This window comes from Hyperoodon ampullatus, assembly GCF_949752795.1.
Source record: "Hyperoodon ampullatus genome assembly, chromosome: 11".
Classification (NCBI taxonomy): domain Eukaryota; kingdom Metazoa; phylum Chordata; class Mammalia; order Artiodactyla; family Ziphiidae; genus Hyperoodon; species Hyperoodon ampullatus.
Genome location: NC_136924.1, coordinates 60,071,063 through 60,140,330, shown reverse-complemented (window position 1 = coordinate 60,140,330; position 69,268 = coordinate 60,071,063). Strand labels below are relative to the sequence as shown.

General features: G+C 47.7%; 4 protein-coding genes and 1 long non-coding RNA gene across 10 annotated transcripts in view; all 5 read right to left on the bottom strand.

Moving 5' to 3' along the window:
* The window catches only part of ESYT1 (extended synaptotagmin 1), a gene marked incomplete at both ends in the record, with an annotated part of 13,942 nt that extends 8,617 nt beyond the window's left edge, over positions 1-5,325 (bottom strand). Inside the window, 13 exons of one of the 2 annotated variants that reach the window (XM_079715063.1) lie at positions 364-456; positions 559-645; positions 776-824; positions 1,119-1,201; positions 1,320-1,496; positions 1,585-1,708; positions 2,131-2,186; positions 2,358-2,447; positions 2,604-2,676; positions 2,793-2,866; positions 2,969-3,103; positions 3,274-3,315; positions 4,927-5,325. In XM_079715063.1, the coding sequence (XP_079571189.1) occupies positions 364-456; positions 559-645; positions 776-824; positions 1,119-1,201; positions 1,320-1,496; positions 1,585-1,708; positions 2,131-2,186; positions 2,358-2,447; positions 2,604-2,676; positions 2,793-2,866; positions 2,969-3,103; positions 3,274-3,315; positions 4,927-5,310 (1,467 nt within the window). Of the gene's footprint in view, positions 1-359; positions 457-558; positions 646-775; positions 825-1,118; positions 1,202-1,319; positions 1,497-1,584; positions 1,709-2,130; positions 2,187-2,357; positions 2,448-2,603; positions 2,677-2,792; positions 2,867-2,968; positions 3,104-3,273; positions 3,316-4,926 lie in introns of both variants that reach the window. The other variant, XM_079715062.1, reaches the window with a different exon arrangement.
* Positions 5,326-11,215: 5,890 nt separating this feature from the next.
* Positions 11,216-14,646, bottom strand: ZC3H10 (zinc finger CCCH-type containing 10; the record flags this gene model as incomplete). Of its 2 annotated transcripts, XM_079715568.1 has the most annotated exons (3): positions 11,216-12,569; positions 14,018-14,081; positions 14,526-14,646. In XM_079715568.1, 3 exons carry the CDS (start codon positions 14,644-14,646, stop codon positions 11,216-11,218), a joined length of 1,539 nt encoding a protein of 512 aa, XP_079571694.1. The 2 variants fall into 2 exon arrangements, with proteins under 2 accessions (XP_079571694.1, XP_079571695.1); XM_079715569.1 differs by lacking the exons at positions 14,018-14,081; positions 14,526-14,646 and adding an exon at positions 13,582-13,641.
* A 715-nt stretch (positions 14,647-15,361) lies between these two features.
* On the bottom strand, positions 15,362-16,549 carry LOC307060895. Of its 3 annotated transcripts, XR_013811160.1 has the most exons (4): positions 16,530-16,549; positions 16,392-16,416; positions 15,987-16,009; positions 15,362-15,711 (listed from the first exon to the last, which is right to left on the bottom strand). It is a non-coding gene; the product is annotated as an uncharacterized lncRNA (long non-coding RNA). The 3 variants fall into 3 exon arrangements; XR_013811161.1 differs by lacking the exon at positions 16,530-16,549 and having other exon boundaries at positions 16,392-16,462; XR_013811162.1 differs by lacking the exons at positions 16,392-16,416; positions 16,530-16,549 and adding an exon at positions 16,225-16,318.
* A 1,697-nt stretch (positions 16,550-18,246) lies between these two features.
* On the bottom strand, positions 18,247-26,100 carry PA2G4 (proliferation-associated 2G4). 2 transcript variants are annotated; one of them, XM_079714333.1, is made up of 14 exons: positions 25,870-26,100; positions 23,866-23,994; positions 23,499-23,604; positions 23,337-23,406; positions 22,997-23,089; positions 21,582-21,645; positions 21,259-21,337; positions 21,028-21,106; positions 20,810-20,943; positions 20,056-20,150; positions 19,803-19,930; positions 19,587-19,640; positions 19,305-19,371; positions 18,247-18,472 (listed from the first exon to the last, which is right to left on the bottom strand). In XM_079714333.1, exons 1-13 carry the CDS (start codon positions 25,955-25,957, stop codon positions 19,306-19,308), a joined length of 1,185 nt encoding a protein of 394 aa, XP_079570459.1. In that variant the 5' UTR covers positions 25,958-26,100; the 3' UTR covers positions 18,247-18,472; position 19,305. The 2 variants fall into 2 exon arrangements, with proteins under 2 accessions (XP_079570459.1, XP_079570460.1); XM_079714334.1 differs by having other exon boundaries at positions 18,247-18,468.
* Positions 26,101-27,095: 995 nt separating this feature from the next.
* Positions 27,096-44,739, bottom strand: ERBB3 (erb-b2 receptor tyrosine kinase 3; the record flags this gene model as incomplete). Its single annotated transcript, XM_079714181.1, has 28 exons — positions 27,096-28,759; positions 28,947-29,241; positions 29,451-29,522; positions 29,683-29,871; positions 29,968-30,065; positions 30,380-30,526; positions 30,709-30,784; positions 31,269-31,424; positions 31,587-31,772; positions 31,963-32,061; positions 32,187-32,306; positions 32,908-33,049; positions 33,392-33,445; positions 33,850-34,004; positions 34,229-34,319; positions 34,527-34,659; positions 34,864-35,069; positions 35,316-35,406; positions 35,546-35,619; positions 37,233-37,353; positions 37,462-37,575; positions 37,945-38,086; positions 38,195-38,313; positions 38,486-38,551; positions 39,180-39,305; positions 40,028-40,214; positions 40,734-40,885; positions 44,658-44,739. The coding sequence occupies 28 exons, from the start codon at positions 44,737-44,739 to the stop codon at positions 28,236-28,238; spliced, it is 4,017 nt and encodes a 1,338-aa protein (XP_079570307.1). The 3' UTR covers positions 27,096-28,235.
* Between the last annotated feature and the right edge of the window lie 24,529 nt (positions 44,740-69,268).

Sequence of the window (69,268 nt, the reverse complement as noted above, 5' to 3'; positions counted from 1 at the left end):
CTGAAACCCAATGTGCCACAACTACTGAGCCTGCATGACACAACTACCAAAGCCCACACGCCTAGAGCCCGTGCTCCACAACAAGAGAAGCCACGACAATGAGAAGCTTGCACACTGCAACGAAGAGTAGCCCCTGCTCGCTGTAACTAGAGAAAGGCCGCACACAGCAATGAGGACCCAACGCAGCCAAAATTTAATTAATTAAAAAAAACAAAATCTTTCCCCTGAGGTGACTGATCCCCTCTTTGGAACCCTTGTGTTACATGTTGTTGCTACTGAAGCAGAGCAGGCTGGGGGAAGGGAGAGTGTGGGAATGCTGCACCCATGGTTTCCTGTTCACCTGCCCTCAGAAGCCACACTCACAGGAAGATCCTGGGCCCGATCCAGATAGACAACTAAGATGGCAGCTGATGGGGGCTCCGGTCGGGAGGAGACTCCTCGGTTCCACTGTAGAACCTGGTGTGGGGTGGTAGTAGTCAGACCTTCATCCCTCCAGCCCCCCATACTTCTAGCTATGTATTTCTCCCCTGCTAGCTTCCTGTTTTCAATGTTAGTTACCTGCTCCAGTTTTTCTGCATCTGGCAAAAGCGAAAGCCATTCTAGCCTTAAGTGAACTTGGCCTTGCCCACTTTGTAGAGGGAACCACTGGAGGGAAAGGTAGAAGTGAGGTATAGTAGAGATCATACACACACCCAATCTCTTCCCCACCAATGTAGCGACCACCGTCTACACAATGGGGGACAGCACCCTCCACCTTCCTCTTCTCTCAACTTACTTCATCCATTACTCCAGCCTGCAATACTTTCCCTACATCCAGCTTCATTCTGGGGGGTGGTGGTAGTGATGATGGCAGTGAAAGGGAAAAGAGGGGAGTGTTATAATTAGCAACACGTCATTCACTGGCCCGCTTCTCATCCACACAGAAATAACTGGCACATCTCAGACTCCCTTCTTACCCTCGGGAAATATATATGCATGTGTGCGTGGTGGGGATGAGGGGTGGGAAGGCTGGGAAGGAAAATGGTAATATGATTCCCAGGCCTGGAAAAGGATTATAATTACCTCTGACACCTTGGTGGCCCTGGGGATTTAGAATCCTAACACAGGCAGAGTCTCACCTGCCCAGAAAGTCATCTTTGTCTGGATCCTTGTCAAACACCTCCACCTCAATTTCCTGTCCTGGGACCTCATGTACCATAACCTGAAGAACACAGAGGGATAAGGGTCCGCAGGTGTGAAGATCATCCAATCAGCATATTCTCTCAAACTCTCCTGGAGCCTCCCCCATCTGACACAGCCCCACTCGTTGGCTCTCCCACCTCATAAGTCTCTCCCCACTGGGGGTTGAGTTCCTCATCAATGACACGACTGCAGAATGTCTGGGTGCCCACTCGCACAAGTGCGTAGGGGTCTGACTTGCCCTCAATCAGGCCCTTTACGTATTTGTCCTTGGAGCTCAGCCCTCGAGCGGCCAGCAGGTGTATCCGAATAATGCCCTGAGGGTAGGAATCATATCGTGAGAAATTAAAGACGCACCACAGGGTTCCCGAGAGAAGGATCTATCTAATAGGGGAGAGACCATACCCTGGGAAGAGGGGAACGCAACTGGGCCACATCTTGAAGGTCAGGCACAAGGGGCACCAATAATCGGTTGGGCAACACAAGAAAGGCAGCGATGGAATCCATGATCATGGTGTCAGAGAGGGAGCTGAATGGGGGAGTGGAAAAGGAGGTGAGTGTTTGTGTCAATATTTCCCCACCGCCAACTGTGATTCCCACAACCAAGAGACCTAAAGCTAGAGGGAAGCCCTTTCTTGAAAATACCTTTTTGCTTCTCTTCTGCCCTGATTTCCCACCTACTGCTCTGTCTCCTCACTGCCATCGCAGCTCTTCTTTCGCCCTTTGCCCTGGCTGAGGAGTCTGTAGCCCACTTCATTCTCTACCAAAATGCACAGTCCCCCCACAGAAGAAAAATCACAGTATGAAACTTTTCAGGGGTATTTGTCTGATCTCTCCAACTAGGGTGAAGCCTCTTGGAGGGCACCAGCTGCATCTTTTACTGCTCTGTATCCCTTAAACCCCCAAACCAGGGCTGGAACACTTAGCAGGTACTCGATAAATCCTTCATACCTGAGTCCTGGAATATCCAGCAGGTTGGTCATCCCTGTCCAGTTGATATCTAGGATCTGGAAGCAAAGAGCAGGGGAATCGGGACAGAGCATATGGTGGCGTGGTCACACCCATCCAACAGTTGCCAGACCCTCAGCCTACTTGTCAGTTCCCTCCCCCATTCCCCGTAGCTTCCAGGCCTCTCTGCTTCCCCCGCTTCCCTACCCCCCCTCAACGTTTTCCCTTACCGGGCGTCGGATAAAGAACATCGACACAGCCCCCACGATAGGAAGGTTCCCAATGAGTGGCTCAAGGATCACCCGTAAGACACCCTGCAGCTGGGGCAGGAAGAGACGAACAAAGCCTTTCCTCAGAAACGGTCTTCTTTCCCTCCCAGACCTCCCCAGCCTTGGTTTTCCCAACCTCCCACTTCCCCATATCTAATGAAACTTAGGGCAAAGGCTTCTTATAGAGGCCCCTGACATCTGCCCCACCTGCATGCCCTTGACTCCTGCTTTGCAGAAATATTTCTTCACTTCCACATCAATCTGTACATCACCTACGTAGCTGGGAGTTGGTGAGGAAGAGAACAGAGGGTTAGTACTAGGCTGAAGTGGGTAAGGGGAGTGAAGTAGTCAGAGTGACCAGGAAGGGGAATCGGCAAGAATGGTGAGTGGCATTACCTGATGTTCAAGTCCAGCAGGATCTGTTCTTTCCTCTGACCAGGGTGAACCCTGACTCCTACGATGCGCAGTGGCTGCAGAGATGAATGCTTGAGGGGAGGGAAAGGCCCCTTTGGGCCACCCATCTCCCCTGCCCCATCTCTTCCCTGTCGTTACTTTCCCTCCTACACACGTACCTTTTCCCCCAATTCCACTCGTGTAAATGTAAATGTTTGCAGGTGGGGGTTAGATCCTCGAACAGCTGGGGCCACAGTTTCGGCCAAAACCTTCTCCATATACTGGCCCAGGAAGGGCCAGATCTGGGCCACAATCTGGGAGGAAAGGGAGCTTGTCATAGGAGAGCGCTGCCTTCCCTCTAAAGGCAAGTTCCTTCAGACTCCTCCCCATGGGGAGGCTAGATTTGAAGCGTGGCAGGGTCTGGCAAGAGAGCGAACCCCATTTCCCCTCAGGAAAAACGAAACCCAAGACAAGGAACCCTCACCTTATTTAGCCACTCTGCTTTTTCCACATCTGGGAAGCTGACCTGGAGGTGGAGAACATGGAGATAGTGAGGAGCACTATCCTCCGCCCGTAGTTTCCTACTAAGATGCCAGGTGGATGCTCACTAAGGAAACCTAAGTGTGACAGGGCCTCCTCACACCCAGGGGTTGGGGGGAGGGGCCGGGATGTCCTGAGGATTCATTCCTCCAGAGGGTTTGGGGCCCTGAGGTCTCTTCAGCAAAGGGAGCTGACAGTGTCAGCCACACAAAGTTGCTCTGCGGATAGCTCAGGGATGTGAAACGATGACAGCTGCTGGGGCAGAGAGGAGGAGGAGGAGGGAAGAGAAGGGCACATTCTTTCCGGAGGGGGAGGTCCTGACAAATCAGAGTTTGAGGAGGAAATCCTGGGATTGGGTAAATCCTGGTTCCTTTTACCAGCCTTCCCTCTGCCCCTCGAACTGGGGCTTCTACACCAAGAGGTGAAGCAGGATGCGGCTCCTGTGTTAGGGAGGGGCCAGAAGAGCTATACAGGCCCAGGCTGGTGTTTTCTTTCTCTCTTTTTAATCGGTGTTGACTCTTTTGATGGGGAAGGAAGGACACCTGTGCTTTGTCCTGGGGGGGAGGAGGGGCAGTTGCTTTAGGAGGAAAACTAGTTTCCATGATGAGAAGTAGGAAGAACAGAGACTCTTGCTGCCTGGGCTACAAGTCCCATGGGACCATTTCTCCCCCTTTCTCCTCCCCAGTCCAGGGTCTGGGAAGCATAGCTGTGTTTGCCTAGTGTCAACTTTGATTCCCCCAGACAGGCACCTCTGCTGGGAGGAGCAGGAAGGGAGGGGCCGGGAAGGACCGGGTAACGGGCTCGGCATCTGCAAGGCCTGAGAGAAGCCATCCGGGGCCCTTACCACAGGAGAGGGGGCGTAGAAATAGGGTCCTGGCCCCAACCCAGCAGGCGCAGCCCGCAGTCCGGAAAAGGGTGGGGCCGGCCAGGGGCGGTGGAGTGCGAGCAGCGGGCACTGCAGCAGTCACACTACCCTCCCCCCAGTACCCCCGCCCTTTGTCCAGCAGCCGCCTCCGCTGCGCTGCGGCCAGGCCGCCTGAGGCTGGAAGGCTAGGGCCGGAGGGTCCGTCCGGGCGCGGGGGCTCGACTGGGCAATGCTCCCGGGGAGGGTCTCGGGATAAGAGCGGGAAAAGGGAGAACCTTATGGCCTTAAATAGGATAAAAAAAAAAAAAAAAGTCTTGGGGAGGACAGGAAAGAGGAGGGAACCCACTGAGCGGCAACGGGAACAGGGACGCCCAGGAGCAGTGTGAGTGGCACCAGAAACGAGGAGGGGCGTTCGAGCGGTTTGGTTGGAGGAAGAGCCACGGCTGAGACGGGCTCCCCAGATGTTATTGCTCTTGCCCAAGCGTAGAGGAAGAAGTCCTGATTCTGTGGAAGAATCGGGATCTGGGCGTGTGGAAGCGGGGGCGGGTAGTGGGTAGTCGGTCCAAAGAGTGGCGCGTCCCTGCAAGCAAGAGGCTAGCGAGCCAAAGGAGAAAGTCTGGGGCCCATCGTCCCAAGATGGGGAGCTGACTTTAAGGATAGGGAGGGAGAGCCCGAGAACTAAGGGGCAAGAAGGGGACTATGCTCCACTGAGGACTGAGGGTGGTCGCTCACCCAGGCAGGTAGTTCTCGATGGCTCATGTAAAGAGTTTTCGCCGTGAGCCGCTCCTCATCATCCAGCAGCTGTCGCGCTACTCGAAGGCTCCGTTCTTTCTCCTCACGGACCCGGCGCCAGCCCAGGTAGAGGGCGAGGCCGAAGAGCACAAAACCCACGCTGAGTCCTATTGCCCCGGCCAGGTACACCGGCACCAGCACCAGCAACCGCCGCCCGAACGAAGCCAGCACCGCCAAGGCCTCACCCGCGGCGCCTGGGCCGGCAGGTTGGTTCCCAGAACTCTGGTCCAGCTCTGCTTGAGCAGTGGGGTGCTGGTCAGGGGGTTCGGAGGGAGCGTAGGGCTGGTCCACTGGGCTGGGGCAGTCTCCAGGAGAGCGGTCCATGCTGCTACCTCTGGGAGGACCCGCCCGACCCAGAGACCTGCTAGAGGTTGCCTAGTTCTGAGACCAGATTCCCCGCCTACAAACCATAAACCCCAGAATGGGGGAGGGGACTTAAAGCCACGCCCCTTCGTTCTGACGGTTCGGGTTGGCCCGTGCCGCATAGATGAAGGTGGAGTCAAAAGACCGAAACCCCGCCCCCTGCCTCTGGGAGAGGAAAGGGCTCGGGAGAGGCAGGACCTTCCTGATTGGACCGGAGTGCCAAGATGGGCGGTCTAGGATGGCGGGAAAAGGAGGAAAAAGGCTAAAGAGCAGCATGAGGTTAGCCAGAAAGAGGAGAAGCGGCGTACCATTTCAAGAGGAGAGGCGGGACCAGGAGCTCCCCCACGTGGGATTGGAGTGCCTACTGTATGACGTCATGCAGAGCCGCACCGGCAATTACTGTTTTAGAGAGAGCTGGAGTTGCGAAGTTGAGGGGTTGTGGAGCGTCGGGATTTCCTTCCCCTCCCTTCAGACGGTTTGGCAGAACTTGGTCGGCGATTCCTACATGTTCATTTGTCTCCTTTCCCACGTTTTCATACTTTAAGCACATTCCTTATCCTTCCACTTTTTTTTTTGCTGGTTGTCCTTACAAAAGGAAAGGAAATTACCCTATTTGGAATGAAAGTGTTCGATGATCGACCCTGTTTATCCTGTTCCCAGTCCTCTACTTTGTCTATGCAGTGTAACGACAGACTCCAGAGAAAACTGGAGAACTCTAAAATTACAGAATTGAGATAATCTAGCCTTCAGGCAAGAGGGAGGGGGGAAAAAAGCGGAGTGAATAGGAAGTGAGGCTTTATTTCTCTTTAGAAATCTCCAAGTTAGTTCATTCTATCGCCAAGAATGTCATCTCTATTTTAAAGAGCAAATTAAAACTAAATTGGCTCCAAGGCGGGTGGGGTCTCAGCTGCCGCAGAAATGATTACATTTTCCAAGAATTCCTGACCCTGAGGAACTGCTAGGACACGAAAATGGGAAATCAAGAGTAATGAGACAATTCTGTTTCTCATTTGCCTGGGTTATAAGGAAGGTTTAGAATACAGTCAGATGTAGAACTAAGTTCTACATCGCACTGTGTAGGTTTAGGAAGGAAAAAATGCAGGGTATATTGATGATGACTCCTGTTACTAGTTAACTGGACTTAGAGGTGTAGTGTTGTCCAGGGACTTAGAAACTGGACTGATTGGAAGCCCAGGAGGGACAGATTGGTCATCATTACCTTCTAATGCGATGTATGTGGGGCTTGTGTTATTCTGTTTGGTTTACAGCTGTTAAATTTTATCTGGCTCTGCAGGGCATAGATTTCATCAGGCTATGTTTCATCAAAGCTGTTTAAAACTTATCCCTGCCCAGGCTCCCTCCCTTAATCTTAAATTTTCTCATTTCCCTTTCTCTACTTCTCTGAAACAGTATCTAAACTGCTCCTTTCAGTTTGCAGAACTGTGTAAGGAACAGTTTTCCATCTGCCGCCTATGTTCTCTGTATTCTGAGATGAGCAGGTAAAAAAGGAGCTCAAGGAGTTTGGAAGAGGTGAGTGCCCACCGACTTGATGAACCAGAACTATAGCAGGAAAATGGATGAACATCCTCAGAAGGAAACCTCCCTATAAACTGAAATTTGCCAAACACTGGAGTAGGGGAAGGGATCCCTTAGGCTGGGGGATGAAGAGGGTGACCTATGGAAGTTCCTTTTCAAACTTTTCCCCTTTCTCATCCTATCTAGATCATCAGATCCTCTTACTGAAGACAGTGTATGGAGGACAAAAGCTCATCCCCGGGAAGGTCTCTTCCCAGCTGGGGCCCAGGAGCCACAGAATCAGCAGCTGCAAGGCACCAGAACAAGTAAACAAGATGGGTCCCCGCCCATTGACAATTCTGCTGCCCAGGTGCCACCTGGTGGTGATAAGCAGTAAGTGGGTAACACGAAAAAGGATGGCCATTTGTTAGAGGAAGTGTCTAAGCGAGGAGAGCACTTAGACTTCCTGGTTTTGCAATCTGCATTTATATGTAAACTACAGTTGCCTCCCAGGGTTGGATGTGGTAATCTGGTCCCAGCCTACTCTCCAAGAAGGGGCAACGGGATTTGAGGAAACTTCCTCTGTATTATTCCTTGTAAGTTACTGGAAAGTAGTGGTCCCATTGCTGGATGGCTCTCTATCATTAGAACTTTCTTATGCCAAGTCTGGAGTCAGACTGCCTGAAGAGATTCCTAGCTCCATTCCTTACTAGTTGTGGAGACTTGGGTTGATTACCCTCTTTAAGTCTTTCTCCTCTGCAAAACAAGTATAATAATAATGCCCATTGTGTCAGTGAAATATTGCATGTAAAGTGCCTAGCACAGTACCTTGGTTTATATTAAGTACTCACATGTTTGCAATTTTTCTAGAACTCTCTGCTTATTTCCTATGCAGCAACACAGGACCTTTTTCTCCATTAGGTAGCCCTTCATATATCTGAAGACATCTATTGGGTGTACCCTCAGTCTTCTCTTGCCAGTTTTTTTCAGATACCCCACTGGTTTGCCAATGGCCCTCTGCAAAAACTACTTAGAGGAAGACACAATACTTTAGAACTGGTTCCACTCAGATAGACGTGGTAGAACTACTATATTTACAATGCACAACTATGGTTCTTTTACCCTTATGGAGTTTCTAGAAAGGTACCTAGAACATAGCAGCCTCTTGGTATTTATTAACTGACATATTATGAAGAATAAGATTTATTTATTTATTTTTTTATTTTTTTGCGGTACGCGGGCCTCTCATTATGGCCTCTCCCGTTGCAGAGCACACGCTCCGGACGCACAGGCTCAGCGGCCATGGCTCACGGGCCCAGCCGCTCCGCGGCATGTGGGATCTTCCCGGACCGGGGCACGAACCCGTGTCCCCTGCATCGGCAGGCGGACTCTCAACCACTGCGCCACCAGGGAAGCCCAAGAATAAGATTTAATTTTTTTGCAGCCAATTGGAAGTCCCATGTTGTTCTCACATGAATTATTGCTAATATAGATCTCTGCATTTGTTTCTCAGATAGGCTCAAGCAATTTTTAGAGGGAAGGTCGGTCAATCCAAATTGACCCTTTGGATTAATTTAGTCAATACAAGTTACAGACACTTTCCATATTACTTAGTGTTTCCTTGTGTTACTGTTGGTAATTGGGCTTTTCATATTTTTATACAATTAAAAAAAACCCCATAGCCCTTGGGTATATCACTAGAGCCTAGAGATTTCTCTAACATGAATGGGCTAATCAACATTTACTAGGCACAAATGTTCAGTTTTGATTCCATCAAACTCTACTGTTAACTGACCCATAATTATTCTCTTATCTGCAATGACTTAGCAGGTGAGAAAGAGGAAAGCAGTTCCTGACATCTGGGAACTGGCCTGACACAGCTAGGCTTTGGAATTATTAGGAGCTGACCTGGGCTCACAGGTACTGTTGGACACAATCTCACAAAACACCAATATCAGACAAGAGTACTCAGTGACTGTGATGAAGTGAGGCAAAAAACAAGATCAGGGCTTCCCTGGTGGCGCAGTGGTTGAGAGTCCGCCTGCCGATGCAGGGGACACGGGTTCGTGCCCCGGTCCGGGAAGATCCCACATGCCACGGAGCGGCTGGGCCCGTGAGCCATGGCCGCTGAGCCTGCGCGTCCGGAGCCTGTGCTCCGCAACGGGAGAGGCCACGGCAGTGAGAGGCCTGCGTACTGCAAAAAAACACAAAAAACAAAAAACGAGATCACTTCACAATTTTGTTTAAGCACTGGACAAGGTCAGTGTGCAAACCACAAAACACCAAACATCCCCCTCTCCCAGCTAATGCAGCTTCAGCTTCACTTTAGTCTGCCCTTTTTCTAGATAAGATAAAGATATGCAATTACAGAATTTCCCCTGCTTCCCTGACAGCACTCAATTTAGATTGAAGCTCCACTTCCTTGAACCTTCCCCCAACTCACTTAATGAAGTTCAAGTCCTGTAGGGTCCTTTCTAACACCCTCTTGAAAGACACACCGTGGTTCCAAATGGCATCCTCTCTCCATCACTGCAATGAGCATTAAACCCACCTTGTTCAATTGCAGGTGTATTCCTGGTGGTCTTTAGCTGGAGCACATTAATAAAGTACATACGACATCTACAGTTTCCCGAATCTATCTCTTTAGAGGTACTTGGCAAAAAAATAATAAAGTTAGCTTGTCAGGGTTTGGCTAGGATGAATTCATGTTGATATCTATGATCACATTTGTCTAAATGCTCATAAACCATCTCTTTTAATAAACCAGAATTGTGCCAGAAAATCAACATTAGGCTTATCAATGTGTGGTTTTTAGAATCCACAAACAATATTTCAGTATTTGCCCATTTTTAGTCTTTAGTGCTGCAGCGCACCCCCCGCCGCCCCACCTTTTTTTTAAATGACTGGCCTTGACCTAGCCCACCATCTCCAACCCCAGGTGTAACCTGAGTGATCAACCAGACAAGAGAGCAAGAGGTAGCAGGAGATATGATGCAGAAAGAACAAACCAGGATCACTCTCTTTACCCCCAAATCCACTGTCCCATAAACTAGACACTAGAGTTGTTTCCCCTCCATCAGCCATGAGCTGAGGAGGAACTGAGGTTTGGCTACTGGGACCCTTGGCCTTACTGACTCTTAATTGGATTTAAAACCTCTGTGGTTCTATGTGGAGGCAGGGGGAAGAAAGGGACGAACCCTGAGGCTTGTGTCCCCAGAAGAACTCTCCTTTCCCCAGCACCTCTTAAGCCTTGAAGGCTTAAGGCACTGGTGACTGAGGAAGGGATGGGGTAGGAGTTACAACTGCTGTCAACTCAGAGACCAACTGCCACCTGCCCTGCTCTGTTTGAGTAAGGGGAGGATCTGTCGATACATATCCCATTCCCATTTCCCAGCACATCCACCCTTCTTAGTACCTGCCCCCTAAATGACCTTAGGAGCCCTGGTTACTAAGGCAACCTGGGAATAGTATGTGCAGATAGAAAGCAAAACAGATGGGACTATTTTTAAACAAGACTAGGTGGCTCCAATGTTTTTACCTCACGAAGTACCTTCCCCAAAGCCCCATCTGATCTTGTTCTGGGTCCCTACCCTTCTTCACTGGCCTCCACCCATCCTTACCACTATGTGAGAGTGAGGTCTGTATTTCATTCTGGCAGGAGAGCTATTTACTGCTCCCATCTTCCACACAGAATATCTAAGCAAGTTTCCACTGCCTCCATTTGTTAAAAATATATTTTTTTTATTTCTTTGGAACGTGGTGGGCCCTGCCCTATGGATGTCCAGGCCAAGCCAAGGTAATGAATGCTCCCCTAGTCTCTGGGCTGGAGTACTATGGTCCCTGCCTTCCCATGGGCCCAGGAGCAGTTCCTGTATTGTCCAACTCAGCTAGGCCCCGAATTGTCTGAAGGCTCCTATCAGGCCTTCTCTCCTGGCCACCCACTTCCCAATCTTTCCTGGCTTCCCCTCTGGGCAGGGTATTTTTTTCTTCCAAAGCCAGTGCTGGAACCTGTGCTGTGCAGAAGAGAGGACAAGACCAACGATGTCCCCCAAATTCCTATCAGAGAACACACAGCCCCTCAGTCAGTCCTTCCTCTGCTGGCTTCAGTCTGCACTCCTATGCAAGCCCCCTCTGTGCGGCTGGAAGGAAGATGGACAAGAGGACCCTCATAAAAGGGAGGTGAGAGAAAACACACCAACCCAACCCCTGCTCAGAAGCAAACTCCTGTAGTCTCTTGTCCTAGTTCATGAGTAAGCCCTTTGGACAGGGCCTGGGAGGGCTAGGCGAGTGGGTAAGGGCCCCTCGACCCCAGCCCTGGGAGGCTATACCAGGGGAGTGTCCATTAGCCCCATCAGTGTGGCATGGCTGTGATACGCATGCTCTGGGAGGCAATGGGGTAAGTCACCATGGGAGTGGTGGTGTGGCTCATTGTGATTCCTGCCAAGGGTTGGGCCATCGACACAGCCACAGGAGCCACAGATACAGCCACAGGAGCCATGGAGACAGGTGGGGGTGCCATTCCCTGGGCAATTGTTTGAGCCAGAGCAGCCGACAGTGGCGTGATCTCTGGGTTCAAGTGTGGGGGTGGGGGTGGTGGAGCGGCAGGCGGTGCAGCATTAGCTGGGGGAGCAGCTGGAGCTCCCGCAGGGGCCACCAGTTCTTGCTGGGACACGGGGCGAGGCTGTAGAGCCTGGCTGCTAAGAGTAGTGTGAGTCTGGGCGATGCCATGGTTAAAAGTGGCGACAGTGCCCACGGTGGGGGCCAGAGTCTGCTCAGTTGCTGGTGCAGTGGAGCTCAGGGTCATGACCTTAGCCTGATTGCGGAACTGGGCATTTTGTTCCAGCAGTACCTCGTTGGTGGCCAGAAGGTTGCTGACCTGCTTCTTTAGCTCCTCTACCCGCTTCCTGAGCATGGCATTCTCTTCCTCTAGCAGCCTGCACTCCACCCCTCGGGGTGGAGCCAGGCTGTATTCATATGATTCAAAATGGGGGCCATCTGGGGGGCAGCATCCACCTCGCCGGCGCTTGGGGCCTGGCTCATGGTCCTCAAAGCCCCTGTCAGGGAGGTCGTAGATATCATAGAGGTCATGACGTCGTCCTGGGGGAACTGGGCCTGTTGAGCCCCCACCACCAGCACCTCCTCCACCCCGGGCATCAAACTCAAAATCCCGCTGCAGGTGACGGAACTTGCACTTGGAGCCTCTCTGGCAATCACCCTTGAGAAAGTCACGGCAGATAGGGACCTCCTCCTTCCCATTTGGTAGGTCAGCTGGTGAAAGGCCCAGGCCGGCTGCCACTTTCTGCCTCAGCCGAGGGGGAAGTTCTCCTGTCTTTTTATAGCCATCCTCATCCTCCTTGGAGCCATGGATGAATCGGCAGTTTGGGCGGCTACACTCCTTGTTCTGGAAGTCGTGGCAGAAGATGAACTCGTTTTTGCTCACCCCCAAGTTGGACACCTCACTCATGTCCGGATGGCGATAGCGGCAACGCTTGCCTCGCTTGCACACATTCCTCAGGAAGTCTCTACAGATAGCATCTGAGCTGGCCCCGCCACTGCCTGCCCCTGTCCCACTGGCCTCCTCGCTGACACCGCCTCCAGGGCCTCCACCGCTGCTCCCAGTGCCGTTGGCATAGCTGTCCCGGTCAGGCATCCTGGTCCCCCCCAACTCAGGGCTTTCTTCCTTTTCTTGCCACCCTTGGTGACTGCTAGGAAAGAGGAGAGCTGTGTCAAACAGGAGTCCTCCAGAGGGGCCAAACTCTTGCTGACTATACGGCAGGCAGTCCAGCAAGAGGCAGGCCAGAGGCACAATGGCTCTGGAAATGGAGAATCTAACGGATGAGAATTCTACCTGGACTGGCTGGCTTGTCAGAAGTCCTGCCCAGGCCCTGTGCACCTGGTCTAGGTCAGAATGATTCACACTTGCCTGGCTGTCGGAGGGAGGGAGCTGGGGTGAAGCTACCTCATCTCACTAACGGTGACATGCCAAGGAGGGAGCAGGGAGAGAACAGTGTTGGATTTTATTTCCCCTTCTGAACTGACCTTATTAAAGTTGTGGAATCAAAATTAAAACTGCTGTTGGTGTCTCATTAGGCCAAGAGGAGACTGGGAACAGTGGCTAAGATAAGTTGGTGAGCTACTAAGGGCTGTGGATAATGGAGTACTGGTGACATTACCTCCCTGACCCCCTCTTCCATGGGATCTCAGGTGAGGACTCTGTGAAGTATCAGATCTCTAGACCCCAGGAAATCCTGAGTAAAAAGACTGGTATCACCAGCTTGAGGGCAATACCTAAACCTGTCATTTTTTGGTATTCTCTCCCAGATTACCATTATTCTCAACTTTAGGGTGGTCAGCCCCCTCTCCCTCCATTTCAGGGGAAGAGTTCTACAGCTGGAATCTCTACTTATAGACCTCAAAAGGACAAAACCATTTGTGGCAAGATCAAGGCAGTAGGAAAGAGTTACTTTCACAGGAACAAGCGACCTTTCTTTCCCCATTCTACACCCCTCCTACCCCTCCATGGGAAGATCCTACTGACATCAAACCACACCATTCCTTGCCCTATAAAGATGTTCTTTACTTACAGACTCTATAAAAGCTTTTAAAATCTCCTCTTTCCCAAAAGAGCTCAAGAACGTCAGTCCACTGCCCTGGTTCTAGCGCTGTCCTCTCCCCACCGCCAACAAGACTCGGAGTCCCTGCTACCACGTGTCTGACCTCTTAAGCCTTTCCTAGCCTTTTCAGGCTCCCCCTGCTGTTCAAATAAGAAAACTTCATATTGTTTCCCCTTGAGTATAAGGGAATCTTTCCAATTTCTTTGGCCTTGACCGCCCCCAACCACCCGGTCCATTGCCTTGACTTTGACTACAAGGCAAAATGAACCCTAAAATGAACCGACTAGGTCACAGGCCAGAGTTACAAGAAAATCTGTAAAAGAGGGGTCATCTTCCTCCAAAGGGAGGTAGTCTCAGAAAGACAGAATCAAGGGAAAAAGTGGGAAAAGAGAAGACACAAATTTTCACTAAAAGGGAAATGACCTGGTGAAAAATAAATGGCATCTATCCAAGCCTGAACCGTGTTACAAGTCCCACCAGAAGCTGATAATCATATCTGATGCTCCTCCCCACCCAACTTTCCCAGGATTGTTTGATACCTGAGGTAGCTCAGGTGAAGTCCGGGGCTCCTGTGGGTCTCCACCTCCACATCACTGCTGGGTTCTGAACAGGAGAAAAACAGAGACTTGGGTGTGAGAAGGGGTAAGAATGGAGAACTACGGGGTGGTTGTTGTAAGAATGAAGTCTGACAAAATGGCAAGAGCTCTGGGCACGTCAAGATTTCCTTAGGATTCAAATTGAACTTCCCCTGTCAAAGGGAGAAGCTGCCAGTAAGAAGAAAGTAGTAAGGAACAGAACTAATTTGGAGAGTCCAGGAGGACGGGTTGGAAAACCAGCCCTGAGTGAACAAAGGGTGAGGGGCACCCCGTCTCAAGGTGAAGGAGGATGTGGGGATCAAAGCCCGGCCTAGGGTTCGGGTTAGGAGCTCCGAACAGGGAGCCGTGCAAGGGCAGCGACTGACAGTGCGATGGCGGATTAGACTTGAGGGCGGTGATTGTGACGCTTCGCAACACCCCAGAGTTTGCGAAAAAAGTCCTAGGAGTTTACCGCAGCATGTCTCTAGCCTGGCAGGTTCTGTGCAGTGCCTCCGGAGCTCAGCCGGGGACCAGGTGAATAGGACACTAAAGGGAGCACTTAATGAAGCGGCGAAGGGGACTCCAGGTGACATCAAGCAGAGGGGATGGGCAGGGCTGTGACGTCACGGAGCTGGCGTTTGCTCGCGAAGCGGGGTCAGTCAGAAAAGGGACTCGGCCCTGATCAAGTCGGTCCTGGGGGGCCTTGTGTAGCCCGGCCGAGCCCAGCCACTGGGCCGGCCCCGACTCCTCCCCTCCGGGCGCGGCCTCCACCTAAGTCTCCCGCCTCCCTCACCTGCCGCCGCCGCCGTAGTTGCTGCTGCCGCCTGCCGGTCCTCTAGCTTCGACAAAGAGCCGCCTTCCCTAGCGCCCTTCCGCTTCCTGCGGAAGAAATGACACTCTAGCCACCAGACCCGGAACCACACTCTATGATGTGCGAGTACTTGCGCAAGCCGCAGGAAGTTCCCAGCAAGCTTTGCGCGTCACCATGGCAACCCGACCCAACAGCAAAGAACTCCCAAAGCGAGACTTTGTAATGCAGGCCTAGGCAAGGGAGGAGGGGAACCACTTTTTGCCCCTATGCCCGCGAGATCAACTTGAAAACTGTTCCTGGCGTGTGTAACAAACACCCTTTCCAAGAAGTAAGGGCCACCCAATGCTCCAGCAGCTCCGAGGGCCGGAACCCCCACACCCGACTTGCAGCCTAAGTAGCTTGCTTGACGTCCTCTACATCACAGGGTAGAGAGGTCGACTGTACTGGTACAGAATCCCCAGCCAATGGAACCATAAAAACCACATAACACACAAGACGAATTTTTTTCTTCAGCTAAGACAGCAAAAGAGATGATTTATTGTTACATGTTACATTCAGCCACAACTGAGAATAGAGCTAGTCCAGTATGTCAAAGGTCCAGGGCAAAGGACCAAAAGGGACCGTTTTGATACGAGCAAGGTGGGTCTCTCAAAGGCGGTCGAGGCGATCAGAATGGCCATCGATGTTCCAGATCCACTGAGACAAGTTCTAGACAGTAGGCAAGCAGTCCAACAATTTGTACCAGCGACCCTGGCCTCTGGCTTCCCTTGTTTCTGCTCCTGTGGCTTCCATGGGTGTACAAGTTTACTTGGACCTCTGCCTCATCTTTCTTCTTTTGCGCTTCAGCCTGAAAACCAGACATAAGAATACACCTCCTGCCCACAAACCCGAGTTCAGTCTTTCCCTCCCATTTTACATCTAGACACAATACAAGGGACGGGTAAAATCAACAAACGATACGATGCTACCGTCTTGTGTCCCAACTCCTGGCTTTGGCCAGTCAATGCTCATAACGTTTTTCACCTAAAGATGTTTTAGGTTTCTAAACCAAATGTTCCTCCCAAGTTTTATCCAAGGCGCGCTCCACTTCCCCCCTCCTGTAATGGAAACGTCTCAGCATACCTGCGCATTCGCTTCTTCCTCCACTGGCAACCGATCATAACCAGAGGCAGAGAATGAAACAAGGTATCATTAGTTTTAGTAACAAGTTTAGGCAGGGATATGAAGAGCATTATATGAGTAACCACATCAACAATTTGGACTCCCACCCGGATCCCAGACGTAAAACCCCGAATCCCGCATGCGCTCTTCTACTCCCGCCCTCTCTCGCACTCCCAGCCTCTCTCACCACAGCACTTACCCACCACTTCCTTTGCTTCTCCCCAAACTATCCCTCCTCTCCCAACATATCTTGGGCACTCTTGAGAAACCAGCGATCCCGGAACGATGCCGGACTTCCCTTGCCAAGGTCTACCCCCACAATCGCCAATTCTTTACAGCCTCAGCTCACTGCCAGGGACTGCTTACCTTCGCTCTCATGGCGCGGAGGTTTCTACGGGGAAAGAAAAAAAGTTTGCAGTTAGTTTGCTATAACGATGGTAAGTGCAGAGATCAGATGTTAACGGATTGCACTCGGAATCCGAACACAGCAGCACAGACACTCACCTCCGAAGATGGCGCTAAGGCCGAGAGAGAGGTAGAGCCCCGCCTATGGATATTTAATGGGACGCTCACTGTCGTCATTTCCGCTGTCTCGCCCTGCCCCTAGGGGCGGGGCTGCCCGAGGGGAGTAACAATAGCTTTCGGCCTTAGGTACCTGAGAAGTGATTGAATTAGGAAAGTTCTGTTGGAAAACAGTATTTTGAGTTTGAGTTACAAAATTCCCCTTCCCCCAGTTTTATTATGAGGATACTGTATTATTTAAATATGAGCACATACTTCCAATAAGAGACCTAGAGGTGCAAACGAGCAAAGGACAGCTACTTCCGCCTTCCCTCTCATTGCTTCATGGGAGTTGCAGTTTGCTGGCGATATCCTCCATTTTACTATGGATAGGTGCAGATTGAACAAAAACTCCTGATTTGTTTTACTGGTTTACCTTCTTTTCTTTTTTTTTTTTTTTAACCTTATTTTCTAAACTAAATTGCTGCAGGGAGCTTCTATTTTGGAACTTACAAAGGTCCTAAGATTTCAGAACATTGTAAGGATGTAAAGTGAGGAGTCGAGAAAGCTGTCATACTACAGAGAACTTTGTAACTATCGAAGATAAACTCTTTTCCTAGCCAAGTCCGGTCTTTCTCTACAATGCCTGAGGCAGATTGCCACTATATTCCTGGCCACGATGCATCTTGTTCAGAAAATACTTAAGTGATTCTCCTTCTGCATAGGGTGAAAATCAAACCAATGGACAGAGGGGAAGCAAGATGAGCTACACATTTCTTTAAGGCAAGAATGGTATTTGATGGCAAGACAACTTCCCAGTCTCACGGTATGGTTAGGTCAGAAGTAGCCGGAAAAGACACCCAAAGATTTGGCTACAGTTATGAAGGATGAAAGAGAACCCTTCATCATACAGACTTCACCTTATTCACTGTAAGATATGGTATGGCCTGTTATAATCCCTTTTTTAGTGGTTTCCCTTTATAAAATTTCACTTTTTAGCTCTGGAAAAACAAGGTTTCTAAATTTAGGGCCCTTGTTCCAAGTGCTTAAGCGGTTCTCGTATTGTCACCAGCAGAAGGTAATGTGTTTGAAAACAAAAAACCCCAGGATTATTTTTATATCAAATCCACTGGGATCTCACCTGTTGATTGCCCACTGTCTGTAAGTTCTCATGAAGGGATGTGTTCAGTTTCGTTCAGCATAGTATCTTCAGGTCAGCAATGCCTCATATGTAAGATGCTCTAATACAAATTACCCATCCAATCTCAGGCTGGCCCTGAAAAATTGCATAACACTAAATGCATTCTTCCTGGCTTCCTAAATCAAGATAATCACTTGCATACAGTGTTCTTATTTTTTGCAGTAAACATTAATGTCCTGAACAGTGTCGGCAGCAAGGTTTGTTTTTACTTCAGAAAACTAAATCACAAAGTCCCATAGAAAATGTACTCTTTTCAGAGAACCCAGGATTTATGTCTCCCCAACCCAAGGTATTCCTTGTTTTAGAAAGGTAAAATATGGCTATAGAAAACTGGTTCCAGGGACTTCCCTGGCAGTCCAGTGGTTAAGATTCTGCATGGGTTCAATCCCTGGTCGGGGAACTAAGATTCTGCATGCCAAACAAAACAAAACAAAACAAAACACAAAACAGGTTCCAAATGATCATCACTTCAACTCACACTCTCCCACCGCCATCAAATAAGAGCAGCAAACAAAGACACATGATTATGAGCAAATCCAAATTTATTTTAACGCCATGTCATTTTCAATGTTTTTAAAAACCTTGTAAGTTAGCAGGAGCCCTAGTTCCCTGGGACAGCATGCCAGAGGTACTGAAATTCATCACCTTTCTCTCCAAACCCCTAGCAATTCATCCAAGTCCACAGCTTCAGAAAGCCAGGAGTTTTGTCTCTTCAATCAGTCTGCTCCTCTGGTTCCAGGTCTTTCTTTCAAGAAAGGGAGGTCAAAATATTTCAAACAGGGAACAAAACCACAGTGGAGCTTCCGACTCAGGTTTCTAAGACAGAGCAAGGGAAGAATCCCATTGACTCCAAAGAAATGGACATGGTTGAGATGGATTACTTCTTTACAGCCTTGTGGCGGGGGAAAAAAATGTCCTGCAGAACAAAATTGACTACAAAGATTTACAAATGAGGATCCATTTGATAGATGAGAATCCCTTGGTAAACGCAGGCTCCAGCTCCTAAAAATGGGAGGGGCCTGACTAGACAGCCTGGATCATAAAAGGAATCTGCCACATGTGAAGAAAAACAGTCTGAAGAATAGCTCCTCTATTTTGAGGCCTGATAAAATACTTGGGGAGAGTGGGAAAAGAGGAACAAGCCCCAACAGATGGGAAAATGCTGACACTGGAGTGGTATAAAAAAATTTCAGCTGAGTTTTTAGTGGTGGTGGCTACTTTAGCCTCTTCCCCGTTCTGTTGTAGGGTCATAAACCTCGACCAAGCAGAGAATAGTAGAAAAAGGCTACAAAGAGGGGCTTGAAGACGATGGATTTTGACTCCTGAATTTATTATTCAATTTCTCTTTTCTATTTAAAGTAGTCTTCGATGGCTGGGAAGCCTGGCCTCCCAAGACCAGAGTCAGTTGGAGCTGGTTGTTGTTGGAAGGGGGCTGGGTTGGGGGACTGGGATGAGGACAGGGAGACCCCGCTCTGCTGGTGGTCCTGGGTGGAGAAGACGAACTGCACTTCACAGAGCCTGGGGTGTGGTGGGAAGGGGATGAGGCAGGAGTGGCAAGCTGGGGGGATGGGACCCACCTCAGTCCCCAGCTTCATTTTCTTCTAAAGTTTCCCCACTGGTGGCATTCTCTGCAGTCTTAGAGGCCTACATTCATGGAAAGGAGAGGGAGAAGACATGTCAGTTTCCAACTTAGGGTAGTGTCTGGGGGACCAAGGACAAAAATATCCTAATTCTCTAGGTCAGGGCTGAGACGGGGAGAAATAAGGACATACAGAAATCTATACACCCACCATGACCCAGGAAGGTGGAATAAAGAGGGATCAGGTTCACCCTGCCAGAGAGGGATGATTGTAACGAACCTTCTTTTTTTTCTTTTTCTGGGTTTTCCGACTTGCCGAACTCTGGAGGAGGGCCTGGAACGTATAGAAGGAAGAAGGAAAACAAATTTTGAGGAATGTGGAGCAAATACCAAGTGCTACTCTCAGCACTGTAGCTCTCTTCAGGACCTTCCCATCACTTATCCCTCACTCCCAAGACAAGTGCCACGTGCCCGCCCCTTTCCATCCCACACTAACCTTGAGCTCTGCATCCTGGACCTCCATCTCAGACTTATAAAGGTCAGGCTCAAAGGGACCACTGGTTATCCGCATGGGGCCATTGGGCATAAGCAAAACTGTAAATTTAAACTGGGCAACAAATTCACCTATGAGAGAAACAAAGTATTTTGATAAAATGTTCCCTTGTCATCCATCCTCTTTTCTGTGAGCTATAGGGAGGAGGGGACCATAATCAGGAGCTCCAAAGTACAACTCTCTTCTTAGAACTCACCCTCCTTCTCATAGAGAACATTAAATGGTTGTAGCAGTTCGTGTTTGGCGCACTCCACCACACCCATGCGGGCCTTCTTCTCATCTTCAAATGCTCTGGGGAGGGAGAGACAAATTCAGGTATCCTTATCTCCTTATTATGTCTTACCATTTTGCTCATGTTTTTAAATAACTCCTACCCTCAGGCAGAAATCATGCGTAGGATTGCTTTTTTACACTACCTTCTATGAGAGGGAGATGGCGAGAGGGAGAGAAGGCATGCACACAGGCTGGAGCTACAAGTCTAGGCAGGAGAGGAAAGAGAGGGAGGGAAAGGTGGGGGAAGGAAAAGTGCTCCTGGGGGCTTCCCTGGTGGCGCAGTGGTTAAGAATCCGCCTGCCAATGCAGGGGACACAGGTTCGAGCCCTGGTCCGGGAAGTTCCCACATGCCGTGGAGCAACTAAGCCTGGGTGCCACAACTACTGAGCCTGCGCTCTAGAGCCCGCGAGCCACAACTACTGAAGCCCGCGAGACTACAGCCCATGCTCCACAACAAGAGAAGCCACCGCAATGAGAAGCCCGCGCACCGCAACGAAGAGTAGCCCCCGCTCGCCGCAACTAGAGAAAGCACGCATGCAAGGAAGACCCAACACAGCCAAAAATAAATATAAAAAAAAAATAAATAAATAATAAATAAATAAAAAAGAGTGCTCCTGGGTGTGTGGTCTATGGGTCAGACTGGTTCCAAGCCCTGTGCTTGCTAAGTGCAGTAGTACCTTAAAGTAAAAGGCATGGCATCAAAACGCCTTTCAACCTCACTGAAGAAGGCACGAGAAGTTTTCATTTTCAGGCCATACTGCTTAGAAGGGTCTCTTTTGTAAATGGTGGTTCTCTGTCCTGCATCCTTGGCCTAAAAAAGATCACAGTTTGGTCTGGTGCTCTTGGAACATACCCTCAGCCGCCCCCGCTGCTAGCTCTGGTAAACATTCCTCACCTTGCCCTCTCCTGAGCTGACGAGAACATCCACAGCATATACTTCATGTACCTCAAATTCAACTTTCTCATGGTCCTTCCTAAAAGGAACAGAAAGGGAACCAAAAAGAGCAATAAGTAATTCCTGGTGTTTAGAGTAGAAAGTAGATAAGATTAGCCTGGAGTATGGAAGGATAAGTTCATGACTAGTCTGGTATGACAGAAGGTACAGGGTGGGATACAGGGCACCTACTTCTGCTGGTCTGTGGGATTCTGGATAATGGTTTTCTCTCCATCGATGACATGCTGCTTCAATTGGTGTGACAGCATACCTGCAGATCGGACAAAGTCTATGGTACCACTCACCTAGAATCCCAAAAGGTTTCCAACCCACCCACCCAAGTAGAATCATGGAGCAGACAATGAGAGCAAAGTGCCTGGCTATGGAAACACAGGGCACTGAGGTTTTTGGCTTGGATTATGTCAGAGCCAAGATGGATCCTCAAGGGAGCAAAAGTCTTAATTCTGCAAAACCACTCATACTTAGACCCCCAATCCTACTATCTGAGGTCTCACCTTCTATTGGTGTGCAATTAAATGAGTGGGCAACTTTGTTCCAGGCTTCTGTCACTTGTGTGTTCTAGAAGTACAAGATCAAATAAAAGATAAGATACAGGGGCTAGTAAGTTGTCTACCATGAGAACAAGAAGCATAAAAGAACTGAGAGATCTAATATCCTCAAGCAAGTGCAATGATTCTCATTGGTTTTTCACTTCATAGGCCCCATCATCCCTAGAGCCTAGAAATTACATTTGCATACCACTTTACAAAGCACTTTCACGAAGATGGTCTACTTAGATAACGATTCTGTAAGGTGAATAGCGCAGATCTACAACCCAGTCTAGAGGAAACTGAGGCTCAGAAAGGTTACATGATTTGCCCAGGGTTAAACCAGTTAACCAAAAGAACCTGGTATAAACCCAGGTTTTCTGACCACAGTGTTTAGTCCATTATACCTGGAATTCTAACCTGTTGAAAGGGTACAGAAACTCTTTTTTACATGGATGATCTTGATCTTCACAGCCATGTGATAATAAGGCACAACTTAATTTTCCCCACTTTACGGATGAGGAAATTTGAACTTGAAGTTATTTAAAATCAGTAGGGGGTGGCAAGAGGGTGAGAATTCAGAAAGTCTAATGTCATAGCTAGACAACAGCCACTATATTAACAGTACCTTCCAGTGAAAAGACACAATATAAATAATGAAAAGACACAGTATATAAATAATAAAAATAATTAACGTGCAAAATAATAATAGCTGACACAAGGGCTTACTATGTGCCAAGTACTGTTCAAAGAGCTTTATGGTAGCTCTATGAAGTAGGTACCACTGTAAGAAACCTACAACAGAGGTTTAAGTAAAAATGATGCAATTAAGTTACAATGGGGACAAACTGATGAAAAGTGTAAAGAAGAGAGCACAGAAAAAAAGAGGATGCTTTAAGTATTGAACAGGTCTCTGAAATCTAAGTGTTAGGGGAAAATCTCCACTAATAGTCTAACACACTGAATTGTATGAATTCATGAGCAGATTATGATCCCTGGGCTTCCTAATATTGTCTTGCAAGGGGCTTTGGCCTCTTTGCCACCAATTTACTGGTACTATTATGATTTTTGTTTTATAAGCTTTTAAAATTGAGTTTTAAAACTGTGGTATCTGTGTTTTATTGTAAGCTCTCCATCTCAAATTATTCTGGGGAAAGATGCACATCCAAAATATGAAAAAAGGATCTCTACAGGCTCCATGAGAAAGGGACCACATATCCCCTTACACCTAGCATGATACCATCTAAGGTAGGCACTCAGATTTAACTGCTCTTTGGTATTACTCTTTAATTCCTGCCTCTTCTCTTTCAGTACAGAATAGCTGTAGATGCCTAATGCATCTTTGGCTCTAACAAGCTTTGGAGTTGGACTCAACAGCTTACCTGGTTTCCAGGTTTGACCAGGCGTAGGGCAGCTTCAGCACAAAGGTGAGCTGCCTTAATGACATCTGCTTTCCGCCCTGTTACTTGGGTCCCCTGTAGATAAGGAAATGCAGTGAGTGCCTTCCTGGAAAGCTCTTTAACTCAGCTGGTCTTTCAGTTAATATCTGTTTGTGTCCATTACACAGCCAGTGGTCAGGAGAGAATACACCCTTTCCCCTTTCATTTCTCTAGATACTCTCTCAAAACTTGCGTGGTGGGGGGGCTGGGGATAAGAAGCGAGCAGCAGTGCGCCCTCCCCCACTCCCCACCGGCTGAACAGAGTTCAAAGTGGTCCACCTACCAGAGCTACATCAACCACAAAAGTGTGAGCCACATTAGCGATGAAGCCATCCACATGGACCCCAAGGTCGCTGAAAAGCAAGAGCAGAGTACAGCATTAGCAACTGGCACTACTGTGAATGCTTAGGAAAAAGACAAGTGCTCTAAAATAGTTTAAGCTTACATTTTTACCAAGTCACCTTCCTTGAGAATATAGTCCTGGTCGCTCTTCAAAGGGGAGAAGTGACATACACAGTTATTTACTGAAATGCTGGTGGGAAAGGCAATACCTGTAAAGAGACAATCAGCCTTACTGCCTTGCTCACTCTCTTGGAGCCCTGTTGCCCCTCAGAAAGATGAGTGGATTTTCTTCAGGGTCTTGCTTAAGCTTGACCAGTTTGGATTGGGTGGGAAACTGCTTGAATCCCCCTTGCCATTCCAAATCTCCAAATATCTCAACGAGTGCTGGGGTAGGGGTTGCATCATTACAATAAAACAAACAGGACTGAATAAGGGTCAAACTTAGGAAATTCGTGGGGGATTGTTTTTACCTTTCTTCATTTCTTTTTCTTTTTTGAAAATCTTCCCTGTCTCTTCCATTATCATGGCATCACCTTTCTCACACAGGCTCAGTACCGACACACCTGAACAGGATGCTTCCACCAAAGACCGAAGTACCCCTGGGAACAGAACCCCGTATCAGTCCTGCATGTGTTGTGTAAGTTACCATCCAAGAAACACCTAGAAGTTGGACTTAGAGTTTCTAATATTCCCTAGTGCCATTGCTCAAAGGATGAAAGAGGGAATAAGTTTTGTCTCTTGCAATGTACCTCCCTATAATCTCGAAATCTCTACCTTCCTTTCCTGAAATAAAAAAGCCAACACTCCCTTTCCTCCCTTATATAGTGTGACAACTGGGTATGCACCATCTGTCTCCTTAGGCAAGGGAGACTTTCAAAGATGGTATCTGTGGTGTGGTAGGACAGGATTATGAACTTCAAGGGGGTTCTCACCAAGGTATCCAACATACATGCAAAGCAGCCTGGAGGAAATTTATAGGCGTCAGGGACAACAGGAAGGTAGACATACAATTGCTGACTCCAAGCTGATGCACTGTTAAATGCTACCTTCTTCCCTTCCCAGACACCCCAATTAGATGTTAGTAATCCCAATTTATGTAGACTTATTTCTTCAAATAACAAGTCAAGGAGACTTAAACTAAGGTCCCTGGGCTTCAGCAAGCTCTGCTTTTAGCAGGTTTCAAAGAGGTATGTGACCCCAAAGAGTTAACTAAGGTCCCTGGGCTTCAGCAAGCTCTGCTTTTAGCAGGTTTCAAAGAGGTGTGTGACCCCAAAGAGTTTCAAACTGGTATCTGGAATCACAAGTGCCTCAGAAGTTATAAACTGCAAGAGGGAAAAAAATTTTTTTTCTGATCCAAACCACTACATGTCCATTATGTTATAAAGCATTGTTTTGTTCACCGGATACCCTCTCCATGGCCCATCCTGGACTTCAGATTTGATTTCTGTTATCCAAGTTTTGGTGATTCTTTGGAAGTCTGAAAAACTCAGGTTTTCAGCCATAGGATCAAAGGCATCCTAAATGCCTATCTTTACTGTCAAAACCATTTAAAAGCCCAAAGACAAGCACTTTCTGTCCCCCAACTGGGTTTTAAATTGGAAAGAGAGAAGACAGAAAGTGAGACATCTGTCCAGAGTGGCAGGCAGCTGCTGAGTAAGTCAGAGCACAGTCCTAATATTCTGAGATTCTAACATCAGTCCCCCCCCTGCAACAGTACTATTCACAGGTTTGCCTAGTTGGGGGGAGAAGGACCTCAAAACACTCCTAAAGTTGTGAAACCCTTGAGAACAATCAAATTTGACGACTAACTAAAGCCATCTGCGCAGATTGGAGGTAGTGATGAATAACTTTGAGAACAGTGAGATACATCTCCAAGAGTTATGGGGTGCCCTCCAACGGTCCCTGAGCTGGCCCAAGAGTAGAAGGCGGCCCCCACCAAGGAAGGAGCTGAAGTAAAGAACGAAAAACTACAACAAAGCACGTGGTAGGGAAGCTGGTGTCAGGGACCACAGCGGAGGGAGCCGGCGATCCGCAGGGGACCTGGCAACACGTGCCGGCTAGGCTCCTGACGGCGGAGAGCCGCTACAAAATAGAGGGGCGCTTCCTTTTCGAGATGGCTTCGCTGCTGCCAAAATCAGAGACAGAGATCCGGACTGAAGGGTGAGGGGCAGGAGATCCGCCTCGCCTCCTTACCAACCGCCTAGGGTTGGAGCCGGCCGGAGGCCCAGCTCTCCGCCCCTCCCGGCTGCCCGCTCGCCCGCCCGCATCTCCAGAGACTCCAGCCCAGGCCTAGCCTCTCAGGTCCCAGGCGTGACACGGAGCCTCCCCACCACGCCACCTCCAGCAGACCTGCGCGGGGCCCTCACTAGCCCACACTGCATGACCCCACCGCTCCAGTCCCTCGGGGGCCAGCTCAATACCGTCCCCCTTGCCTCTCCCAGCCTCGATCTCCGGACCCCTGAGGCCGCACTCACGGTTGGCAATGTCGCCCCCCATCTTATACTTGGTCACGACCAGGTCCTCGGCGATAGTTTGCTCCTGCTGCTCGTCCTCGCCCGACATCTTCCCACCACCACCACCACTGCAGCTTCGTTTCTCCTGAACCGCCGCCTCTGTCGCCCTTCCCAGCCACAGGCAGTTGCCACAGTCCCTTCGATCCGCGAGGAGAGCGCGAGCAAAAGCGCGAGCAAGCTAGGGAGCGGAGGGCGGGCGAGAGCGAGAAACTGCGAGCGCGCGGGCTGAGGCGCAGGGCACGCTGGGACAACGAGTCCCTCCTACCGCCAGCCTCTAGCCCCCCTCGCGGGCTATTAAACTACAATTCCCAGCCTGCCTTTCGCGTCCCTAAGCCAGGCCCTGGGGCCTTGCCCTCCGAGGGCCTCGCACGCCGGAATCGCCGAGCACGCTGGGAAGGGTCAGGCTCCGGCGGGAAGGCGGAGCCGTTGGAGAGCGTGAGGGGAAGCGTGGTCTCTCCCGGAAAAACCACAATCACCAGGAGCGCTGAGCGAGAACCCGTAATAGAGAGGGACGGGCTAAGGGAGAAGGGGCGGAGCTACGGCGGGGAAGTGTGTTTGGAGGCTGCGGGGCAGGGTGGAGCCGAGGCGAGTCGGGGAGATTGCGTTAAGGGCGGGGAGGCCGGGTACGCCCTTCCCCGGATCCCTGGAGCGGCAGGAGGGACCGGCCCGGCCAGTCCGCTCGTCCTCAGGTGCTGGGAGAACCGGGAGGGGCAGAGCGGTTGTGGGAGATCAGGAGTCTGTGGAGCAGGGGCGCACTGAGCAGCCAGACTTCTGAAGGATTATCCGTTTACAGCCTCCCAATCTAGAGACCGGACTCCCACTGAAGATGGCACTATTGTTTAACAACAGGCTTTGATGGCACCTAGGGGGAGTGTTCACAGAGATTTAAGAGAAAGAGAGTTCTAAAACATTTGCGTTTTCAGTATTCCACCTCTTAGGGCTTTTTCTAACTTCCCTAAACGTGTTGTTTTTGCTTGTTTTGTTATTCCCAGTTGGTTGCCCTGTAGAGATTCCTAGTAAAACCCTTAAATGAAAAGGACTGTGCCCTATGCTGGTCTTAAGGGAATAAGGAAAAGTAGGGCTGGAGAAAGCTACATGGGGCCGAGTAGGCCTATCAGGAGACAGAGAAAGATAGCTACAGTGGTAGCTATCCACTGCTGAGGGACAGAGAGAAGGGGCGGTCTACCTCACACACTAAAGGTTTTTATTTGACATACAGGAAGCTGCAAAACGTTGGCATTTTTATTCAGACGTATAAAAACAAAACAAAAAAACTTCAGGGCTAACAACAGATACCCCCAGTTTCCCATCCATGGGGACGGAAGTCTGAAGCTGGGTCCTCTTTCTATGCCAACTGGAAGCTTCCCACTACTGGATGAGAATAGCTCCTAAGAGTGGCTCTTGGGACCACTGTGAATCCGTCCCTTGGGTGGAGATCATATACAGCACATGTAGGTTATGGTTTATATTTTTCCTTCTGACCACCCCCTACTCCCACCTCCTGAGATAAGAAGTCTGGGTGTAGGAGAAGGCTGGAGTTGCTGGAGTTAGACTTGATTCAGTGCAAAAACAAGACAATGCCCCTTCAAGGGCTCTGACTTATATCAGTTTTCCTTGATACTTTCCAGTAAGAGCACATGCATTGGAAGATCTTGAATCCGGACCTGCTACTTGATTTACTTAATCTCTTTAAGGCTCAGTTTCCTTATTTGTAAAATGGGATAATACCTAGCATACAGAATTGGTGTCAACGATTAAGTTAGAGAATGTTGGTAAAGTCTAGCATGATGCTCGGCACATGGTAAATGCTCAGTTAATAGTAATCATTAATATCTACTCCCAACCTCTTCACAAGATTTTAAGCTTCTCATTTTTCCTAGGGGGTTAAGGGTCACAAGCCAAAATTTTGCTTTCCCCTGCCAGGTTCCCCACTTTCCTCTTCCTTCAAAGTCTGATGGGAAACAAAGGCACACTTTAAAGCCTAGTCTCAACAAGTCAGAGTCTAAGAGAAAGGGACATGGGGAGTAATCCTTCATATCGCCAGGGAGTTCCCCCAAGGAAGTTGAGGAATGGATTTGGGAAAGCACATAAAATAGGGAAAACCATCTCCTTTCCTGGGTTTGGGAAAGAGAAAAAGTGCAAAGCTGGCTAATACCACAAGAATTTTGTGTCCAAGTGTTTAAGGCCTCCAAAGGTTGATTGGAATTGTCTTGGACTAGGGAAACGGGGCTGAGATCTGTGAAGGAGAGGGACTAAGGAGAAGAGGGGTACCCTCCAGAGGCACTAGCTGCCATCAAATGCTCCCTGAATACCTCAGTGAGCAGAGGTTATGTTCTCTGGGCATTAGCCTTGGGGAAAAGCCGGCTATGCCAGTAATCGGGGTTATCAAAGGCAGAGTCAGTGGCTTCTAAACTACGTAGAGTTTTGAGGCGGGCATAATGGACCTGGGGGCCATGGTGTACAGGCCCCTGGAAAGCTCTCATTTCTTCATACCCTTGCTCAGCTGCTGGGCAGGCCTCCATGGCTGCATAATCCCCCCCAGGACCTCCTCCACCACGTCGCCGATTCATATATTCATAATCTTCATCCGGAGTTGTGCTGGCGTTGGGCATGGTGGGCACGGGGTTGAGCGGGCAACTCTGTGTGCTGCCCAGGGAAGCACTGAGGTCTGATCCCACATCCATGTACTCATAACCCAGCTCCTCAAGGGAACTTGACCTAGGGGGACGAGATGGACTGCACTTTCTCCTCCGGTTCATGTATTCATACTCCTCGTCGTCATCTTCTTCTTCAGTACCCAGGACAGAACTGAGACCCACTGAAGAAAGGGTGCCTTCCCGGGACGAGGTACCTGAGGGTTGAGAAGAGAGGCTAGGTATGTGGTATTACTTCACTGTAATAGGCAGTGAGGAGTGGGGGAGTCTTAGGAAAAAATGAATAGGGAGGGATATGATCAGAGAAGACAGAAGGATTAAGAGGAGCCTGTGGAAGGAGGATTAGAGAAAGATTTGAGGAAAGCGCTACAGAAAGTCAGGCACCTTTGAGGTGTGCATCTGGCATGACATAACCATTGACATCCTCTTCCTCTAACCCTGGTGGGGACTGTGGGGTGACAGGAGTAAGCAGGCTATGGCGCTGGGAATGGTAGGCACTGTCTCCTCGTGGCCGTGGGCTCCGGCTCCGGCTTCTACACATGGATACCTTCTCCTGGAGCTCAGCCTCAGAGCCTGTCACATGGCCCTCCGATGACTCTGATGCCAGGCGTCCCCGTGGCACTGGGTGCAGAGAGGCTGGACGGTGGCACCGTTCACTACACCCACGAACTGCAGACTTCTGAGGAGGAAAATAATAGTGGAGATTTACACAGAAATGAGGGAAGAAGAGAAATTTGTTTTAGAAGGAGCTTGGGTCGTTCAGTGCCTTCTGTTTTGTAGGATACTGATTAAACCTCAGAGGTTTTTAAAGTCTCCCACACTACCCCTATCAATCCTAAGACTCTGCCACCCAGCCTCTTGGCATCCTCTTAAAGAGACAGACCTTACCTGGGCAGCCTCCCCAAGATTCCCCTGGTTCATAGGCATATATCCCGATGATGGACTTACAAGGCTCTGGCTCTAGGATAAAAAAAGTGAGGAAGAAGTTTAGATTAAGAGAGAAATCTACTCACCACAGCGGCCTTTGAATAGTTAATATGGACATCTGTGGGATTCGTGAGGGCACAGGTGTACAGAGGGCTTAGGGTGCAGAAAGTCTTGGGAAACTGGAAAATCTTACCCCACGTGGCCGAGTAAGTGTTCCAAGTGGCAGGCTAAGGGCAGAGCCTAGTGTGGTTGCCAAGTTCTCCTCCTCTGCCTCCAACTCCAGGTCTAGGTCTAGTTCTGGCTCCAGCTCTACTTCCTCCAGTTCCTTGTTTGTTAGAGCAGGGGGCTCTGCCCCAGGCGGAATTCCAGGCCCACTCTCTCTCTGTGAGGGCAGGTGGTTGATTGTTAAGGTATATCCTGGTTCCAGCCAAGTTCCCTTTTCTCTAGATCTCCTTGGCACCTCCCAATCTCCACTCACCTTTATGACCAGGTACCGTGGTGGGTCTCGGGCCATCCTGGTGAACTCATTGGCTAGTTCTTTAAAGGTTGGGCGAATGTTCTCATCAATCATCCAACCTGGGGGTAAGATGTAGGAAGGAGTGCGATAAGAGGGGAGTGGAGTAGGGAGGGAAGCTACTTAGAAAATGGCTGACACTTTGTTCCCTCATCTTTGTGTGGGGAGCCTGGCATCCACGTAGATGCCATCGGCATCAATAATGTGGAGAGTGCTTAGTGTTTATTGGGTGGAGACCATTTGGGGCATGCACTGCTCTTCTGGGTATTCACTTTTCATCACTGAGCATTGTTTATCTATGCCTTTTAGGTTTTCAGTCCAATGAAGCAATAATGGAGTAAAAAAAAAAAAAGGCTGAGATCAGCAGGTAACTTACACTTGACCATGACCATGTAGACATCAATGGTACAGATCTGGGGCTGTGCCAACCGCTCCCCCTTCTCCAGCAGATCTGGTACTTCAGCCAGTCGCAGCCCTGCATAGGGCTCTGCCCCAAAGGTCATCAGCTCCCAAACTGTCACTCCTGGTATAGGAAGACATGACTAATTGATGGCAAAATAGTAGACATGGGCATGCAGATGAAGGGAAGGCAGAACTTGATCTGACCCAGGATGTGAAGGGCTTAGAGATTCTAAGAAAGGGTCTCAAAAGGCATCTTTGGAATTTGGGCCAGTGATGGTATGGTGGGCATCCAGATGGACTGACCATAGCTCCAGACGTCACTCTGGTGTGTGTATTTCCCAAAGTGGATACTCTCGAGGGCCATCCACTTAATTGGAGTCTGGGGGATTAAAGACAAAGGTGTCACCAGCTGATTTCCACACATTTTCTTAGCATTTCTTTTTTTTTTTTTTTTTTTTTTTTTTTTTTTTTTGCGGTACGCGGGCCTCTCACCGCTGTGGTCTCTCCCGTTGCGGAGCACAGGCTCCGGACGCGCAGGCCCAGCGGCCACGGCTCACGGGCCCAGCCGCTCCGTGGCACATGGGATCCTCCCAGACCGGGGCACGAACCCGTATCCCCTGCATCGGCAGGCGGACTCTCAACCACTGCGCCACCAGGGAGGCCCTCTTAGCATTTCTAAACCCATGTTCTCCATCGTTCTTTTCTTTGTTGCTCTCTAAACTTTTATTTCTGGCATCTCCAGGTTCTTCTCCTTGGACTAACCCTGCAGCATCTGCTGGCCTCTCAAAGAGACCACAGAGTGCTTCCCGTCCCCATGTTTCACTCCACCCCTGCCTCCTTACCCAGCCTTTGTGTCACTTTACCTTGGCCTCACTGTGCAGTAGCTGCTTATCATCAGGGGGCAGCAAGTCAGCAACCCCAAAATCTGCCACCTGAACTTGACTGGGTGACTTCAGTAGCACATTTCGGGCAGCCAGGTTCCTGTGCACCATACCATGTTCCTCAAGGTAGTACATTCCCTACAGGGAAGGAAGTATTCTCAAGGTTGGGGAAATTGGTCCTTGAGCTTCAGAATCACCTCAAACCCTAAGGCACCTCTCAACACTTGAACCTCCTGGTCCCCTCCCTGTGGGCCCGCAGGCAGTTTCATCTTAGAACTCCTCCAGTCTCCTCTCACTCACCTTGGCAATTTGTACTCCCCAGTTGAGCAGCAGCTGTGGCCCCAGTGCCCCACGGTGTTGTCTCACATGATCCAGCAGGGAGCCCAGAGGCAGGTACTGAGTGATGAGCTGCAGAGATGACCCTGGGCACAGTCCCAGCAGCCGTACAATGTGGGCATGGTCGAGGCTGCCAATGGCCAGCATATGCTAAGAGACACAAGAAAGGTCATCCTGGGAACAAACAGGGTCACATAAAACCAGACCAGGGCTCCCCCAACATTCGAAGACATCAACATGGCTAACACAGTATCTGCTAACACAAGACTGTGCTTCTACATAATCGTATTTAATATCAACCCTCTCCTAGTGGCACACAGAACACCTTGCCTTCACTTACGTCCGTCACAGCTTGAAAACTTTGCCGTCCACTCTTGTCCTCAATGACTTTAATGCAGACTGGAATCTTGATCGATTCACCCTCAGGAATCCACACTCCCTGGGAAATTTTGGACAGGAGTCAGCCTAAGGTCATTCTCCCCAGGCTAGTCCTGTCTCTGAATCTTTCCCTCCTTTGCCCTAGATCCTTTTCCCACCTCCCCAGACTTCCTGTGGGCCACTCACTTTGTGCACAGTTCCGAAGACGCCCGAGCCCAGCACTTTAAGCTTCTTCAGCTCTGTTTCTTTGAAGATTCTGGCCGAGACTTTGTTAGCCTTCTCACTGGGATCCAGAGGCTCTACGCTCTGGAACAGATGGAAAGGAGGTACTCAGGAAAGCCCACTCCCATGTCCCTCTCCAACCCCCTCCCCAGAGGTGGATGCCAAGAGCAGCAAAGCCCAAAGGGGTGGGAGCAGGAGGAGGAATGTCTCTAGTCTTGGAAAGCATTGCAGGCATATGGGGGAATAAAAGACCTGAGGATTGAGGAAGTCGTTTGTGTTCATGAGACCAGAAATCAAGACGGTCAGGTTTTCCCTTTGATGGGAGAGAGTTGGTAATACTATCACCTTGAGTACTTTTATACAATTCTCTCTGTTTTTCAAAGCACTTTCACATACATCATCCCCTTTCACCCTTACAGCCATCTTGTAAGGATGAATGTTATTATTTCCTCTGTATACATGCATAAACTGAGGCACAGAGAAGGAAGCTAACTTCTTCAAAGTCATACGGCAAATTAATGGCAAAATCAGGACTAGAATTCATGTCTCCCATTTCTCTGGCCAGAGTCCTTTCTAATGGACCATACTACCTCCTTGAAGAAAGGGATCAAAGCTCTGGGGAAGGAAGAGGATCTTAAAAGGGTGATGGTATAGGGTATGTTTCAAGGGTAAGATAGGCACTCACCTCACCCCGTTCCAAGTAGCGCCTCATAGCCCTCTTATTCTGAATCCGGCGCCCACGCCAATAGAGAAAAGTGCTGCCCAGGATCAGGAAACTCACTGCCAATCCTACCACCACTGTTAAAGCCATTGCCAGATGGGTTTTGCTGTGGGACAGAGAAACCCAGAATTATCCTGTGTCTACACTTCCCTTACAAATGTCATTTACACCTGTACTAAAGGTATAGCGCAGATCTGGGGCAAGAAGTTAACATTCACATCTACATATATCCTTGAGCAATGAAGGGGTTAACCTCAATCTCCAACCCAAGACTACTGCAAGTTAATCTTAGGAAGGGAAGACCAGAAGCCTGGATTCTTATGTCCCCAAGTCCAGTGATAATAGCCTGTATATAGAAGGCCAGAATGAATAGAGACTTAATATTCCCAGGAGGTAACGGCCCTTCCCCAAATATTCCCAGCTCCCTAAATCTCCAAGCCCACCATACCTGATCAGTGCCAGTGTTTGGCCTAAACAGTCTTGTAGCTCTGGTCCCTTACACCTGGAGAAGAAAGTCACCTCCTTAAATGGGAGCTTGGTAGACTTCCACAGGAAGCTCAATTCCAACAGTCTCAACGTACATTGTTTCAGACCCTACCATGGCATCCCATCCTGAAGCCCAAAGCATATCCCAAGACATGGCTCCCATCTCTGGCTCACCAGTCCTCCCTGAGTCCCTCTCTTGAATGAAACTCCCCTGAGCTGAGGTTATTCCAGGTTCCCCAAATTGTAGCATCATTTTGTGCTGTTACTGAGTTTCCCTTTCTCCAATCCTTCACTACACAGCTGGGAGTGGTTCTTAAGTCATAGTTCCTTTTTTCTTTCTGCTCCCCTCACCATCTTCTTTCCCTCTAGCTCTGTACTCTTACCCCTCCGCCAACACCCTTTTATCATCCCATCACTGACCCCTGGGTGCAGTTCTCATGACAGGGCCGACATTCATTCTGAGCATCTGGGTACTTGTAGATGGGGCCCTTGGCACCGAGGACTCCAAAGGGGCAGCTGCTCACACAGTGGGGCCCATCTCGAAAATGGGCACACTGGGCACAAGCATCAGAGCCCTGGGTGGAAGAGAGAAGGTCAGGAAGTATGGTATTCCAAGATCAATTCCATACTTCCCAACAAGATCTAGCCCAGCCATTTAGGACCCTCCATTCACAGACCCTAGCATTATCTGGCCTCCCTGTGCCTCTCTATGGCCTTGAAATGTGGCCATATTATTCCCTAGACCCTCCAGTGTTGCCCCGCCCTCTCTCCCTTAGAGATCCTGGTGCTGCTACTGTACCGAGCCATTGCACGTGGTAGTGCCCTCCATGGGTTGGCATTCCGGGTGGCAGGAAAAGCATTCAGCTTCATGGGCAAACTCACGAGGCTCCCTGCAGTGGGGGGCCGGGGGTAAAGGGAGGTGGGTCACTTCCAAGGCCTGACCTTTATGCTCTGTTCCCCCAACCACAGGGCCTCCTACCTAATTCCCACCAAGGCATATACAGAAAGTTGTCTAAAGCCTTTCAGGTGACACCTGAACAGCCCCATCCCTCGGGTACATCCCCCATCCCCTTCTTGACTCTCCCCCCTCACTGTACCCATTCAGAAAGTTGCAGTGGGTCACACAGACACCTCCTCGGCTGTAGTTTCGACAAGATAGGCACTGACTGGGGCCTGGGCCCCAGCATCCCCCAGAGGAGCACAGTGGGTCACACACTTTGCCTTCTGCCACTGGAAAGGAAGGGGTGGGTTAGGAGGAGTCTGAGGTCTCCTAACAAGGCTTTTCCTGAACTCTTGCTCATTACTGCTTCCAGCCTAATGTCCCCCTCTCTTTGGCTCTGTCCCCCATCCGTACTCCCACTTGCAGGGCAGAGCAGCCCTCATACCCGTCTCCTGCCTGATTCCACCGCCCCGTCCATGGGCCCTTTCCCTCACCGCAGTCTCTGCGGGGCCGATTATGCTTGATGTCCAGTCTCTCTTCCGAAGGCCCCCGAAGCAGCCTGGTCCAGTTCAAAGAATGGTGGTAGCAGAGCTGTCGATTGGCACTTATGTAGATACGCCCAGCACTAATTTCTTTCAAGGATCGGAGGCCCAGAGATGTTACATTCAAGTTCTTCATGATCAACAGTGAGAAGCCCCGGCTGAGAACAAGGAGACTGGATGAGAGGGGAGACTACAGAGGAAAAACTGAGCACGCAGTGGGTTCATTTCCATTCAACAAATTTGCTCTGGGCTAATCAACCCACTGAGAGGGACTACCCCCTCCTTTAGCCTTTGCCCCATCAAACTCCCGCTGTATGAGACCATGCCTTGTATTTCACTCAAGGATGCCTGAGAAACTGGGTTCTTTGCCCGGAGGTGCGACGACCTCCACACCCCTTACTCACTTGTAGAGGCTTCGGCCCCCAATGGTCGTCAGGTTGGAAAAGACACTGAAGTTGTGCATGTGGGGAGGCCAGGACTGGATGTTCAGGTAACCTGAGGGGTTGAAGAGGGGCATATGAGTGGGCAGCCCCTCCCCTTCCTTTCTCAGGTTTGCCTGGTCCCTCCCCTGATGCCTGGCACATGATTTTCTCAAGTGGTATACTCAGTAAGGGCAGGCTCTCCTCCCATTCACCTGTGATCTCCCCCACTGTCCGGAAGACATTGAGCTTCTCAGGGTCCAGAGCAGGAATCTTGTGCCAGGGGTCTCTGAGGAGAACAGTAAAAACCAGTCAACAAGGTAGAGGCATAACCAAGTAGCAGTGAGCATGCATAGCCTCAGGACTTAGTTTCCAAATAGCGTTCTCCACTAAAAGGAAACAGGACTCTTCGGAGAAATGGCTGAGGCAGGAGAAATATAACATGAGCCTACAGCATCCTGTGCAAAAAAGTAAGGAAATGCTCAAAGCATGAGGGGTATAAGCCCAAAGAACACAGGAGCCATCATGAAGGGGCCCCACAATGAGCAGACCAAGGACAACTGGAATAATGATTGTAAGAGACTCTGAAATGTTGACTAAAACAAGTATCCACACAGATTAAACACACAAACAAGTAAATAAACAGGAAGGGAAGGCTCTCCCTAACACGAGAATGCCAACAAATAAATACAGGAGGAATAATGGAGTTAGAAAATCATCATTTGGCAATTCTCATAAAAACTGCTTCAGGCAAATATCTCCCCACAAGATACTTATTAATTGCAAAGGGAAAACAGTAACTTTACAGTAGAAAAGCTGGTAGACGCCACTTTAACCAAGTGACCAGCGGTATCATCACCAATGATGGAACAAATCAACATCATGTGCCTCCTTTATCTATGCACTGAGAATACATATGTAGTATTCCTATCAAAAATGCATAACTTGAATCTAAGTGTGAGGCAACATTAGATAAACCCCAACTGAGGAACATACTACCAATTACCTGACCTGTACTCATCGGCAATGTCAAGGTCATGAACTGTGACAGATTAAAGGAGACTGAAGAGACACCAAATGTAAATGTGTGATCCAGGACTGTGAGCAAGACTATTAGCGAAATCTGATTAAGGTCTGTAGATTAGATAACATTTTGTATCAATGCTAATTTCCCGATTTAAACAATTGTACTATGGTTTTGTAAGAAAATGTTCTTGTTTTCAAGGAATACACACTGAAATGTAATGGGTGAGGGGACACCATGTCTGGAAATTTACCTTCAAGTGGTTCAGAAAAACAAGAGCATGTATATATAGTGTGTGTGGTGTATAGAGACAGAAATGATAAACATGTGGTACATTGGTAACATTTGGGGGATCTGAATAAAGAGTGTATGGGAAATCTTTATACAATTTTTGCAACTTTACATCTAAAATTTTGTCCAAAGTAGACAGGTGGCCCTAACGTTTCACACACTCACACACACACGCACACACACACTCACTCACTCACTCACTCACTCACTCACTGTAAATGCTGTCCTATGGATTAGAATGTCCCTTTGCTCTTTGTGGCTCCAAACCAAGAAGCAGAACTAGGGGAAACAGCTGGAAGTCATGAGACAGATTTTCATCTAATTTAAGTATGAACATTTAGAAACCTTTAAGAAGGAGGACACAGTGTCCCTGTCCCTTGCCACTCAGCTGGCTAGATTGCTTAGGGGTATCTGAGGGGATTCAAGCCCTGCCTGGGGAGTTAAGCACTGTCAGGTCCTTTGTGACCGCTAAGATTTTATGATCTAGATTCCTGATCAGCTCCACATACAAAGGCTTGAACCAATGCAATGAACCGTGAGCGGGTGAATGGGGTGGGGGATCAGGGGATGAAAGCAGAATCTCTAACCCATTGAGGCCGGTGATAAGAAAGTCCAGGTTGCCCAGGATCTTGGTGCAGTTCACAAATCCATCAATGTTGCTCGAGTCCACAGTCTGGAAGCGGCTCCCAGAGCCCGTCCCCTCACAAGCTGTAAACACAGAAGAGCCTCACTGGGGAGGGGGTGTGGGGGGTGGAGTCTGAGTAGTCTCAGGGGAAAGGGTATCTCTTCACCAACTCCTTACCATCTCTTACTCACCTTTGGGGCACAGACCCCCACAAGGTTCACATATCTTGAGTCCATTTTTATCTACTTCCATTTTGTCAGGAGGACAAGCCCTGACACAAGACGTTTGATCCACCACAAAGTTATCTAGGAGGGAGGAGGGCACCATTAGAGGTGAGGGAGGAACACTGCCAACTACCAACAACCTCCTTTCTCCTGCTCTGCACTGCATTTGCTCCAATCGACCACCCGAGGTTCCTTAAGTGCTGTCTCATGGATTAGAAAGGCCCTTTGCTCTTTGGATCCAAAGAGCAGAACTAGAAGCAATTGCTGGAAGTCATGGGGAGATAGATGCGGGAACGGGACATAGGGGTCATTCATTAGGGGTGACTAGATGATCACAACCAATTGCCCTCTATATCCTCTATTAACCACCCAACTTGATCCATTTTGCCTCCTAAAATTTCATCTAAATCCTGGTTGCACTACCATTGTTCCTTCCCTTCAGACACTTACGGGGACAGCTGGCTACACAAACTCCTCCGTACTGATACTTGGTGTGGGGATTGGGTTCCAGCTGGAAAGTTAGCTTGTTGTAGACAAGAGGCTGTGGACACTGGCGTACACAGGCTCCACTGTCATTGAAGAGCCGGCAGGCCTAGGAACACAGAAGGCTCATAAGACTCATATTACATATGGACCCCTACTTCCTCCCCAAAGCCCACATCCCATTTCAGAACAGGCAAGTGGTGGTAACAGTACGTACAAAGCAGTCTGTGTCCTGAGGGCCCGAGCAGCCCCCTGCACACTCGTCGTGGCAGCACTGGTTGGGGTTCGGCCCAAAGCAGTGACCGTTACACTGAGGGGCACAGATGGTCTTGGTCACTACGGACGGAGAGAAAGCACAGCTGTCAGGGCTTACAGGACTGTATTCTGAGGCTATCTCTCACCCTCTTGCCTTATAGGCTCATCGCTACCCCTGGTCGACACAGGCTGGGGTGGGCAAGGATATGAAAGTGTATATGAGTTTGAAGTCTTTAAAATGAAGTAAACCCACGTGTCTGGCAGTCTTCTGGTCCAGGACCCCAGCATCGCCCCTTGCAGACCTCATGACAGGGGGGACCTGGTTGGGAGGGAAAGTAGCACAAGCGGCTGTCAAAAAGGCTTGCTTAAATCAACAGGGTATGATGTCAGCACACAGGCACCCAGTCCCGGGAAGCGGAGAGCCAGGGCAGCATCCCTCCTTGCCCCAGAGGAGCTGGGCTGGGCTCAAGTGAACCTGTCAGCAAGGGGTGGAGCCACGCCTCCACACCACCCACAGGGCAATGAGGGGAGGGCCTGGGGCACATACCTCACTCAGCCCAGTCCCAACCCAGGAATTTGGTTCTTCTTGGCAAACTGAACCCAGTAGGAATATGTGTGCGTGAGTGGACAGGGAGCGGCAGACTGCGGTCAGGGCTAGGTAGGTTCCAAGAAGGAACGATGTTGGAGTGGAAAGAGAAATGGATGTGCAGTCCAGAGACCTGGCTTCCCACTCAGAGCACAGAGCTCTTTAGCCCCTTTCCTTCCCACGCTGCTTCTGCGGTTCGGGTTCTAGGGGACTGACCTGCTCCCTCCTGGCAGGCTCCTTGGGTTAGAGCCTGAGGTTTGTTCAGTGGCAGCTGGGCCCACATTAGGGACATATTGATGAGGGGAAAGGAGTCGCTCTGGTTGGGTGGGGGCAAGGGGCGGTTTTGATCATGGACACTCACAGGTCCTGCCATTGTCCTTCACCACTATCTCGGCGTCTCGGTCCCGCACGATGTCCCTCCAGTCAACTGTGTCCATGTGACAAAGTTTATCATTCTTCTCAATGTAAACGCCCCCTGACAGAATCTCTGAGGTAGGGAAGAGAAGTGCCAGGGTCAAGGGCTAGTCAGGGAAGTCCTCCTTCTCCCTGCCTCCCCACCAGTCTGAAAGGCCACTCGAGTCAGGAGCAGAGGACGTGGGCAGACGGATGTGTCCAATTAAATCCAAACTGCAGAGGAGGCGCGCCTTGTAAGAGGAGGAGCGGGCCAAAAGAAAGCCCTGCCTCCTCAGACACCTGTCCAGATCCGGTTTAGCGAGTGGGGGAGGGGAAGGGAACGAAGGAGAGTAGATCCCTGACTCAAATCCACACCTCCCCACCCCCGCGTGCCCCACCTGTGTGTTTTTCAACTGACTGGGACAGGCAGAATTAGAAGGTGGCCAGGTGGTATTTAACCCCTCTAGTCCTCCAGCTTGGGGCGACTTGTGAGGGCGGGAGGGAGGATTCCCATTCCCAGGGAAGGAGGGACATCAAGGGACACTGTGCTTCGGAAGTTAGAAGAATGTGTAACAGCCTCAGCTCCAACTCCAGCCCCACCAGGACATAAGGACCCTCCTCGGGGACAGATGCCTCAGCTCCCTGTTAGGACCCTCTATCATTTAAGGAGGAGTGGACCTTTAGACCGTGGTGGTCAAGGTGGTGGGCACCTTGAACGGGCATACTCAGAGGGAGTAGTCTTGGGTCATCATCAAAGAGGCACCTGTCAGCAGGTTGGCTGAGGGGCAGGCCTGGAAGGAATCACCAGGAACTGACCAGTGAGCTGAGTAAAGCGGAGCTGGCGCAGAGCATGGCTGGAGTTGGTGTTGTAGTTCAACATGACAAAGATGGCAAACTTCCCATCGTAGACCTGGGTCCCCCGCACCACTCGGAGGTTGGGCAGTGGCAGCGTAGAGAACTCATTCATGGCCACAAGGACGTAGCCGGTCACTTCTCGGATCCACTGTGATGGAGCAGATCGTGTGGGTGAGAGGGAGAGCGGGGCAAGAAGTCTCAATCCGCTTTCCCTCCCTAAGGCACTGAGGAAGCTCTAGCTCCTCTAATTTTTTCCAAGTCCTGTTTTGGAGTAGGGAGTAGCAGGCGCCACACGACTTCTGCAAGTGAAGACAAGCTGCAGAAATGACCAAGGAATTCTAGGCTCCTAGCCTTTCCTTCTCAGGGCTCCTCAGGCCAGGAAGGTCCTTGCTTATCCCTTCCTCACCTCCTCAGGTAACTCTTGGTCCCTGGTGCAGAACCCCATCCTGCCCCTACCCCCTTCTCAGGGCCAGCCCCTCTGCATCCCCGGCTACAGCAACCAGTCCACGGGCCCCAGATTCCAATCACTGCCCCATAAACACACTGGCTTGGATCTTAGGAACCATGGAGTCTTAGGAATGCTCAACTCCAGCCCTGAGGACAGGAAAGAGGCTTCTGTAGGGAGGACAAGGGGGAAGAGGTCGAGGAAGGAGGTCGGCACTCTAACCTGCAGGAAGGAGAGGTCAGCATTGTGTCCTGTGAGCACGATCTCCAGGTTCCCCATCACCACCTCACACCTCTCGTAGAGCTTGTACAGTGTCTGGTACTGGTTCTCGGCATCGCCGGTCACACTCAGCCCATTCAGAGTCCCAGGACACACTGTTCCAAGTGGAGGTAAGAATGGCAGAGGCCTGGACACAAGTTTTCAGCCCCGTCCCCCAAGACCACCCCTTGGTTGCCCTCTTCCAGTAACATTTAGCATGATCAGAGGCAGCTGCCTCCAACCCTCCGCCCTAGAGGCAGATGCCAAGGCCGGACTGAGAGCCTAAACTTCCTCTTTTCCCAGAATCCCTTCACTGGCCCCCTGAACAGGAAGGTGAAAAGATTTCCTTTTCCCACCTGGGCCTCCTCTGTGCCTCTACTGGGTACTACTTTAGGTGCGAACGAGTTAATCAAGGAGGATGTGGGGTTGTTTTCCCCTCCCTAGAAAGAAGTTAGAAAAGGACCGCAGCTTGGTTACCCTCCTCTTCCCTTCCCCCGCTCCAACCAGGGCACTTCTCTACCCCCATCCTGCCTCTCTAGGTCCTGGAATAAATATCTCTTTGGGGCAGCACACAGCCCCTATTGTGTCTACTGAGGGTGGGATGGGGGCAGAGGGCGGGGGCAGTGCCTGGGGCCACGGTACGGCCCACAATGAGGCGATTCTATTTAGGAGGAGGGGGCTGCCCCACCCTGTCCCCAGACACCCTGTCCTCAGCCGCAGCCCCCTCTCTCCCCTCAAGCCTTGGGCTCAGACGAGTGACCTCACTGGCAGGGGGCCTCTGGTGGTGGCGTGGGGGGCTCAGTGTGAGCTCTGTCTATAAAGCTGGAAGATAGGGAGCTGACTGCCCACCTCGCACCCCCTTCATCAACTTTGGCTTTCCTCTCACTCTGTTCCCCATCCCAGCCCACTCCAGCTCCCCCAGCATCACACTTTCCAGCCCTAGAGTATTTTTCAGCAAATACAGAGAAGCCAGATGGAAACAGCAGCCGACTGCCTCCATTCTAAGCCTTCTACCCAATTTCATTGTCAGAGGAGATTCATTAAGAAGCCTTCCAGGGCTTCCCTGGTGGCGCAGTGGTTGAGAATCTGCCTGCCAATGCAGGGGACACGGGTTCGAGCCCCAGTCTGGGAAGATCCCACATGTCGTGGAGCAACTGGGCCCGTGAGCCACAACTACTGAGCCTGCGCGTCTGGAGCTTGTGCTCCGCAACAAGAGAGGCCGCGATAGAGAGGCCCACGCACTGCGATGAAGAGTGGCCCCCACTTGCCACAACTAGAGAAATCCCTTGCCCAGAAAACAAAGACCCAACACAGCCAAAAATAAATAAATTAAAAAAAAAAAAAAAAAAAGAATCCTTCCAACATGGCACTCTCACTCACATTAGGGAGAGCCTAGACTCGAGGTACGTGAGGCATGTCAGTCTTGGGGGTTCACTTTACTTTGTAAGTATGGAGGACATAGGGGCTATGGGAAATGTTGGACCCTGAAGCCCTACCCCTTGTCTCTCCTCTGGCTCAGTGAAAGACTGCAGGGAGTTGGGGTAGACACCACCTATCCCAGCCACCCTTCCCTGAGGCAGTGGCAGCCTAGTGGGAGGCAGGAGTGAATGGAGGGAGATTGGTGAGGCCCCAACCCCTCCTCCTAGATGCACCCCTAGTCTGACCACCTGACCTTTGAAGGGCTCCCATTCCCTATCACACCCCATGAAGGGAAAGGGGTGAGCTAGACCCAGCAGAGGGGTAAACAGGCCGGGAGCTCCCAGAGGAGCCTGGGAACTCTAGGGTCCTTGGGTTGAAAACGAAATGACTAGGAGGTTAGTCGTTGCTGGAACAGCGCCACCCCAATCCCCTTCCTGGCAGGACACCCCCTCTTCCAAGTCAAGGCGCCAACCCTTCTCCCCTGATAAGGGAGGAGCCACGATTTCTGCACAGGGAAGTGGGGTGTGTGCGTGTACACACACACACACACACACACACACGTACTCGTACATGTACACAGCTCTCTTACTGGCCCAGAAATCTACACTGGTTCTGTCCTTGGGTTTCCTTATTTGGAAGTATTTCAGGTGGCCCCATCCATTCCACCTGCGCATATGTGTTTGTGCAAACTTTGTGTCTGTGCTTGGGAGGCTACAGTGTTCGAGATCCCAGTTCCCTGCCACCCTGAGGGTAAAGTCCATATTACACAAATAGGAGCAAAGGGCTGGGTGGGAAGAGAGTATGAACAACACCTCTGAGGAGGAACCAGGCAGCCTGGGGAGGAAAGGAGGGGTAGGGGAGTTAGAAAGTCCCTGCTCTACGCAGGGATTAGGGGCACAGGGAGGGCGAGTGGCACAGACCCCCCCCTTGGTAAAGAGCACTAGGGTGGGTCCCAGCAAGAATCTCCAGCCCCTCCTTAACCAGAGGCCTCCTCTCCGAAGTCCCCCACCCCCCATCACAGCCAGGACAAAGGGGCTATAGAAGGACTGAGACAGGGCCGGATGCCCAGAGGCTGCAGGATCCAGATAAAGGGTAAAGAGACCCAACCATGCCTGCCTCCTGTCTCCCTCAGGGAAGGTGGCCAGGATCTGGGACTCCTGGGTTCCCAGCTGAAGATTCCAGGGGTCTGGATGGGACAGTGATACAGTCACTTTACTCAGTCTCTCCCACTCCAATCCCCAGACCCCCGCCCTCCACCAGCTGGGAGTGTTCACATCTCAAGATCCCAGGGTCTAAATTTAGGCCCAGCAACTGTGAGGGAAGCACAGGTGTTTCTCCCACTCCCACCCTGGGGAAGGGGCCCTGACTGTGCCAAACCCCAAGCTGAGATCTGTGGGGAGGGGAGGAAATCAACAGGGTTCCTCCAATGCCAGCAACCCCAGCACCCCTCAGGTGTCCATGGTCCCAGAGACACCCCAAAGAGGTGGGCTCAGCTGGCATGGGGGTGGGAGGAGGAACAGAGGAGCAATGTGACTCTTGTCTAGACGGCTAGAGACGGCCAGACAATAAACAGAACGGGGGTGGGGGGACTCTGGGCCTAAGAAGGACCCCCCCCCAAGGACAGGGGGCTCAGAAGACAGGACAGGTGCCCTGTTGGCCCTCAGGTTGGGGAGAGAAAAGACAGAGAGAAATAGCATCTGGAAGTCCTTGACCCTATAGCTCTTGGCTCAGTGCTTTGTACATAGTAGATGCTCAATAAGTATTAGTTGAATTGATCTGGGTCTTGACAAGAAAAGTTTGGTCAAGTCGGGGACCAGTTAACTTTATTATTTTGAGAGAAAGAGGCCAGTCAGCCTCTGCGGGGCCTCTCACCCTGCTGTCACCTGGACTTGGCCCTTGGGTTAATCTCAGCTCTCCACAGGGCAGGCCCACTCACGGAAGAGGAGGTGCCTCTCTTGTTTTCCAACAGTAGACAACAACAACCTCCCCCCTTCCACAGCTCCGCCCTGCCGGCAAAACAACAAAACTGGAGGTTTTTGAGCCCCTGGGGGCAGGAGGTTGGGAGCAAACCGAGAACCACCCCCCTTCCCTGCCCCGCTCTTTCCAAGATCTCCACCTCCAATCATCCCCTCACGTTTACAGAATGGAGGTCCCAGCTCCCCTCCCTGCAGGGCCCCTCAGAAGTGTGAACTGTTTCAGCATCAGCCCTATCCGGAGAGACAAATCAGAGGGTCCGCGACACGGCAGGGAGGAGGTGGCCGGGGCAAGGTAGTGGTCCGGGAATCCCGTCCCCGCCCGGACCACGCCGAGAACCTGATCCTGACGGTCTCCGCCCAGGGGGCCCCAGCGCGCGGGGCTCCGCACCCCCAGCCTCGCACAGCCCGAGCTCCTGCCCCTGGCCTCCGGCACCCCGCGAATTTGGCTCGGAATCCCAGGTTCCGAGCCTGCCGGTGCTCCCTCACCGCTTACCTGCCTGCGAGTTGCCCACCTCGGAGCCCCGGGCCAGGCTGAGGAGGAAGCCCAGCACCTGCAGAGCCCCGTTCGCTCTCATGACTCCAGCGGAGAGTGAGGGGAGCCCAGCCCAATCCGGCCGGGGGGCGGCCCTGGACTAGGACATCTAAGCGGAGCCACCTGAGCCGCCGGAGACTTGGTAGCGGCGGCAGAGGAGGTTGCAAACTGCAACCGGAGCCGGAGCCGGAGTTTGGGGCGGGATGGCAGGGGAGGGGTGTAGTCTGCAAGGGAGCGCAGGGGGAGGGGGTGAATCTCGGCCGCGCCCCCTCGGGCGCGAGGCTGGAGTAGCGATTGCTGGAGCCTCGGCGGCCCGCCCCGAGCGCGCCCCACGCCCCAGTGCCCGGCAACTTGGCCGCGCAGATCCAGGACGGGTCTCGCCCTAATTTTTCTCCGGGAGCTGAAGTAAGGGGAGGCCAAGATTCCAAACGCCCCCAAATGCTTCCAAAGGAGAAAGGTAATGGGGGTGGGGAGACCGCTCCAAAGCCCGACCCCCTGCAAGTTGGCCTCGCCTACTAACCAAATCACTCAACTCCCCTAGCCGGTTGGGTCACTTGGGGGATTTTCCGTCTGAATGTGAATGTTTCTCTCCGAGTGTGTTTTTGAGGGGGAGGGTGTTTTTGCCGCCCGCTCAGGCCACCTCAGTTTCCCCGGAACCGCCTCGAAACCCCATAACTCATGCACCCTGCCGAGGAACCCGAGCCCCAGAGGCCGCGTGAAATTGCAGTGTCTCCGGCCGCTTCCTCCTCCAGACCCGGCGCCGGCCCGGCCTCTCCCGGGGATTTGGTTGGGGGGCGGGGGTGGCTTCCAGCCTGGGAACAGACCCCGAAGCCCGCCTTTTCACTTCCACTCCGGGAGGGGCTCCCGCACCTGTCGCCGTCCCCTCTGCTGCCCCCCAAGGCCGCCTGGGAGAACAGCTGCCTCCCCTTGCACACTGGGGTCGGACCGCGCCGTCGGGGCGGCCAGCGTTCCCACCACAGGCGCTCACTTTCCCAGGCCTTCCGGGCCCGGGCTGTCGCTGGAGAGGAGGAGGAGGGGGACGCGGAGAGGGCACTAGAGACTGCGTCCCCGAAAGGCATGAACCCTGGGCACCTCCAGCACCAGCTCCAGGATTCTGGCCAGAGGCGGTGGGGTGCACCGCGAGGGGCTGCCCCAAACCCAGCCAGACTCCAAGTGGATCCGACGGGCACCCCCTGGTGCCCAACCAGCGGCAGTGAGGCCCCACACGGCGTTGCATTCCGAATCTTGCCCAGAGAGCCTAATTATCTTCCCCGGAGTTTCAAGCCTGAAGACTTCAAGAACATTTTAACTTTGATTAAGAAAAATTCCACCTCTCACTCCGAGCAAAGATTACTGGCTAAAATTCTTTAAACTTGCTTTGTATTGATCTTCATCCTAGAGGGCCCATTCTCTGGAGAGGCTACCTCTCTGGAGGCTACCTTTGCCCTCTGGGCGTTGATCTTGCCCTGACCACTTACATAACAGTCATAATAGTAATAGCAACATTAACATATACATACATATACCATGTCGTTTGCAAGTGCTTCCTCAACTTAGAGAATGTTTCACTTAACATAAAAATTATGTGAGCTAGGGGACTTCACTCTAGTTTACGGAACTGGAAATGTGGGACTACTCCAAGGTCATCCACCCGGTGACAATGCTGAGATGATTAGGTGATCAGAAGAAGGGACTCAGGTTTTTGCTAGGATTTCGTCTGTCACTCCAAGACTGGAACTTCCCCTGCTCAGAATCAAACTCCCGTGATAACTGAGCTAACACCACTTAAGGGGCCTTTCATTTTATCACTCATCCACCTTGACCTAGTTAGTCTTCAGGCTCTGGTTCTGAAGGAGGAAACCCTCCTTAGTTTCTTTGTTTGTAGAGCAGTCATATTTACTTAAAGGTTGTCGTTTGTATTTACTGAGAAAAGACAGGGAGGTCTTCATTACTGAAAGCTAGCTGTATTTCTTCCTATTATCACCAACCCTAACCCTCCCCTCCCCAACTAGATACCCAGGTGTGCTTGCTGGTATCCATTCTTCAATACATTATGCTAAACATCAGGGATGTAAACACTGGATAAAGCTGACAAGTAAGGGGCCATCTCTGTTGGGTGCTGCTCTGACTCAATAAATGCAGGAAGGGAGGCTTTATTTACGAACGAACGCTCTCTGCAGTTATCCAGCATCCCTTTATTTTTCCTTACTCTTAGATGATAACTTTGGTTCTTGTTTTATTGTGAAAGTAATCAAAAGAAAACATCCTTATCTATCTAACACCAATCTGGCCAAATTACCTCCATCCTCACTTATGTATTCTGACTTCCATCTTGTTACAGTGAATTGTCATTGCTGCTACTTAAGCTAACTGTCACCCTCCCATTCCCATCCCTCACCCCACCCTCACCCCCACCCTCCAGTTCTACACCTCAGTCCATCTCTTTAATTTATTTATTTATTTATTTTTGGCTGCATTGGGTCTTCGTTGCTGCACCTGGCCTTCTTTAGTTGTGGTGAGCGGGGGCTACACTTTGTTGCAGTGCCCGGCCTTCTTATTGCTGTGGCTTCTCTTGTTCCAGAGCTTGGGCTGTAGGCACGTGGGCTTCAGTAGTTGTGGCACGCAGGCTCAGTAGTTATGGCATGCGGGCTCTAGAGCGCAGGATCAGTAGTGGTGGTGCACGGACTTAGTTGCTCCGCGGCACGTGGGATATTCCGGGACCAGAGCTCGAACCCATGTCCCCTGCACTGGCAGGCGGATTCTTAACCACTGCGCCACCAGGGAAGCCCCGTCAGTCCATTTCTTCTTGTCTTTTTCCTGTATTATCCCCTTTCTCCTGTATTATCAATTTTTCTCTCTACTAGATCATTCCTATTAGCATACAAGTGTGCTGTAATATCTACCATCTTAAAAAAATAAAACAAAACAAATAAATTTTCTCTGACCACGCCCCTAGTGGCCTTCTAGTCCTTTGCTCCTAACTGCTGCAAGATACTCTATTGTGGGAATCCCTATCCTTTATTTGTTCACTACTCCAATGATTGCCTCCAGCTTCCTGCTACCACAAGCCATCCTGCAATAAATATCCTTGTATGTACATGTCTCCTTTGGTTCTGTGATAATTTCTTCTGCATACTGAGCTCCACAGTCTCTGGAATGTCACACCATTAATAGTGGGATTTCTATATCCCAATCTTCTTGCCAATACTTGACGTTATTTTTATTTATTTATTTTTAAAATTTATTTATTTTTGGCTGCGTTGGGTCTTTGTTGCTGCCCGCGGGGCTTTCTCTAGTTGTGGCTCTCTGGGCTTCCCTGGTGGCGCAGTGGTTGAGAGTCTGCCTGCCGATGCAGGGGACACGGGTTCGTGCCCCGGTCCGGGAAGATCCCACATGCCGCGGAGCGGCTGGGCCCGTGAGCCATGGCCGCTGAGCCTGCGCGTCCGGAGCCTGTGCTCCGCAACGGGAGAGGCCACAACAGTGAGAGGCCCGCATACCGCAAAAATAAAATAAAATATAGTTGTGGCTCTCAGGGGCTGCTCTTCCTTACTGAGTGCAGGCTTCTTATTGCGGTGGCTTCTCTAGAGCACGGGCTCTAGGCACACAGGCTTCAATAGTTGTGGTACGTGGGTTCAGTAGTTGTGGCGCACGGGCTTAGTTTCTCCATGGCATGTGGGATCTTCCCGAGCCAGGACTCGAACCCGTGTCCCCTGAATTGGCAGGCAGATTCTTAACCACTGCACCACCAGGGAAGTAAGTCCTTGACATTACTCAAATTTCCAAGTTGCCATGAATTAAAAATATCTCATTGCATTTCTTTAATGTGTTTGAACATCTTCTCAAATTTTTTCTTACTTTTGGTTTTCCTTTTATGAATTGCCTATTCATTTTCCTTTTCCTATTTTTCTATTGAGATTCCCATTTAAAAAAATTGATTTGTAGCAGTTTATTTTATTCATTTATTTATTTTGGCTGCACCACTTGTCTTGCAGGATCTTATTTCCCCTACCAGGGACTGAACCCAAGCCCCGGCAATGAAAGCGCCGACTCCTAACCACTGGACCGCCAGGGAATTCCCTGTAGCAGTTTAGTGTATATGTATTTCCCATATTAGTCCTTCATTGATTTTAGACATTGCAAATATCTCTTCCTAACTTTTATCATTAGCTGTCAATAATGAAATCCTTAATTTTGGTATAATCTAATTAGTCGCTATTATTCTTATGGTTTGTGATCTTGATATATTTAAAGACTTCCCCACCCTGGCAACGATTTATTGAGGTATAATTGAGATATAACTGATATACAATAAACTGCACATATATCAAGTCTACAATGTGATGTTTTGACATATATAACCACAATCAAAATAATGAACATATCCATTACCCAGGAAAATTTCCTTGTGCCTTTTGGCAATTCCTTCTTCTCCATAATCTCCCCCTGCCCCACACCAGCATGTGTATGCCCAGTTGTTCCAGCATCATTTGTTGATAGTAGTACATTTTTTTAAGTTAATTTATCTTTGGCTGCAGTTGGATCTTCGTTGCTGCGCGCATGCTTTCTCTAGTTGCGGCGAGCGGGGGCTACTCCTCGTTGCAGTGCGCGTGCTTCTCATTGCAGTGGCTCCTCTTGTTGTGGAGCATGGGCTCTAGGCGCACGGGCTTCAGTAGTTGTGGCTCACGAGTTCAGTGGTTGTGGCTCGCGGGCTCTAGAGCGCAGGGTCAGTAGTTGTGGCGCACGGGTTTAGCTGCTCCACGGCACGTGGGATCTTCCCCGACTAGGGCTTGAGCCCGTGTCCCTTGCTCGAACCTGTGTCCCCTGCATTGATAGGTGGATTCTTAACCACTGCACCACTAGGGAAGTCCCGATAGTAGTAAATTTTTAATACTAAAAAATGCTAGTACTACATAGTTAGAAAAACTGGGCATTTTTTTAAAGTTATTTTTTAAGGGAGAAAACTTCAGGGGAGGTATTTTACATACAGAATCATTTGAAATGGACCTTGTTAAATAAACACTTAGAAGAGGTAAAACGTATATGTCAAGTAAGTTTCATTTAACATAAAGCCCCTGCAGGGACTTACTTGGCGGTCCAGTGGTTAAGACTCCAGGCTTCCACTACAGGGGGTGCTGGTTCAATCCCTGGTGGGGAACTAAGATCCTGAATGCCCGCCCGGTGCGGCCCCCGCACCAAAAAAAAAAAAAAAAAAAAAAAGCCCCTGCAAGAGTGATTAATGCAAAAACAAACAAACAAAACCCCACATACACAATTACAACTAATAAGAACATTAAAAAGATTTCTGGGGACTTCCCTGGCAGTCCAATTGTTAAGACTCCGTCCTTCCAATGTAGGGGGTGCGGATTTGATCCCTGGTCAGGGAAATAAGATCCCACATGCCTCGGGGCAAAAAAAAAAAAAAAATTCTGGGACTTCCCTGGTGGTGCAGTGGTTAAGAATCTGCCTGCCAATTCAGGGGACACGGGTTCGAGCCCTGGTCCAGGAAGATCCCACATGCCAAGGAGCCACTAAGCCCGTGTGCTACAACTACTGAGCCTGCGCTCTAGAGCCCGGGAGCCACAACTACTGAAGCCCGCGTGCCTAGAGCCCATGCTCTGCAACAAGAGAAGCCACTGTGATGAGAAGCCCGCACACCACAATGAAGAGTAGCCCCTGCTTGCCACAACTAGAGAAAGCCCGCATGCAGCAACGAAGACCCAATGCAGCCACAAATAAATAAATTAATTAAAATTTATTTTTTAAAAAATTTCTGAGTATAGCATGAATATTACCCAATCAATAGTCGTTATCTTGATCCTAAAACCGGATAATGAAAATGCATGAAATGAATGTTACTGGTCCATCTTATGTATATGTATATATATACATCTTATACTTATGTGTGTATATACAAGTGTCCTAAGTAAAATACTAGTTAACTTAGTATATTAAAAAATAATTGACTGCATACTCCTTTTCTAGTTTCTGAAAAACTTGCATGAAGTAGTAAGAAACTGTTCTTGAAAATCAGTAGAACATATCTGTAAAATCATCTGGGTCAAAACTTTTGGCAGGAAAGTCTTTGATTAACATTTTATTTATTTATTTTCCAAACCTTTATTTATTTATTTTCCAAACCTTTATTTATTTGTTTGTTTGTTTATGGCTGCTCCGGGCCCATGGCAGTGAAAGCATGGAGTCCTAACCACCGGACTGCCAGGGAAGTCCCTTTGATTAACATCTAATTTCTTTAATGCTTGCTGGTTTTAAATTCCTTCTCGATCCATTTTGCTATTTATATTTTCCCAGAAATTTATCCATTTCACCTAGACTTATAAATTCATTAGTGTATGGTTATTGATAATATCGTTTTGTTTGTTTTGTTTTTTTGGCCACACAGCATGTGGAATATTACCCAGACCAGGGATCGAACCTGTGACCCCTGAAGTGGAAGCGAGAAGTCTTAACCACTGGACCACCAGGGAAGTCCAATATTGTTATTATTTTTTAAAAAATATGTTGTGGGAGCTTCTGAGTTGGTGAACATGTGGAGATGTGGGGAGAGTGGCACCTGGAGAGGGCATGGAAACTCCCACGTACTTTGCCTTATACATCTCTTCCATCAGGCTGCTCCCTGAGTTGTATCCTCTTATAATAAACCAGTAATCTAGTAAGTAAAATTTAAAAAAACTGTTTTGTCAAAATAAACTCAAAATGGCTTAAAGACTTAAATATAAGACATGACACCATAAAACTCCTAGAAGAGAACGTAGGCAAAACATTCTCTGATAAAAATCATACCATTGCTTTTTTTTTCTTTTTTTGGCTGCGTTGCATCTTTGTTGCTGCGCACGGGCTTTCTCTAGTTGTGGTGAGCGGGGGCTACTCTCTGTGCTTGGAATTCTCATTGCGGTGGCTTCTCTTGTTGCGGAGCAGGGGCTCTAGGTGCGTGGGCTTCAGTAGTTGCGGCACACAGGCTCAGTAGTTGTGGCTGAAGGGCTCTAGAGCACAGGCTCAGTAGTTGTGGCACACAGGCTTAGTTGCTCCTTGGCATGTGGGATCTTTCTGGACCAGGGCTCGAATCCATGTCCCCTGCATTGGCAGGCAGATTCTTAACCACTGTGCCACCAGGGAAGTCCCCATACCAATGTTTTGTTAGGTCAGTCTCCCAGGGCAATAGAAATAAAAGTAAAATTAAACAAATGGGACCTAATCAAACTTATAAGCTTTTGCACCGCAAAGGAAAACATAAACAAAACGAAAACACAACCTACGGACTGGGAGAAAATATTTGCAAACGATGCTACCAACAAGGGCTTAATTTCCAAAATATACAAACAACTCCTACAGTTCAATAACAACAACAACAAACAAAACAAACAAAACCCAATTAAAAAATGGGCAGAAGACCTAAATTTTTTTTTTTTGGCTGCGCTATGCGGCATATGGGATCTTAGTTCCCTGACCAGGGATCAAACCTGGGCCTTGGCAATGAAAGCTCGGACTCCTAACCACTGGACCGCCAGGGAATTCCCCCAGAAGACCTAAATAGACATTTCTCCAAAGAAGACATACAGATGGCCAATAGGCACACGAAAAAATGCTAATTATTAGAGAAATGCAAATCAAAGCAACAAGGTACCACCTCACACCAGTAAGAATGCCCATCATTAAGAAGTCTACAATAGGGCTTCCCTGGTGGAGCAGTGGTTGAGAGTCCGCCTGCCAATGCAGGGGACACGGGTTCGTGCCCCGGTCCAGGAAGATCCCACATGCCGCGGAGCGGCTAGGCCCGTGAGCCATGGCCGCTGAGCCTGCGTGTCCAGAGCCTGTGCTCCACAACAGGAGAGGACACAACAGTGACAGGCCCACGTACCACACACAAAAAAAGTCTACAATAATAAATGCTGGAGAGGGTGTGGAGAAAAGGGAACCCTCTTACACTATTGGTGGGAATGTAATTGGTACAGCCATTATGGAAAACAGTAATGGAGGTTCCTCAAAGAACTAAAAATAATGCAGCCACTATGGAGAACAGTATAGAGGTTCCTTAAAAAACTAAAAATAGAACTACCATATGACCCAGCGATCCCACTTCTGGGCATATACCCTGAGAAAACCATAATTCAAAAAGACACATGCACCCCAATGTTCATTGCAGCACAATTTACAATAGCCAGGACATGGAAGCAACCTAAATGTTCCATCAGCAGAGGAATGGATAAAGAAGATGTGGTACATATATACAATGGAATATTACTCAGCCATAAAAAGGAATAAAATTGGGTCATTTGTAGAGATGTGGATGGACCTAGAGACTGTCATACTGAGTGAAGTAATTCAGGAAGAGAAAAACAAATATCATATATTAACGCATATATGTGGAATCTAGAAAAATGGTGTAGATTATCTTATTTGCAAAGCAGAAATAGAGACACAGATGTAGAGAATAAACATATGGACACCAAGGGAGGAAAGTGGGGAGGGATGAATTGGGAGATTGGGATTGACATATATATATACTATTGATACTATGTATAAAATAGATAACTAATGAGAATTTACTGTATAGCTCAGGGAACTCTACTCAGTGCTCTGTGGTGACCTAAATGGGAAGGAAATCCAAAAAAGAGGGGATATATGTATAAGTATAGCTGTACAGTAGAAACTAATACAGCATTGTAAAGCAACTATACTCCAATAAAAATTAATTTAAAAAAAACCTAAAATTAGAATTGCCATATGATCCAGCAATCCCACTCCTGGGCACATACCCAGATAAAACTGTAGTTCAAAAAGATACATGCACCCCTATGTTCATAGCAGCACTATTTACAATAGCCAAAACATGGAAAAAACCTAAATGTCCATTGACAGATGAATGGATAAAGAAGAGGTGGTATATATATATATATACACTGGAATATTACTCAGCCATTAAAAAGAATGAAATAATGCCATTTGCAGCAACATGGATGGACCTAGAGATTAGCATACTAAGTGAAGGAAATCAGAAAGAGAAAGACAAATACCATATGATATCACTTATATGTGGAATCTAAAATATGACACAAATGAACATATCTATGAAACAAAAACAGGCTCACAAATATAGAGAACGGACTTGTGGTTGCCAAGGAGGGAGGTGGGGGAGGGAAGGATTGGGAGTGTGGGATTAGCAGATGCAAACTATTATATATAGGTTGGATAAACTACAAGGTCCTACTGTATAGCATAGGGAACTATATTCAATATCCTGTGATAAGGCATAATGGAAAACTACATTTAAATAACATAAAAAAAACCTATTGTGTTTGTGTTGTATCTGTGGAGTCTGTGTTCCATTTTCATTCTGTATTTTGCTTATTTGCATTTTTTTGGTCTTATCATTCTACCTAGAGTTCTCTTTTTGTTTCATCTCTTGTTCATTGATTATATGATTCTCTTTATTCTTTTTTTAAAATATTTATTTATTTATTTGGTTGCACCGGGTCTTAGTTGCCGTGTGCTGGATCTTCATTGTCGCGTGCAGGATCTGTAGTTGTGGCATGTGGGATCTAGTTCCCCAACCAGGGATCGAACCCAGGCCCCGTGCGTTGGGAGCACGGAGTCTTAACCGCTGGACCAAGGAAGTCGCCTCTTTATTCTTATTTCGTCTTCATATATCTCACAGATTTACCTTGTTAACGATATCCTTCAGATTTTCTGTATTTCACTTTACTGTTTGTCTGAGAGGGTATGTTAAAAACTCCAGTTCTAATAGTTGATTCATTCTTGAGTTGAATGCTTTGTTCATTAGTTTCCAAAATTTTTGCTTTTTTTCAAGTATATTTAACATTCTACATCCCTAATTAAAGCTTTCGCTGTATCCTAGAAAATTTGGATTGCATTAAAGTCATAGAACATAGGCTGTGTAATACTGATTCTTTTAAATGTAATATTAAGCCTTCCTTTGTAATTCTGCAGTCATTTTTTGTAAATGCTTCACATGTGCTAGAAAAAGTGTATTATCTATTTGTTATATGTAGAATTCTTCATATATAATATATTGAGCTTATTAATTGTATTATTCAGGTCTTTTATTTATATGTTTGCTTATTGTTTGTCTTTTAAAAATTAATTTATTTTTTGGCTGCATTGGGTCTTCGTTGCTGCATGCAGGCTTTCTCTAGTTGCGACAAGCAGGGCTACTCTTCGCTGCGGTGCACAGGCTTCTCACTGAGGTGCCTTTTCTTGTTGCGGAGCACGGGCTCTAGCCACGCGGGCTTCAGTAGTTGTGGCACTCGGGCTCAGTAGTTGTGGCTCCCAGGCTCTAGAGCGCAGGATCAGTAGTTGTGGCGCATGGGCTTAGTTGCTCCACGGCATGTGGGATCTTCCCTGAGCAGGGCTCGAACCCGTGTCCCCTGCATTGGCAGGTGGATTCTTAACCACTGTGCCACCAGGGAAGCCCAAAGTTAACTATTAAAATTTATATATTTTGGGCTTCCCTGGTGGCGCAGTGGTTGAGAGTCCGCCTGCCGATGCAGGGGACACGGGTTCGTGCCCAGGTCCGGGAAGATCCCACATGCCACGGAGCGGCTGGGCCCGTGAGCCATGGCCGCTGAGCCTGTGTGTCCGGAGCCTGTGCTCCACAATGGGAGAGGCCACAGCAGTGAGAGGCCCGCATACCATAAAAAAAAAAAAAAAAAATTTATATATTTTGAGCCTACGTTGGCAAACACATTTATGATGGCTATATTTTCTTGTTCTCTTTATTTTATTGTTATGTAATACTCTCTCCTTTGTCCCATAATTATTTGCCTTGAATTTTATCGCATTAAAATCCCAATTTGCTTTTGGTTTATTTTTGCCTGGTAAAGCTTTTCCCTTGATCATAGGTTGAGTTTCCAGAGAAGCCAATTCTAAAGTGGAGATTAGACTGCAGGCAGTTTATTAGTGAGTGCTCTTGGGATCAACACTTGCAGGAAAGGAAGGAAACAGGATTGGAAAGGAGAAGTTGGACTGCTGAGCAGTCGCAATGCTGCAACTAATCTGGAGGGAACTCTGAAAAAAGGTTAGTATCTCACCCTCTGGAGAGCAAGCGTCTTACCAAAAGGCATCTGACATACTTGCCACTTCCTGCTCAACCAGTCCAATTTACATGATGTTATCAATATAGCAGATCAGTATAATGATGTTCTGAGGGATGTACAGCTGGTCAGGTCTCTTTAGACTATTTTCTGACAGAGGGCAGGAGATTTAACATAGCCTTGGGGCAAGACTGTAAATGCATATTGTTGCCTTTTCCAAGTGAATGTGAACTATTTTTGTTCTCCTTTCTGATAGGAATGGAAAAGAATGTGTTTGCCAGAGCAATGGTTGCATACCATGTAGTTGAGGCCTAGTTATTTTTCTGCTCTAGCAGTGATACCACATGTGGCAAAGCAGCTGCAATTAGAACTAGTAGTTGGTTGAGTTTGCACTAGTTCACTGTAATCCTCCAGGATCTATTTTTTTTTTGCAGGGACCACATTGGTGAATTAAATTAAGATACAATGGGGACCATTACATCTGCGTCCTTTAGATCTTTGTTGTCCAGTATGGTAGGCCTACCCATAGGCATCCATTTCGAGAAGTCAGAAAAAGAAAAAAACCCAAAGAAAGTAAAGGAAAGTAAATAATAAAGATAAGAGCTGAAACTGGGACTTCCCTGGTGGTCCAGTGGTAAAGAATCTGCCTTCCAATGCCAGGGAGGCTGGTTCGATCCCTGGTCAGAGAACTAAGATCCCACATGCCGTCAGGCAACTAAGCCCGGGTGCCGAAACTAGGGAGAGAAAACCCTCATGCCACAACTAGAGAGAAGCCCACGTGCCACAATGAAAGATCCCACATGCCACAACGAAGATCCCATGTGCTGCAACTAAGACCCGACTGCAGTCAAGAATAAACTAAATTAATTTTTTTTAAAAAAGAGCTGAAACTGGGGCTTCCCTGGTGGCGCAGTGGTTGGGAGTCCGCCTGCCGATGCAGGGGACACGGGTTTGTGCCCCGGTCCGGGAAGATCCCACATGCCGCGGGGCAGCTGGGCCCGTGAGCCATGACCGCTGAGCCTGCGCGTCTGGAGCCTGTGCTCCGCAGCGGGAGAGGCCACAACAGTGAGAGGCCCGCGTACCGCAAAAACAAAACCAAAAAAAAAAAGAGCTGAAACTAACGAACTACAAAATAAATATGCAGTGTTGAAGATCAACAAAGCTAAGTTTGTTCCAATATCAGGAATAAAAAAGGAGACTTCCTATAGATTCTACAGATAACAAGAGGATATTATAAGTAACTTTATTAAATTTTAAAAATTGGTTGAAATAGAAACATTCTTGGGAAAACAAAACATACCTAAACTGATCAAAGAAGTAATAAAAAATTCTGAATGGTTCTGTATCTATTAAAGAAATTGAATACATAATATAAAAACTTTCCCACAAGAAAATTCTAGACCCTAATAGATGTACTAGTGAATTATTCCATTTAGGGACGATCTTACAAAAACTTTTCTAGATAATAGAAGAAAGGAAACAATTTCCCATTCATTTTATGAGACAATATAACCTGAACAAATTTATTAAGAAATAGGAAGGGCTTCCCTGGTGGCGCAGTGGTTGAGAGTGCGCCTGCCGATGGAGGGGACACAGGTTCGTGCCCCAGTCCGGGAGGACCCCACATGCCGCGGAGCGGCTGGGCCAGTGAGCCATGGCCGCGGGGTCTGCGCGTCCGGAGCCTGTGCTCTGCAACGGGAGGGGCCACAAAAGTGAGAGGCCCGCGTACCGCAAAGAAAAAAAAAAGAAAAAAAGAAATAGGAAAATTACAGGCCCATCAACTTTGATGCAAAATATTAGCAAACAGAATCCATTGATAGGCTAAAATTATAAAACACTGTAGTCAGGTTGGGTTTATTTCAGTAATTCCCGTGTGGTTTAACACTGGAAAACCAAATAATATAATTTACTACATTAACAGTATAAAGGAGAAAAATCATGTAATCCTCTCTATGAATGCAGAAAAACTATTTGATAAAATGCAACACCCATTGATGATTTTTGAAAAAACATGGGAATTCCCTGGCAGTCCAGTGATTAGGACTTGGCGCTTTCACTGATGAGGCCCGGGTTCGATCCCTGGTTGGGGAACTAAGATCCTGCAGGTTACGTGGCCAAAAAATAAAAAATAAAATTAAAAATTAAAAAAGTTAACAAACTAGGAATAGATAAGAACTTTAAAAAATTTGATAGAGGGTACTTACCAAAAACCTACAGCAAATATCATACCTAATGATACAAACCTTGAAAACATTGGGGGCTTCCCTGTTGGTCCAGTGGTTAAGACTCCATGCTCCCACTGCAGGGGGCACGGGTTCGGTTTCTTTTTTTTAAGAGAGAACAACGTTCTATCTATCTATCTATCTATCTATCTATTTATGGCTGCGTTGGGTCTTTGTTGCTGCTCTCAGGCTTTTTCTAGCTGTGGCGAGGAGGGGCTACTCTTCGTTGCGGTGTGCAGGCTTCTCATTGCGGTGGCTTCTCTTGTTGCGGAGCACGGGCTCTAGGTGCGCGGGCTTCAGTAGTTGTGGCTCGTGGGCTGTAGAGCACAGGCTCAGTAGTTGTGGTGCATGGGCTTAGTTGCTCTGCAGCATGTGGGATCTTTCCCGACCAGGGCTCGAACCTGTGTACCCTGCATTGGCAGGCGGATTCTTAACCACTGTGCCACCAGGGAAGTCCCGCCTTCGGTTTGATCCCTGGTTGGGGGAACTAAGATTCCTGCATGCCGTATGGTGCCGCCAAAAACAAACAAACAAACAAAAAAAACAACCTTGCAAACATTATGCTAAGTGAAAGAAAGCCTGGCATAAAAGATCATATTGTTTGATCCCTTTTATATAAATTATCCAGAATAGATAAATCCATAAAAACAGAAAGATTGGGGTTGCCAGGGCTAGGGATAGAGTGGTACAGGGAGTAACTGCTTACGGATATGGGGTTTTATTTGGGGGTGATGAAAATGTTTTAGAACTACATAGAGGTGGTGGTTGCACAATATTTTGAATGAACGGAATGAACCTGATTGTAATTTTCTTTTCTTGTGATGTCTTTTTCTGGCTTTGGTATTGGGGTAATGTTGGCCTCATAGAATGAGTTAGGGAATTTCTTCTTCTCTCACCTTCTTCTTCTTCCTTCTCTTCTTAAGAGTTTGAGAAGCATTGATGTCAGTTTTTAAAATGTTTGGTAGATTTTACCAGTGAAGCCTAGTCCTGGACATTTTTTCGGTTGGGAGGGTTTTGGTTACTGATTCAATATCTCTACTTGTTATGGGTAGGTTCAGACTTTTTATTTCTTCTTGAGTCAGTTTTGGTAATTTGTGTGTTCCATTGATTTGCTCATTTCATCTAGGTAATCTAATTTGTTGGTGTACAATTGTTCACAATATTCTCTTACAGTCCTTTTATTTCTGTAAGTTTGGTAGTAATGGCTCCACTTTTATTTCTGATTTTAGTTATTTGTGTGTGTCTCTCTTTTTCTTAGACTAGTTAAAGGTTTGTCAATTTTGTGCTTTTCAAATAATTAACTTTGGGATTCACTTATTCTCTCCATTATTTTTCTTTTTTTAAAAAAGAAGTATTTATTTATCTATTTGGCTGCATTGAGTCTTGCAGCACATGGGATCTTCATTGCGGCATGTGAGCTTCTCTCTAGTTGTGGCACAGGGGCTCCAGAGCTCGCGGGCTCTCTAGCTGTGGCCCACAGGCTCTAGAGCGCATGCCCCTAGTTGCCCCACGGCCTGTGGGGTCTTACGCACATCCCCTGCATTGGAAGGCGGATTCTTAACCACTGGACCACCAGGAAAGTCCCTCTCTATTATTTTTCTATTCTCTATTTCATTTACCTCTGCTCTAATCTTTATTATTTCCTTCTTTGTGCTAGCTTTAGGTTTAGTTTGCTCTTCCTTTGCTATATCTTCCTCTTCTTTCTGACCTCTAAATGGTGAAGGGTCTTAGGGCTCAGTCCTTGAACTATTTCACTGTCTACTCTCACTCCCTAGGTTAGGAAGTGGGGAAGATCCCTTAAAGAAGACAGAGAGCAAATGTGTCCATGAAGTAGGAGGAAAACCAAAAGAGGAGAGTGTCTCAGAAGAAAAGCAAAGAAAGACTTTTAATAAGCAGGGACAAATACTGCTGGGAGGGCAAGAAGGGTGAGGATTGAGAACTGGCCAGAGATTTGATCACATATGGAGGTTTTTGAAGACTTTAACAAATTTCTCTCAAATGGTGTGGATTAAACTTGATTTATAATGGATTGAAGAGACAACGGGAGAAGCTATCAAAGACTACTAACATTATATCAGAAGAACTCAAGAGTCAACTTGAAGAGAATCCCAATGTAACCATCTCAGTGTAACTAGGATAATAACCACAATGGGTTAGAGCACATTAAATAGAAATAAATCCATGAATTCATAATGTTCTTTTTTTTTTTTTTGTGGTACGCGGGCCTCTCACTATTGTGGCCTCTCCCGTTGCACAGCACAGGCTCCGGACACGCAGGCTCAGCGGCCATGGCTCACGGGCCCAGCCGCTCCGTGGCATGTGGGATCTTCCCGGACAGGGGCACAAACCCGTGTCCCCTGCATCAGCAGGCGGACTCTCAACCACTGCGCCACCAGGGAAGCCCCATAATGTTCTTTTAAGAAATATGAAGTAGTCATCATTGGAAGATAAGAGGGAACCAACCCATTAGTTTGAAAACTTTTGATCAAGTATCAAACATTTATCTTGCCTTTCCTATATGAACTATACATCAGAGTAGCCTACTACTACTCTGAGGGGAAGTTTCTCATTATCAGAATATGCCAGCCAATAAATGAAGAAGGGATATTATAATTAGAATATCACCATTTTGCAACTCCTAATGAATGTATGGATTTAAGCCTTGAGCAACAACAGTTGCTAACATCACAAAAAGAGGTAACCAGATATTATATGCCTCCTGATGGAAGAACTCACTATCATCTATGAAGGAGTCTTACCAAAATAATCAAATCTGAATCTGATCAGCCTCTCAATCCAATACCAATTTACAACAAATTCATAGGCCAAAGGAAAGATACCACACAGTCAGCAAAATTCAGAATGCAGGAAATTTTATAGGACAACAATCTAAGTTTCTCCAACAAATAAACTGCAAGAGAAGGATAACCCAGAAGATTAAAGGATGATTGTTTGCCAATTTCCCCCAAATACCCCCAGGATAGGGAATGCCTGAGACAGTCATTACAGGGTTGGGCCACTATGAGAGTTAGAAATGTTTTTACTCTCTCTAAAAACACAAAATTGGGGCTTCCCTGGTGGCGCAGTGGTTGAGAGTCCGCCTGCCGATGCAGGGGACACAGGTTCATGCCCTGGTCCGGGAAGATCCCACATGCCACGGAGCGGCTGGGTCCGAGAGCCATGGCTGCTGAGCCTGCGCGTCTGGAGCCTGTGCTCCGCAAGAGAGGCCACAACAATGAGAGGCCCGCGTACCGCAAAATAAATAAATAAATAAATAAATAAAAACACAAAATTTTTCTTTTTTTTTTTAGCCACACCACACCAGCTTTCAGGATCTTCGTTCCCCAACCAGGGATGGAACCTGGGCCCCAGCAGTGAAAGTGCTGAGTCCTAACCACTGGACCACCAGGTAATTCCCCAAAATTTCTTTTTAAAAAGTAAAAAATCTGGACTTCCCTGGCGGTCCAGTGGTTAAGACTCCACGCTCCCAATGCAGGGGGCATGGGGAAGATCCCTGATCAGGGAAGATCCAGCATGCTGCGTGGCACGGCCAAAAAAAAAAATTATATATATATATATACACATATATATATATATATATATATGTAAAAAATCTGTTTACATATGTTTAAAGTATATCTTGAAGGATATACAAGAAACTGCCTGTAAGAAGGGGAACTGAATGCAAGACATCACTGTATATCCTTTTGTACTTTCTGTTTTGTTCATGTTTTATGTAGTCAAAAAATAAAATAATTGGAAAGGAAAGAAGGAAAGAAGAAAGGAAGGAAGGAAAATCATCAGACCAATTATATATCTCTGTAAATTCTATCAAGTAGGCCTCATTCTATCCTCTGGTTAATCCCTCTTCTATGTCACAACTCTTCAGATATTTGACGATGTCTCTCTTTTCCCCTTTCGTTTTCTTTTCTCCAGCCAAATGTCTCCAGGTCCTCGCACTGTTCTTTAAGTGACTCGCTTAACAATCTCTTCTTTATTGCCCCTGTCTCTCTTGGTTGTACGTGGTCCAGTTTGTTAAAGTGTATAGCCCAAGACTGAATGTCAGATGACAGATGGGGCTATCACTTAGCACATCCTGAACACTATGTCTATTAATGGAGCCAAAGCCTAAATTAAATGACCCAGCAATTCCATTTCTGGTTATATACCCAAGAGAAATGAAAACATATGTTCCCACCAAAACTTGTACACAAATGTTTATTACAGCATTATTTATACTAGCCAAAAGATGGTGAAGGAAATCAGAATATATCATCTCAAAATATGCCTCTTTGACAAAAAAAAATTATTTTGAGCTGAAGGCAATTAAAAACAGCAAACACAGAAACTTACCTGGTGGTCCAGTGGCTAAGACTCCATGCTCCCAATGCAGGGGGCCTGGGTTCGATCCCTGGTCAGGGAACTATATCCCACATGCCGCAACTAAGACCCGGCACAGCCAAATAAATAAATAAATATTAAAAAAAAAGAATAAAGCAAACACAGAAAAAGCTTTCTCTCTCTACCCTCCTCCTTTTCTGCCTGAAGGCAGGATATAAATTCTCCTTTACTAGAGACACTCTAGACGCTTATCAGCCCAGAAACGGCACCAGAGAAATCTGCAAACAAACCTCACTCCATTAGTTTCCTCCCATATATTTATCTTCCCACAGTTGCCCACCCTTAGAAGCCTAAAACCCTTTTCCTTTATTTATTTATATATTTTTAATTGGGGGTAGAGTTGCTTTACAATGTTGTGTTAATTTCTGCTGTACGGTGAAGTGAATCAGATATATGTATACATATATCCCCTCTTTTTTGGATTTCCTTCCCATTTAGGTCATCACAGAGCATTAAGGAGAGTTCCCTGTGCTATATAGCAGGTTCTCATTATAAAACCCTTTTCCTTTGTCCTATCATTTCTCCACAAATTTATTGTTTTTTTCTTGAAGATGCCATGTTAGCCAGAGTTCTAAGTGATTGCTTCGAGTTACTCTTCGTTGAAGTTTCTCATGTGTGATATGCACTGCATGTGTTAATAAACTTGTTTTTCTCTTGTTAATCTATCCTTTTGTTAAAGAGCCCTAGCTGAGGACCTAAGAGGTATATTTCTGCCTGCCCTACAATGGAAACAACCCAAATGTCTATCAACAGAAAATGGATAAACCAAATGTGGTGTATCCAGACAATTGAATATTATTTGCCCATAAAAAGAATGGAGTATTGATAAATGCTACAACTTCAATGACCTTGAAAACATTATGCTAAATGAAAGAAGCCAGTCAGAAAAGGCCACATATTATATAATTCTATTTTTATGAAAGTCCTGAAAAGGGTAATCTATAGAGACAGAAAGTAGATTAGTGGCTGCTTAGGGCTAGGAAAGGGATGACTGGGGGTAGGAGGATGATAGCGAATAGGTATGAGGTTTCTTTTTGAGGTGATGGAAATGTTCTAAAATTGATTGTAGTGATGGTTGCACATATCTGTGAATATACTAAAAACCACTGAATTGTACACTTTTAATGAGTTAATTATATCATACGTGAATTATATCTCAAGTGAATTTTAAAAACAAAATACTTTTGTTTTTAAAAAAAGTAAATTAACATTTTTGGTTAGTTTCATCATAGTGTCACTTCATATAGTGTTGCTGTTACACAAGCTATTATTTTTTCTTAATTGGACTATAGTTGATTTATAATACTGTATTAATTTCATGTGTACAGCAAAATATTTTAGTTATACATATATATATTCTTTTTCAGATTCTTTTCCATTATAGGTTATTATAAGATATTGAATATAGTTCCGTGTGCTATAAAATAAATCCTTATTGTTTATTTTGTATATAGCGCTATGTATCTGTTAATCCCATATTCCTCATTTATCCCTCCCCACTTTCCCCTTTGGAATAAGTTTGTTTTTTATGTTGGTGAGTGTTTCTGTTTTGTAAATAAGTTCATTTGTATTAGTTTTTAGATTCCACATATGTGATATCACATAATATTTATCTTCCACAAGCTGTTATTAAACCAGCCTATCCTTGTTCATCAGTTATGAACTGGGGGCCTGAATGAATAAGCTTTCATTTATCTTGGCTAATTATCATCTATTTGAGATTCATCCTTCTTCTGGCCATTCTATTGCCTTTTGGATTCTGATTATGTTTTCCACTGTGCAAGCTATCTGAAAATCAGATCACTATAATTCAGTTTTTTATTCATCATTTATATTCAAATGCTGGACTATTCCCATGGATTCTAATCTTGTCTCCAGTTTTGTCTCCCACAATCCATTCTCCTTACTGAAGTTTGTGATGTTAAAAAAAAACAAGAACCAGAAATTTGGGACTTCCCTGGTGGCGCAGTGGTTAAGAATCCGCCTGCCAATTCAGGGGACACAGTTTCAATCCCTGGTCCAGGAAGATCGCACATGCTGCGGAGCAACTAAGCCAATGTGCCACTACTACTGAGCCCGCGTGCCACAACTACTGAAGCTCACGCACCTAGAGCCCATGCTCCGCAACAAGAGAAGCCACTGCAATGAGAAGCCCGCGCACCGCAACGAAGAGTAACCCCTGCTTGCCGCAACTAGAGAAAGCCCGTGCATAGCAACGAAGACCCAAGGCAGCCAAAAATAAATAAATAAATGTATTAAAATTTAAAAATCTGTATTAAAAAACCCAGAAATTTCATCAGACCACTCCCTTGCTTAAAATTTTTTAAAGGATTTTCATTGCCTTCAGGATAAAGGGCCAACTCCTTAATTGGCTTACAAGGCCCTACACTGATGTGGCCCAATCCTCCAGCCTTATCTCTTACCACTTCTCTATCCCGCTTTGTGTATCTGCCATAAACTGACCCTTTTCTCTCAACCTCGAAATAAGCTGCTTTTTGTGGAATATTTTTCTTTCACCACATATTTACTGAGCCCCAACTATATTGCCTGGTGCTGTTCCTGAGCTCTCATGGAACTTACATTCTTTTTTTTTATATATATAAATGTATTTATTTGTATTTTTATTTATTTTTGGCTGTGTTTGGTCTTTGTTGCTGCGTGCGGCCTTTCTCTAGTTGCCGCGAGCGGAGGCTACTCTTCCTTGCAGTGCGTGGGCTTCTCATTGCGGATCACAGGCTCTAGGTGTGAGGGCTTCAATAGTTGTGACTCCCGGGATCTAGAGCGCAGGCTCAGTAGTTGTGGCACATGAGCTTAGTTGCTCCGCAGCATATGGGATCTTCCCCCACCAGGGCTCGAACCCGTGTCCCCTGCATTGGCAGGCGGATTCTTAACCACTGCACCACCAGGGAAGTCCTATGGGCAACACTTATAACAAAATTAGATGACAAGGTATCCCCACAAACCCCAAAATACAAGCAATGAGAATGAACACCGAAAGTCACAGGACCTGCTTGTTACGGGTGTCTATGCAGGAGAGAGCAGAGGAAGCAACCGGGGTGTAAGAGAAATATGAGAACAGGAGGAGCTCCAAACAGAAAGCCTGGCAGGCCAATCTGACAATGGCAGCTGAAACTGAGAGAGGTTTTGCACCCCCCCAGTGGCGGGTGAAGACAACGGCCTGTGCATGTCAGTAAGGACTGAAGAGTTTGGAGTAACTTCACCCCCTTTGAACTCTCCAAACTGACTATCCAGGGCTTCCTTTCAGGATAGGCCCCATACTGAAGAAAGACTGATGAGAGAGGAATCAAAGTTGAGCAGGACAGGGACAACAAAGACAAAGGAAGAGAAGGCCCGGAGAAAAGTAGGGTGCGGTACGAAGCTGGAAATCTCAGACAGCAAGCCACTATATTTCTGAACACTTCTCAGAGCAGCAGAAGAGGGAGCTCTGTCTAGATAGGAAAGCTATCTGAACAAATCCTTCAAAATATTAAATTCAGAAAAAAAAAATTCAGGTAAAAATGAGCAACAGAAAGTAACAAGTTAAATCCTATACAAAATTTCTATAAGAAAAAAGAGAATCAGAAACAGAAAAGCATCCCTACAGACAAAGAAAGCATGCCAGAGAAATAGGCTCACAAAATGGATGAAATTACCAACATCAAAAATGCTTGAAGTGGTAGAACTCGAGGAAAAATTAGAGTAAAAGAAAAAACATTTTAGAAATGAAGACTAAGGAATTCCCTGGCGGTCCAGGGGTTAGGATTCTGCGCTTTCACTGCTGAGGGCCTGGGTTCAATCCCTGGTCGGGGAACTAAGATCTTGCAAGCCACACAGAGAGGCCAAGAAAAAAAAAAGACTAAACTATGAGGAACACGATGAGCAAATAAACACAATAAATAACGCCTTAAAAAAAGATGAAAAAGAGGTAAATATTTAAAGTAAGAAGAAATGAAGTAAGAGGATTTAAGAGAAAATGATAATATTAAAGACAGAAAAGGAAGATATAAAATCCTTGGCTCATATTATCTTTTCTTTCTTTCTTTTTTTTGGCTTAAATGACAACCATTTATTTCTCATCGTTCTGGAGGGTGAGTCTAAGACCAAGGCTTTGTAGATCCAGTGTTTGAGGAGGACCCACTTCCTGGCTTACAGACAGCCACCTTCTCCCTGTATCCTCACATGGCTGAGAGAGGAAGCAAAGTCTCTCCTGTCTCTTCTTATAAGGGCACTAATCTCATCACGAGGGCTCCACCCTAATGACCCAATCACCTGCCAAAGGCCTCATCTCCAAATAATCCTTAGGTAACTTTCTCTGAGTGTCTTCATGGACCCCACTAACAGGTTAATAGAAATCTCTGAAAAAGAAAAACAAAGCAAGGGGACAGAAAAAAACCACCAAATACTACTCAAGAAAACTTTTCCTAAAATTAAAAATTTCAAAACTACATATTAAAGGAATATAGAAGATACTTAAAAACATTGACCTAGAATGACCAACACCAAGACATATTCTAATAAAATTACTAGACTTATAGGAAAAAAGAAATCCATGACCAGACAAAAAGAGTATGATTTATAAGGGACAAGTTAGATAATTATGAGACTTTTTGACAGCAGTGCTTTATGTAAGAAAAAAATGAAGTTGACATATTTTAAATATTCAAGAAAAGTACATGTCAGCCAAAGCAAACTAACCTTCAACTATAATGGCCACAGACAAATTGTTACCAATATGCAGGAACTTGGGGAGTATTGTTCCCATGAGTCTTTCCTAAGAAATCCACTAGCAAATGCACTTCAGACAACCAAACTTCCTAGAGAGACATCAACATAAGGGTTGTGAGTGAGCATTGTAATATTATTTATTTGCAGAACTGAGATTGAATGAAGGTTAAAAGAGAGAGTATAGTAGTATGTAATGACCATATGATCTGACAATGTAGATATTATAACCATAAAAAATGGGAGGAGAATGGGGATGGCATTCACAAAAAATTTTTTAATCTGTTTTCAGTAATCATAATTGGTGGAGGTGGTATTACTGGTATATTCTGAGACTGTTTAATGTGTAATGTGGGGTAAAGCAAATGAGTAATTATGAAATATTCTAATTCTCTATTTCTGTGCCCTTAAGAACCATGATTATTATTATTATTTGGTTTATAGAGATTTATTAAAATTGAAAGTTGTTTGATCTTCTGTCCCATGAGCATCCATCCAGCTGCCTGTCAACTAGTAAGCTGCAAGATTGCTGCTGTCATTAATGCCTTTGAAATCTTCAGGGTAAGAGCAGGTCTGCCTTTGCTTGAAACTCCTTGTTCCATGCCTTGTAGCCAACCCAACTCTTCACACCTTTATATAAAAGGTCTCCAAAACCTGCACTCCAAGCAAGTCATCCACAGATGAAAACATATACCCACTAGCAAAACAAAAAATTCATCTAGACACATCAAAGACTCAAGTCTTCAACTTCCAGCTAATTCTGCCTAATGCCTGTTAGTGCCTGTTTGCCTGTGGCTAGAGTGTGAAGCATGTGCTTTAGAACCTAGGAAGAAACAGCATCATGTAAACTTAGGGGCAATCTCTAAGAAGGAGCACTTTTTTTTTTTTTTGCTGTGCTGCACAGCTTGCAGGGATCTCAGTTTCCCAGCGAGGGACTGAACCCAGGCCCCGGCTGTGAAAGTACCGAATCCTAACCATTAGACCACCAAGGAACTCCCAAAGAACCACAATTTTTGATGGAAGAAAGAAAATATAGATTTTTGGGGGTAGTTTTATAGTTCCAAATTTGAACTAGAAAAGTCAGTATGAACACTATACATACGTAGCTTTGTCCACTGAAAAGACCTAGAGTGACCAACACGATAGCAATGAGCTTTCCTAGTTCATGGTGCTCTCTAATGGCCATTTTAAAATTTATTTATTTATTTATTTTTGTCTGCGTTGGGTCTTCATTGCTGCGCATGGGCTTTCTCTAGTTGCAGGGAGCAGGGGCTACTCTTCGTTGCGGTGCGAGGGCTTCTCATTGCAGTGGCTTCCCTTGTTGCGGAGCAGGGCTCTCGGCACGCGGGCTTCAGTTAGTTGTGGCACGTGGGCTCAGTAGTTGTGGCTCACGGGCTCTAAAGTGCAGGCTCAGTAGCTGTGGCACAGGGGCTTAGTTGCTCTGCATCATGTGGGATCTTCCCAGACCAGGGCTCGAACCTGTGTCCCCTTGCATTGGCAGGCAGATTCTTAACCACTGTGCCACCAGGGAAGTCCTCTAATGGCCATTTCCCATTAAAGAAACCAAGATTTTTGGAGAAATAGGTGAGACTGTTGGATGCTCGGGAAATAGTAAGATCTATGGATTGGAGGTGAATGTGAAGGAGACAAACTATTGAGGTAAGCATGGTTGAGCCAGTGACCTGAAGGTGAGGTGGTTATTGGAGAGCTAAGTTTGAGGTTTCTAAGATGGCACCGTTTTTTGCCAAGGTCTAAGTTATGACTGGTGGGATAGAGGAAAGATCACGGAGGGCAAGGTGGTCAAGAAACTGAGAAGTCAGAGTATTAGATGGGAGATCCAAATGGATGTTGAGGGCACTAAGAATAATGAAAGAGGATGGTCTGCAGAAGAAGACAGTGAATCAGGAGCTGAAGTTTTCAGTGAGTAAGAGTCAGTGACCTGAGGGGCGAACAAGAGCATCATGGAGGGAGAAGGTGTCAGAGACTGACTGAGTCTGTAGAGAGCAGAGGGGTTGCCAGCAGAAGGTAGTAGTGGGTGGTCTGTAAGACATTAAGGAGCAAATGGGACACCACCCCAACCCCCTGCCCCTGAGTTATTTGGAGTATGAGAGAAACCTGGAGAAGGCAGCCAGCAAAGAGGTGTGCTTTGGACGGACAC

Coding starts and splice junctions, on each gene's coding strand:
- PA2G4 (XM_079714333.1), bottom strand. CDS start 25,957: ATGTCGGGCGAGGACGAGCAGCAGGAGCAAACTATCGCCGAGGACCTG. Junction 21,646..22,996: donor TGGTCAAACCTGGAAACCAG/GTAAGCTGTTGA, acceptor TTGTACTTCTAG/AACACACAAGTGACAGAAGC. Junction 20,944..21,027: donor TCAGCTCAGGAGAGGGCAAG/GTGAGGAATGTT, acceptor GATCTTTTTTAG/GCCAAGGATGCAGGACAGAG.